Genomic DNA, 72,089 nt, shown 5'->3' on the forward strand with positions numbered 1-72,089 from the left:
CTACAAGGGCCACTATTTATATTTTGAGCCTTGGCAACACTGATTGAAGTTAGGCGCGATTTGACGTTTGCACGGAATCGTCTGGCATTATTGACCATAACGCACTTCAAATGTTTTGTCAATAGCTTCATTTGTGTTGTTTATGTTGCCTTGGAGATTGTGCGACAACAATAAAATGGAATTAACTCGTGAACATTTTCGTGCGATGATTTTTTACGATTTTCGACGTGGATTATCAAGACAAGAGTGCATCGATCAACTTACTTCCACATTTGGCGACGAAGCCCCATCTTTTGCCACTGTGAAACGCTGGTATAACAAATTTAATCGTGGCCGCCATTCGCTCACCGACGAGATTCGCGAAGGTCGTCCAAAATCAGTTGTTGTTCAAGAAAACATTGATGCTGTGCAAAACCTAATACTGCAAGATCGTCATGTGACATACTTGTGAGATTGAGGCAACCATAGGCATTAGTTCCACCAGCATATATAAAATATTACATGATCATTTAGCTGTGAGAAAGGTATGTTCTCGTTGGATCCCACACAATTTGACAAAAACTCAAAAAGACGCTTGCGTCAATTGGTGCAAACAAATGCTCAATAAATACAATGGTGGTGCTTCAAAAGACGTATATAAGATTGTAACAGGTGACGAATCATGGATATATGCATATGAGCCGGAACGTAAACAGCAGTCGACTGTATGGTTGTTTCAAGATGAACCCAATCCAACAAAAGTTGTTCGCGCTCGAAGCACATCGAAACAAATGGTCGCCTGTTTTTTCGGGAAAACTGGTCATGTGGCAACTGTGCCTTTAGAGGAACGTAGAACGGTCAACTCTGAATGGTACACAACAATTTGTTTGCCAGAGGTCTTCGGTCAAATACGGAAAACAAACAAACGCCGTCGGATCATTCTACATCAAGACAATGCCAGCTGTCACACATCTCGTCTAACAACCGACTTTATGAACAGTCAAAAAATCGAATTGATGGGTCATCCGCCATACAGTCCTGATTTGGCACCCAATGACTTCTTCTTGTTCCCGAATGTCAAGAATAAATTGCGTGGACAACGATTTTCGTCGGCGGAAGACGCCGTTGATGCATTCAAAAACCATATTATGGAGGTGTCTCAAGAAGATTGGAAAAACTGCTTTGACAAATGGTTGGAACGAATGCAAAAGTGTATTGACCATAAAGGAGAATACTTCGAAAAACAATAAAGCAGTTTTCAATGCCAAATTCCTGTTTTTTCATTGTTAGGCTCAAAATATAAATAGTGACCCTCGTATAAAAGGTTTCTTACATTCAAAATTTAAATTTCCTGACATAAAATGCTTCTGCAGAATGTTGCTGGCAATAGGTCTGGATGAGTTGCCCATTCTGGCTGCTCGACAGTCCTCACACACACAGACACAAGCACAGAGAGAGTGAGTGTGAGTGAGTGAGCGAGTGTGATAAAATATTTCTAAACTGGAGAGAAGAGGTTAAAATTTTCATTACATATACAACTAAAGAAATATGCATCGCTGAAAAAATATATACAATTCAATATTATTATTCACTTTATTCAGTCTAATTCAAAACGAACGGTACAGATGCCAAGATAACATTGCAGCTTACAGCACCTTCAAGCACAAAACTATTTTCCATTCAGCTTTAGCATATCCAATATTTTTTTCTCTAATAGAAAAAAAGAAGTTTTTGTTTAACCAAACATTTGGTCCCCTCCTATTTTTCTAAAAATAAAAATTTCAACAAAGACCTGAAAAGCCAAATTAAAAACTTACTGACACTGATAAGAGCTGTAATCTGCAATTTCAAACATTTGAAATATGCATTAAAAAATATGATTTTGACTTCTAACTGGATGCAAACTCACGAATAAATATATGCAAATATTTTTTTGTCATTAAAAAAATACTTTTACATCGAATATAGTAGTGGCGTATACGTAAATTCGAGGAACACGGTCAACAGTTTCACGAAAAAAATCACAACTTCAATTGCACCCCTCACGTAAGTGAATTCAACTTCACAATACGAATCGTTCTCAAACTTGGAAAACAATACAATTCTAAGAAAAACTTAACACAATTATTTCAAAAAGAGAGAATCGCAACCCTGAAAGAGATTCATTTTTTTTTGTGGCCAATTTTTCTCTTTCTCTACGTAAATGACCATTTTTTTTTCATACTTTATAAATATTTTACGGAATAAGTGGAATGTTCCTTCAATCGCACTTGCTCGCACACTTATTATTAATATAATAAATAACAGGAAGCAATACAAATAATACAGATGCAGTGGCTGCTTTATAATCATTCTTTGCACTAATATCTGTCTCGTCGACCTCTCCCATTGCCAAAGCCACCGCCAAAGTTGCCACCAAAATTACCGCCATAACCACCACCGCCTCTTCTGGATCCTCCTCTTCGGTCTACCCGTTCCCTGTCCTTCTCGGCATTTCTCCTCTGCTGGTAAGCTTCAAACCTTTCTGACATTTTAACCAGTTCCTCAGGTACTTCCTAAAAAAATATATATATATACTGTATAGTCATTCAGAAAAACTTAAAATGCTAGAAGCAAAGCCAATACCGCAATGTTAAGTTCTTGCTATAACAGAGTTCCCTCTCATTTTGCAAAAGCAAATTCCTGGACTTTGCACGTCTTTTCCAGCCAATTTTAAAGCAATACACAGATGTCATATGGTGACCACTCTAGGACCATGATAAAATTCAAGTATAATTCCCAGTTTTCAAGGTGAAATTTCCGAGAATTCAAGGCTACAAGAATACGTCTCCTCTATTTCAACCTTGTGTATTACAGTCTCTCAAACCCCCTCCCCCCACACAAATACAATAATTAACAATATAACGGGTCTGTGCGATTCCAATGTATCAAAAATTTCTGATTCAATTCAATTAAACGGTATATGTATCTAAAATATTTAATTCAAGGTGCAGAGTTTGCATTTGTAATTTCACATACTCAGACTCGAAATACATCTAAAAACATAACTCTCAAATGTTACGGGATGTACTAGGGATGGGCCAATATGAAATTTTGGCCGATACTGATACAGTACAGATATAAAATTTACCGATACCGATAACCGATATTTTACAGATCCGATATAAAATTAGAAATGGTCCTTGGAGAACCTGAAATGTTCATTGATCTCCTTAATAAATGTGCGTTTTGAGGTGACTGCAGTGCAAGAGAAGCTAAATATTTAGACATTTACTTTTTAGAAAGAAGAGCATGGAAATTATCCATAAAAATTACAACAAAATGGCAGAATTTTGCACTAAATTATAAGATATTTATCGATATATTAAATCGGTAAAATAATCTGCAATTTTACCGATATATCGGCCAATACCGATACAGTACCAATTAATTGGTCCCATCCCTAGGACATACTAATCTACGAAAATGTCTATTGTATAAGAATTTCAAAATGAACTTTACCTAATCAAATTCAAGATATTATATTATCTTGCAATAATCTTCTGCATGCCAGATAGATTGTTCTGCAAAGGACACTAACGAAGCAATCAGACTGAAATAATTTTGATTTATTTTCCATGCAGCTTTCTTTTCTTTTCCTTAGTGGATAAAAATACAAGCTAAATGGGGAAAAAATTGTCCTAAGGTATTTTTATAAATATGAATAAAATGTGATTTGGATTAATAAAAGTTGCAATTTTTCACGTCTCCGGAGAAAAATTCATGTAGAATTCACATATAATTCCCGGAATTCAAGGTGAGAAGCCACCCTGTAATGGTAGACCGCATTTGAAAATTAATTTTGCATTTCTGTTAATACATGCTATTTTGTGGCTCTTACGCTAATTATTACAATAACGAAGAATTGTGATTAGATGAAATTGATAAGTGACACTCAATCCAGGAATCAAACTTAGAACCTTTGTTAGTGAGGTTCAGCCCTAACTTGGCAAATTTATATTTCTAGCACCGTTGGCTGGTTAACTGATCAGAGTATATTCTTCCTGTATCTTTCTTATTTCACGACACTTTTCTGCAACTCTTGACTTGTTACAGTCATGATGATGAATGATGACAGAATGAGATTGACGAAGGGTCACCAACAAAGAATCACCCGTGCCTAGGGTTGAATCTGGATTGAGTCAACCACTCAACTTGATTGGCTATTGAGATGATTCTTTCTGTACACTAGAAAATTCACACAGATCATAAAAAAATGGATGTAAAGTGAATATTACAAATAATAATAATAAAACAGAACTTGTACTGACTAAAATTTTTCACCCATTTTAAATAAAAAAAAAAAATTATGATGATAAGAAAGGAGAAAAAAAATCACTTCAAAAATTGAGGATAAATTTCAGGCACCCAGTCATATTTTCACATTTTCTTACCAATTAATCCACAAGGTTTCAAAATTCCAAAAATCAATTTTTATGTGGCAGGTCACACAACACAGACTTCACGACTAAAAATTACCACTAACTTGCAAAGATTATGATGTGTAAAAGTTAATATCAAAAATAGGGTGACTATTCATTTCAGTATAATATGTAGCAGTATGACATGCAACATATTACAACCAACTCTACAACGACAGATAACATATTTGGATCAAAAGAGATATGCAACCTGTTCTGCTTCTTCGAGGATTGCGATCAGCTCCTTCGCCTGGCCCCAGTCCTCCCTCGTCACCAACGATATTGCCTCCCCAGTCTTCCCTGCACGGCCTGTTCGACCAACACGATGTACGTACTCCTCAACATTACGAGGGAAGTCAAAATTGAAGATATGCCTGTGGAAGGAAACAGTTCTACTATTTAATCTTCAAACGAAAATAATCATACAACACATATGCAACTATATATTCTTATACAGGGTGTTTGTGACATTGAATGAAACCGGTCGTGTCATTAAAAGGTATAAGCCCAAAATAGCCTATTTGACAGTGGAATAAGACAACCAAAAGATGCGGCTTCTAGATTTGAAATGGACAGTACTGCAGTGTATTATAGCACTCTGTGATGAAAATGTTACTGTATGTGTTCAAAACTGCGGCCCCCAGCAGAGAAGCAGGCACGACAGTGCCGCAAGAAGCTCTCTCTAACATCCCTGGGGTCATTTTGACAATATTACAGGCAGCAAGGATTAGGGCTGTGGAATATTTCGATACAGAGTAGATATATTCAAAATATTGATATCATCGACGTATGGTGGTGTTGCATTCCTTACGTACAAGTGAAGTCAAGCATAAGGATGTTAAGATAACAAGTAATGCACTCAACCCATGGGGATAGAACTTGGGAGGTTGATGAGAGATTGCTTCTGATTAACAGGAAAGCAAATACGTGCAACCACCAATACAAAGAACAAGGTTCCTACTTTATAGAACTTGCTTTGTACCCTTGTGTGCCCAAGTATAGGGATGGTATTGATACAAGACATACTTGGCAAAGATTCAGTCTTTGTAAAGGATTGTCTCGTTCTTGTCTCGCCTCGATATACAGCATATGCACAGCACAAAATATTTTGTAATAACATTTTCCTGTTTGATGCATAGTTTCGACAACTCGAGAAGAGGGCAGGGACGAAACTTCAAATTGAAAGATATAGATGTGTCAGTATTGTCGCAATCGTCAATATCGGTATTTTTGATAGTGTTGATATTGGTATTTTTGATATTGCCGACACCGATATTCAATCGATATTGAAAAATCAATATCGCACAAGCCCTAGCAAGGATTCTTGCCTGGAGGGGATGCAAGGGGAATCCCTCCGCTCGACACGAAATCGTCCGCCATTACTGCCAGGCAGTACACCTTGAAAACTACTTACATAAGCTGCATCCTTCAGTTGTCTTATTCCACTGTCATATGCAGCCCCAACTAGTTTTGGCTTAACTTTTTAATGACGCATTTCTGGAACAGGGTTCCTCATCTCATACCGGTACATAGGGCAGTCAGTCTCTCTCCACCCTGCAACTTTGATTCAAGGTCACGGAAACACCCTGTATTTGCAGCACAATTCTTGGGAGAAATGGAACATGATTCATTTTTCAAACTATAATTGAAGAACAGTCAACATATAAAAGAAAGGAAAATGAGAAATAGTAAAATCAGACTTGTTATTTTTTGCTCCATTTAATCTGATAATATGAACGATGTTTGCAGCATCAATCTCATTGGATCAGGAGAATGAACAGCCTTACCAATACAATACCAATTCAATATTTCTACAGACAGTCTGAGATTGAGTGAACAATTCTGGGTCACTTTACTACAGTGTGTTCACATAATTATGAAAATCTATTATTTCCCTGTCCAAATGCATAAAAAATCCTTGACTTGACCCAAAAAATACAAATTAACCCCAATTTTACATTTTATTGCATTTTAAGTTTTTTCAGCTTGGTCCCCTGAAAAATGATAAATCGAGGTTCAACGGTAGTTTTGCTTTTTGAGTGTGCCATGATCGCATATTGATATTTTTAAAAAATCTTAAGTCGATGGGTCTTTATTGACTTGAGGTGATCCAACAGAAGATTAAACTTATCAATATTTTTCAATTGGCGTCCACCTTCTCGTTTACCCGACAAATTCATGCCTTTCTCATGTCACTTTATATCATGGTTTTCACATTTATTAAAAAAAACACTCAACCAAACCTACAAAAAAGAAGTAAATGGTTTCATTATGTTATTGGCTGCCTGCAACGTACAAGTCTGTTGGGCAATGAGGGCACCACTCTGCAATGACAGGTTCAAACCAACAGCATTCCTATTTGATTTAACTTTGCTGAGCTTTTTAAAGAAATCACTGATTTTTAAGGCTTTTCCCTGACTTTCCAGGGATACCCTGTATTAATATTTATATTAATATACAGGCATGGTGAATGTATCTTGCTTTCTGAAACAGATTTCCAATACTGTCGTGTGAGAATCAGAGGGACGTAACTCCAATTTATCAACCTTACAGGAGAGAGGAAATAAGGTATTCTTAGGAATATATCTTTACTCTTAAAATGAGTCCGTAAATTGGAGATACATGACTCCACCTTACTGCTAAGGCTTAGAAATGCAGTTATGTCAATCTAATTCCAAATCGAGATCTTCAGAGGAGTTTATTTAAACAAAACTGAAAACTGCTTTTTTGCAGTTACATTCCTCTGCTTGTCATACGAGGACACGTATATTTCTTTGGCAAAATACATTCAATACAATCATTAATTAGGAAGGTGAAATATTTATAATTTTATTTCAAATTGGTAATACCGGTAAATATAACAGCACTACATAATAATAATAATAATAATAATAATAAGAGCAATTAGAGCAAACAAGGTAAATGTTTCAGGATTAAAAAAATATACTTATGTTGTGCATTCTGCTGTGTGATTTTTAACGCACACAGCTGTAAAATGGAAAATATATGTGTAAAAGTTTATATACAGTCAACTCTCGATTCAACGACCTTTCACAGTTCCCGGGAAAAGGGTCGTTATTTCGAAGGAGTCGTTATTGGAATTTGCCCCAATTTTCTGCTTAAACAGAGCTCAAACGGACACAAAGATGCATAGGAGATGGTAACACCATTTATCCTGGTAGTTATACAACCTGTTATGCACAGGACGCGTGTTGTGAGAAGGAAAATAGAACATGAAAACGTTTTCACAAAAAATAATGTTACTTTCTTTCAATTGTGCACAGTCGTTGCTTTTCCAGGAAATTCTTACAATTACAGTTCATGAGAAAGCCGTTTGCACCGAGACCTATGGAAAGGTAAACAATCTCTCGCTTATTGCAAGCGAAACTCGAAGAATCTTGACACCAGTTACACTGGCGCCAGCAAAAGTCTGGAGATAATCGGGCAGAATGAATGTTGGATTTTATACGTGTCTAGTGGAGCATTGTCTGTTACAAGATTAACTGGTAAGATTAGATCTCTCGGGAGAAACAACACAACCTTTCTAGGCACCAGACAAAAAAAAAGGCGGGGCTGTAATTTTCGTTCTGGTTCGGCTGTGTAAAATACATCGCAAAAAAACGTTTTCTTTGCTTCAACCAACTCCATTCACCCTCCCCCCTTCCCAATTCAAGGGAGCAGTCCAAACTCCTTCTTTGACTTGCATTGTAATCCAGTGTGAAAAAGGAAACGCGCAACTTGCGATTTGTCTTCACCCAATGCGTATTCTAGGACACGTCATTAAACAGTGTCCCAGTCGAAAGTCATTTAGGTTTGGAATTGAATTTCACTTTAAACTGTATATTTAGTCCCGATTAGCCCATCAGCATAAAATGAACTGAAAACAAGCTTTATGAAACTACGCACTTTTACATGTCAAAATGGTAGATCTTTATTTACTCTCACGTTAATCGATGATTTAATGTTGGATTTAGGAGTATTCCCGATGTCAAACACCCACTCCTCCAAAAGTTTTCCCCTTGAATAATGTCTTTCTAATCGATCTCAGCGACCATTCCTACATTGAGCACTTTTTTTTCTTCACACGAATGGTTCTTGGTTCTGAAGAAAAGCGGATGTGAATTAAATTTACAGTTTTGCTTATCAGAAGGCACAGAACATGAAGTTGTTTTAACTCTTGTTTTCCTTTCTGGAGATCGAATTTCGTTATCGTCAAATGAAAACAGCTTTGCGAGATTCAAAACAATAACATTTTTCTTCACGCATTGCTGTTATCGGCAAGCAAGAGCTTTGCGGACGCTAGACAAAACACTGGCGCCAGCTGCATCGTAAAAACAAGGAGACCGGCTGGAAGTTCGAGCAACAGGTGGCGGAAGAGAAAAGTCCCAGCATTTTAAAGATAACGCAACTGTCGAAGACGGAACTTTTAACAGTAGTGTAAAGAAGAAAGAAATGTCCCTTGCTTTACGTTTTACCATGCAACAGACAATAATACGGGTAATATTTCCTATGCAGACGACAGCATAAAAAAAGACCTGAATTCTGCAATTATCAACATTGCCGTGCACACCAGTGGCGGAGAATAAGCTGGGAAAAGGGGGGAGGGTTAATTTTTTTATTCTGTTTTTGTTCGTTTTCAAGAATATATCCAGAACTGGTTGCCCCATTTTAGACGTTAAAGGAAGAGGGGTGGGTCCATTTCCACCCTCGCCTGTAATCAGCCCGTGTGCGCACACGAGCAAGAAAATCGCCCCTCCCCCCTTTGCTGACAGGAAAAAGGGGAGAAGTCAGTCAGCCAACGGAGCACTTTTTTGGCAGATAGATATTACGACACAATTAGGAAACCGTATGAAGTGGGGAAACGGGAGTTATGATGCACGTAAGATCGAAGTAAACTTTTGTGGAAACCTGGATGACAACGCATTAAGCGGGTTGACGATCTTTAGTTCGCGTATGTGGCTTTGATTATCTCTAACAGTTTCGCTTTTTTATGAAGTGTTGCAGGGAACAAAGAACACGTTTTGAATTAAAGCGGTTACCGGAAGTTGTCGGCTACAAGGCCCAAAGTTGCTCACTCACGGGAACCTGCTGAACTCTAGGTCAGAGCTGGACAGATGGGCCAGACTTCCAGGCACCACGCATCTGTATTTTCGAACATTCCTGCGATCTTATCTCTCAAGGTGGTGTATTTATCGATGAAAGAGCTTGACCTGCCATACACATTGGCAAAGACTGCAAGTCCAGCAGTCATTTCGGGCTGCTCCCCCCTCCTCACCTGCGAGTTTTCAGCAGCTCTTAGGACAAGGAAACAAGTCAAGGTCGATTTAAAATAACATCCAAGCACATTCGATCTTCTCTTCTCGCGTATCCAAGAGAAAGCATGGCAAAACAAGCCTGGCACGTTGGGTAGCGGCCGTCGGGTGCGGGGTAACATTGGTGCGCTTGAGGGAGGGGGGGCAGAGGTCAAGTGCTATTGGATATCACTCAAGCATGGTGTGGTGGTGTCTATTTTTAGTTCAGACCCAATTGTGAGCGGTAGAGCGCTCGTGAAGGGAATGAGTGGGAAAAAAACAACGCACTTTTCGGCCGATTTCCTTCAATTTTTCAACTTTTTTTCCAAATTTTTCAACTTTTTTCTAAATTTTTCACGGTTCCCGGGAAAAGGGTCGTTACTTCGAGGGGGTCGTTATACCTGGGGTCGTAGAATCGAGAGTTGACTGTACTTGTAAATGTTCTTGCGAAGGTTGCTTTTTGTCCAGTGGCAAGGAAAATCAACTGTTAGTTTTCCCCCAACGGCTCTCTTGTTTAAAAGGTAACAAAAGTGTATTTGCCCCGGTGGTTGGGGGCAGATCAGTTTTGTCAGAGGTATAAATACCGGGTTCTGACTTCTTCGAGACACACATGGAGACTCTGATGGATTGACAGAAAGAGATGCATAGTAGAGGGCAATACAGAGTGAGTGCTGTATGCAGGAAGTCCTGCGTGATAAACTGCGAGAGCAGGTTAGCGATATAGTAAATAGTGCACTTCCTGTGGTAGTGCAAGAGCAGGAATCCGGAAAAGTGGATTTGTCTGTACGGGAGCAAAAGGCAACCTGCAGCATGAAGCAATGTATATACGGAGAAGGGGATGTGTGTAAATACAAGGGTTGGATAAAAAGTAATGGCAACACTGCTGTCCCGTGAAAGGGGTGAGTCACAGCGCCACAAGCGTTTCGTGGCTGATAAAGGAATGTCAGACGAGGAAGTATAGTGAGTGGGAGCGATTGTATGTTATTCAGTCAAAAACAGCAGTGCTCTGAAGCAGAGGACAATATTGCCCAACAATATGTTTAGGCAAGAAGAACAACGTCTCTCAGGCAGACGGTCAACGCAGCCTACTACTGCACCTTCTTGCAACACCACCTTCGTCTCGCATTAAGAAGGAAGCGACGGCACGGTGTCCCATCATCCTGCTTGACAATGCAAGGTGTCACACTGCGAACAATGTGACGGCGCTCGTGCATAACTGGTAGTGGGAGGTACTGGAACATCCGCCGTATTCACTGGTATGAGACCGTGTGATTACGACCGTTTTGTCAAAATGAAGGAACCACTGGGCGGGAAGCACTACGACACGCGCGAAGCCATCGTATGTGCTATAGGGTGGTTACTGCGGGACATCGACAGAGATGGACGTGCTGACGGTGTACGACGCCTTCCATACGTGTGACAGAAGGTCGTAGAGATGAGGGGCAATTACTTTGAAGGAATGTAACATGTGCTCCTCTGCCAATACAGTCAAGTACCAATTATACCAGTGTTGCCATTACTTTTTATCCAACCCTTGTAAATTGTAGTACAAGACTCCTTGTGAGGCATAATTGAGCAAGCTCTGTAGGTCATAAATGCATGCTAGGTAATGGGTGTTTTGGTGGTTTGAGAATCGGTTGGCTGTCAGTAACCCCTCAACTTCAAGAAGATAGCCGATTTGGTTATGTAAAGTGTAGCTATACCTACAACCACAAAGTAATTCTTCCTTAAGTTGGTGACAAAAATACCAAGGCAGGAAGATGGAGAAGGAATGTTCCTGTAACAAGGCACCTTCCTAACGAGATAAAGTTACAAGTGATCACTCTACCTATAAGAAGCACTCTCAATACTTATACTCACGTGACATCCTCAATATCAATTCCTCGTGATGCCACATCTGTTGCGATAAGAATCCTGACGTCCCCGGTCTTCAGGTCTTCCAGAGCCTGCAGAAGGATATAAAGTTCATTTCAGTGCACTAGATATTGAATTGTTATTATCCGTAAAAGTGCTACTTTACAGTTCTATGCCACCTCTTAAGCAGGAACTGACAACGAAAGCCAGAAACCCAATTGTTATAACTGAAAATCCAGGAAAGGAAACAGAAAATCTCAATACAATAACAATTTAATGACAATGATTTTGTGGGTTCTCCGTAAAGAAATGCTTAGGCCAGCCACACACTGGATCCGACACGACACAACATGACGAGTCATTCTTGTCTCCTATGGGTAGCCGCACACCAGACAAAACATTTGACTCAAGTCTCCTTGTGGCATGCTGCAAGAAAATGATTTGCCCTGTGCCAATCCATTTACATCAGGCACATACATCTAATTACAGACAAAGTCGGGGCAACTTGAAGCCCGCAATAAATGGAGTCGTTGAATCTTACATTAAATGGCTAATATTGTATTTTGTAACCAATTATTTGCTACAACACACAAACTGATACATCAATTCTACATATGCACAGCTTCTGCTGTAAACTGTTATACTTACAATGCATCAAGCAAGGTAGTACATGCATTACGAAGCAAACAGACATGTGGCAAAATCGATTGTGAACAAAAACTGCATGAAAAAATGAACCTCTCTCCATGTAACCGGCAAAAGGATATAAGCATATACCAAACAAACATCTTTATAGTAAAACATGAATTGACCAGAAACCAAGCAAGTCCCTACCTGCTCCCTGTCAGCTTGATCTCTTGCTCCATGAATACTCTGACAAACAACACCATTGAGTCCAAGCTCACTTGATATGTCATCTGCTCTGGTCTTCTTCCCGACAAACACTATCACCTTGTCATCTGGCTGCATGCCGTAAATAAACTGGTACAACTGAAAGAAGAAAAAGCAATAACTACTTGTGACAACTACAATGATAATGATAATCATAATGAATCATTTAAGACTAATGATGCACCTTTTACATACAAAATATGATGTTTACATGCACAAAATCCCATCTTTGACACAGATGGGAATGCATGATGGGAATGATGAAATATGCATAAGTTTTATTTGCGAAGTAATGTGCAATGTGTGCTTTTCCATGAAATGAATGCTTTTTCGCAAAATATCATCAAATTAAGTAGAAAACACGCAAAAACCGGCAATCGAGGTTGTGTGCGCAAACTGTCGATTTGTAACAAAACGTTTGACTAAAGTTTCCTACCACTTGCAGCTGAAGAACGTTTTATCTTCGATCACATCAGGAAGATGCTGCAAATTGGGATTCCCCATGCACATAATCTCAGTTCGAAAACTTCGCTCCCTGTCAAGCTGCATTCCTTTCTTCCCACGAATGTCTACTCAACTTCCAGTTTCATTGAACTTGTTAGCTGTATCAGCAATAAGATTAGTCTGTTTTTTTCTTTCCATCACTGGTATATACCACTGATCTAACATTTTATTTCCCGCTCTCCTCAGTTTTTATTTACCATAAATTTATCTCCCTACTAATACTAGTGAAATGGAATGAAGGTAACTTTGTAACCCATCACCTTAGTGTGCCCAATAAATTGTCATTCATGATGAGCCACAGGTATGAGACTTGGTCATCTCATAGATTAAAGTTTAGGAAATGTGTGAATGAAAAAAACTGACATTTTTTTTTAAAAAAAAGTTGAATTTGATTTGGGTGTGGCAGCACTTAGGATATTTTGCACCAGTCATGTTATATGGGAGTACAGCCCATTATCTTATCTACGAGGGTAGAGTGAAAAGTTTTGAGCCTCACATGGAAGGAGTGATGCCAGGTAGTTAAAATTTTGGAGGATGTAAGGTTTGAATTTTAGGACACTCTGTGCGAACTTTTATGAAATTCACATGTTTTCTTCTGTTTTTATCAGGTTGAAAATGAATGAAGTGTCAGAGAAGAGAGTGGCCGACAGAGCTGTGATTCGGTACGTCTGTCGGCAAGGCCTCACTGCACAGGCTGCTTTGGTCCAGTGTGGCTTCACTGCACTTCCCCATCCACCTTATTCCCCAGACCTGTCCCCGTAAGATTTTCATCTGTTCCCTGCTATGAAGAATTCACTTCGAGGACGTCACTTCCACATGGATGAAGGCGGTCATTCAGTGGTGGGAGACTAAGGACAAATCATTCTACGAGATGACTGTAAACAAATTGTGGTGATTATAGAGAGTATGAGATTATGTAGCGATATCATAATGAGAAACTGTAGCTCAAACATCCCTTCCCTGTGAGGCTCAAAAACTTTCACTCTCCCCTCCTAAATTAACTTTAATGTCGTCAACTAAAATATTAAAACATTCCAAATTAGGATAAAAGCTGAGACTGTTAAGGGGCACTCAGCACACATAAGGACATAAAACAGGACAGTACACAGAATTATCTACCAGAGCCTTGTTAGTCTGCAAATGGCCGTCCAGGGTGTACTACACACCTCACCATCTTACTTGTCACGTTTACCAACCTTCATCACACGATGATGCACAGTAATCTTGCTTCAATATTAAGCACAAATCTACTATATTTATAAAAAAAAAAATCACTATTTCTGGAAACTAAGCATGAGCAGTTATGTAGAACGTTAGTACCATTAAAATCACATTCTAATAGTATTATTAATTCTACAAGTTGTTTCTACACACACACAAAGATGTAAAGATGATGTCCTCTAACAGCAAAAGTAGACTTGTTTGAGTTATTTCTTGAAAACAACAAAAAACACTTTAGGAGTTCTTCCAAGCTTTCGATTCCATCTCGGAATCATCATCAGAGCTGGTCGAGAGACGACGGAAGGGACGTGGTTGAAGTTCGGCTGGTGCTACTTGCTGTGTCTGCAAGAAGATGTCGTTGCGGTCTTGCAGTGTTGGTAAGTTGTTGGCTGGGGGAGATGGATTTTTAAGCTTTACTGTGTTGTACTATGATAAATAAAGATTTCCACATAAATTGTCATTAAGATTATTTGCGTTTTTATCATGTGTACACCTTCCTTAACATCCCGTTCTATTTTTCCTTTCACCTGTGCCAGGAAGGAAACACAATCTTGTGGTAATTGGTGGTTGCTTTCTATGTTATGTTTGGCCAAACCGGAAGAACTTTCTTTCCTGCGTATGTATCCCATGTGGTCTGCAAATCTGTCTTTGATGGGTCTCTTGCATTGGCCTATATATTTCCTGATGCATTCGCATTTGATACTGTAGATGCTGGAATTCCTTAATGGATCTTTTTTGCAAGGTTTGAAGCCTGCTAAGTTTTGGCCTATGGATTTGCCAGGTTTGTATGCTATTTTGTAATTCAGTTTTTCTAGGATGTGTCCGAGTTTGTTGGATAGACCTGGTACAAATGGGATGCCTAGCCATAGTCGAAAGTCCTCTTCTTCATTTGTGGAATGGTTCCTTCTGGTTTGTGTTTCATCTTTTGCATGTTCTGGTCTATGATGCTGGGACGGTAGCCATTGAGGGAAGCCTGTCGTATTAGAATATCCAATTCTTCATGTAGCACTTTGTTGTTGATTTCGAGATGGAATCAAAAGCTTGGAAGAACTCTTAAAGTGTTCTTTATCATGCTGTTTGTGTGTTTTTGTTGTTAATAAGTAGGGGCATGCATATCTCGTTTTTGACGAAAAAACGAAATTTCAAAAAAACACATTGTAGTATTAATTTTTCATCTTTTTGAAAGGTGTGAGATGCATTTTGGTACCATGTTTTGTCACGAAATAATGCGAAATGAACTGCAAAATGCGAAATTAACACAAAATTTAGGGTTTATTTACCGATGCAACACCTTCTGAGGTCTGAATTATCCTGCAAGTTATGCAATTCACGGAAAATTGATTAATTCTGTTGCTAATATCGGAGCAGCAAAAATGGACTCCTTTACACAGAAATAAACTTAATAGTCTGATAACTACATAAATGTGCTATTAGAAGTTAAATGTTAATTTTGTGTAATAAGTGTAGTTTTTAAATCACATTTAGGATTGTATTCACAATTTTAAAACCAAAATGTATTTTTATATACCACTTTTAATCTGATTTTTCACTGCTATAACACCGATATTTTATTTTATTTACCGCTTTTGAACCCGAAATCAACTCAGTTTTGTACCGAAATTTTGCATTTTTATTTACCAAAAATATGTGCCTCTATTAATAAGTAAGAAGTTTTTTACTGTCATACTATTTCTTGAAGTTTAAACATTTAGTCATTATGCGCTCAATTACCTAATGTACTACAGCGTAAAATCCACAAACTATTATAGCACCAATCAAATGCAAGTTTATATACCGAGAAAGAAGTTCAATCCTACTTCCAATTGTCACACACATGACATATCAGGCAACCCTAATAAACACTACACTCTCTCTACAGTGGTAAAAGTACCTTCTCGGTCTTCTCGTCCTCTGTAACAAAATCAATATGCTGTGTGACCGTGTGCACTGCAGCCAGATCCAAGGAACCAACCCACACCTGGACTGGATCGTTCATGTACGACTGTGCCAAACGTCTCACTCCTTCAGGCCACGTAGCACTAAGAGAAGAAACGGAACATTAAAATTATGACTCATGCTATATATTTCAAAGTTCATCAAAATAAAATCTCAATACCTTAAGGCGGAGCTGTAGTCGAGGGTATACGGTGGTACATGCCATATATCCTCTGGTTAACCTTACTCGTAAACCAAGGATGTATCTAGGTGAGGGGGGGTTCTGGACTTACCAAATATCAAAATTAAATAATGAAAATATACTTATTTAACCTTTGTTGTGTAATTGATAGTTATTAATTTCCTCTGAACTTAATGGAAGGCAAGGATTATACTGGGATCATACCGCTTTGAAGGACAACAAGAACATATTTAGGGGGTCTGGACCCCTCACCTGAAAGATACTACTAATAATAACATGCATAAAATATTAATCACAAACTTTACTTTTCTCCAACTGCATCTATCATCATTTTTGATATTCAATAAATATTTAATTCTTCATCTATTTGAAATTAATTTAATTGCCAGAGCACTTGTTCTTATATAAATTATTCCGAGCTTAACCATAGGTAAGCTACATAATGAATATGCGCTGTTATATATCTATTCTTATACAGTCTTTTTACCTATTCAAGTAATAATAATATAATATTAATTTATATATTGTAATTAGTATTGACTTAATATAATTATTTAAATTTAAACAGTATTATTACTATTATTGACACACTTTGTTCACATACACCCCAAAACATATTTCTAAATATGTGCCTCTCAAGGTATACCTTCTACTTGTCTTAGTTTATACAGTGAAACCCCGATTTTACGTTTTCCCACTTAATACGTTCAGCCATCCAGGTCCCGGCAAAAGGCTATGTTAAATAATAGGTCGTTCACCTCTATCTGACGTTCGCTCAAACTCCCGTTTCCCGCTTTATACGTTTTCTAAGGAGTGCTGATGTCGTAAAATTTGCCAAAAGGTTGGTTGGTTGGCCAAGCAACTTTTCCCTCCTTTTGCAGCTGTTTCATTCACCCTGCAACCTTTAACTTTCAGATGTTAGGTTTTTCATGTGAGAGGACGGAGGGAAGAGGCATGGTTCCGCGGCAGGGGGTGCACAAGTTGAATTTATCCTCCCTCCCTTGAAGGACAGGAAAGGAAAACAGCATTTCTTGCATTCCCCGTGAAGATGAAATGGGCAGATCCTTCTGCCTCAGGATCAGACAACACGCAAGCACACTTGTTGCCAAACCGATTCTCGCTAAATGCTGCCTTCCGTAGAGTTTGTACACAATGTGTATGACTGAGGTGTCTTTGTTCGCCCCACCCCTCCAAAAGACACGAGTGGAAAATTGACAATGGGAATCGATCACCATTCGCTTCTTTGCCCCCACATTTACAGAATCCTTCCTAGTTGATGGGAACGAAAAAAAGAGGAGCAGGGGACTTATTTGTGAAAGCTTTTCCTTTCTTCTTGTTTGCAGCATTGGAAATGGGGGGGGAAAAAAAAAAAGGATTTGCCATACCGGATAACAACTCCCACTTTTTCTTCAGTGGAAAGTCGTTTAGATTCCTAAGGAAATACGATTGAATCTAGTTTGATTATTTTTAATCTGAAGTTTTTTCACGAACGCTATATCATTTTGTAATCAGAATGTAGCTGAAAACGCACAAGCTAAAGTGATTTTTTTTTCTTTGGGCAGATAGAGCGATATTTTACTCACTGACGGAAAAGTATTTTTGTCAAAACAATTGTGTGAGGGCAGGGGGAGCAAAGTTCAGATAAATGTATTCTTCTTCCTGAGGCACCAGAGAATGTTTTCTCTATGCATATTACGCGAGGGGTGCAGCAATATTTTCTGAGAGCAGCCAAATTTAGTGCACATCTAAATGCCATTAAAATGTGTATTTGGGCCTTTATTTACTTTTCTCATTTGCTGGACAGCCGTGGTGGGCTATTCGTTAGGGCATTTGACTGCTACGCTGGAGACCTGGGTTCGTTTCCCGGGGTGAGTGATTTTATCTGGAGCTCCCTGAGCCTCAAATAAATTTGTACCTTGGGACAACCTTGGGGTAAAGGCTGCCCAAGCATAGTGCTGATCACATGACCTCCAAATTGGCAGAGATCAAATAATATGAGGGGTAAAGGCAGCCAGAGCATGGTGCTGATCATATCATCTTCCACATCCCCCCTATACATATATGCGTCACGGCATGGTGCAAAGTGCTTTCTAAGGCCACCTATGGCAGTACTATCTCTAGGAATTACTGAAAAGTGCGTAGTATTTCTGCCCTGATTTTCTTGCTCATGTGGAAGTGAGCCCCCTTACACGAGACATCTTAAACAACTAACATAAATGCGAAAAGCGATCTCCAGTCTCCTTTCCTTTGACATCTAAAATTACCACAGTTGCTATTGAACCTGAATATGTGCATTTAACGAACATAGTGTACTGAACAAAAAAAAAGAACCACCCATCTCCCCCCACATGAGCTCACTAATCCACCCTTGTCACAGCTATGCAGTAATTGAACAATATAGCCAGTTTCTCATTCGTTAATGCCCCACGTCGGAAATCTTGATCCTACGTCTGAAGCATTGACATGACAGCATGGGAGAGCGTCAAGCAGTGATCCTTCCTCCCTCCCCCTTCCTTCTTTCCTGCAACTTGGCCGGGAATAAGCACACTTCTGATAAGACTTGTTCAACTCCATTAGCGCCCCTCCACCACCTGTTTTTCTCCCCCTCCCCTGCTTCCCATTACAAACGGATAGAAGGGGTGTCTGCGAGCAGGGGGCAGCAATGTCTTGATGTTTTATCTCGTAGCTCCAGAGCTATGACTCGTCCACTCAGAAGGGAAGATAAGTGGCATTGTTTTGAGTCTCATCTCAGTAGGTTGCTTTGCTTTGACGATTATGCTTTGAGGATTATGAAACACGAGAACCAGATACAAAGCGAGGAGTTGGAAAAAGGCAAGCTATTATGTTTTATTTTTTTCTGCTTTCTGATAAACACCTTGAACACACACAGCAGTGCAGGAAGGAAATGCACATGATGCTAAGAATAATAAAATCCCTGCTTTTCTTCGGAACCATTCATGTGCTGAAAATAAATCACCAAATATTAAACATTGACGGAGAAAAAAGGAAACACGTTATTTACGGGGAGGGGAAACTATTGGTGGAAGGGGTGTACGCCCTCCGCAAGACTTCTAAATCCAATAATAAATCGCCGATTATTAGCCACATATTTTTGGTAAATAAAAAAGCAAAATTTCGGTGCAAAAACAGTCAATTTCGGGTTTAAAGTGGTAAATAAAATGAAATTTCGCTGTTATAGCGGTGAAAGAGCGGTATATAAAATGACATTTTGGTTTTAAAAATGTGAATATAATCCCAAATTTGATTTGAAAACTGCACTTACTACACAAAATAAACATATCCCTTCTAATAGCACATTAAATCATTACCAGAATATTAAGTTTAATCTTGTATAAAGGGGTTCATTTTTGCTTCTCAAATATTTACAGAAGAATTAATCAATTTTCCGTGAATTGCATAACTCACAGGATTCTTCAGACTTCAAAAAGTGTCCCGTCGGTATATAAACAGTAAATTTCGTGTTTTGCAGTTCATTTCGCATCATTTCGTGACAAAACAGGGTAAGAAAATGCACCTCACAACTTTCAGAAACATGAAAAATTAACATCACAATGTGTTATTTCACATTTCGTGTTTTTGTCAAAAACGAAATATGCATGCCTCTACCAATTAACATGGATGTAAATAATAATCAGTGTCATGCACAAGGGGACTTGATGGGGATCATAACCCCCCTCTTTTGGCCAGTATTTCCAAAAAAACACAAATAAAAACCATCAAAGGCAGAAAAAGATGGCAAAGTGAGGGCTGACTACTATAAAAATTATATCTAAACCCCACCCCCCTTTCAAAAACCCTATGCACGTCACTGATAATTTATTGACACGTCTAAAAATGTGTTGTGTAAGTTTGACAAAGCTTGTTTTGTTCATTTCATGCTGTTGGGCTGATCAGGACTGGATACATATGCAGCTCAAAGTGGAATCTGAACCATTCTGCATGTCTTCAGGAAACTTTGATTACATTATATATTAGGGATGGGACCGATTAATCGGTACTCTATCAGTATCGGCCGATATAGGCATATCGGTGGATCGGTAAAATTACCGATTATTTTACAGATCCGATATATCGCTAAATATCTTATAAGTTAGTGCAAAATTCTGCCATTTTGTTGTAATTTTTATGGATAATCTCCATGCCCTACTTTCTGAAAAAGTAAATGAGTCATTCCATGCCAAATCAACACAGATATGTGCAATTTTTAACCTGACCATCTCAGATTTTCATGAAATTTGGGGAGTTGAAACTATGCATAGAACTTAGTAACTATGAAAATTTTTAGTTTCGTGCGTCTTGTAATTGTTAAATTATTCAAGGTCAAACTTAGCATAAATTGCCCTTTTTGAGCCCGTTTAGCTATACTAAATGTGCTGCAACTCCGCCCCTATTTCGCCTAGGAAGCTCAAATAAAGCTTATTGCACAGGGAATTGAACAAGCTTTCCAGTGATATATAACAAGCCTACCTTTGGATAAAAATATAATTTTGTCACGTGACCTTGACTTTTGACCTTGAATATCTCAAAACATGTCATCACCAAAAATCGTGAAAAAAATATATTTGGTCCCTCATACCATACTCTAAAACATACCAAAAACTCATTCTGGGACTGCAATGGGATCAGAAGATACAAAATAATATGTGTAACTATGTTACTGATAAAAGCCCCATTACATGAACTATGAAGAGTCAAATGTCCCTTAACACCCCCTACAAAATGTGAAGGAGTTATCCTGGGTATAATTGGTCATGAAAGAAATAGGTTAGGCACAGGGAGATTCCTAGCCATGTGTGTCAAACGCAGATCCGGCAAATTGTTGACCGCCATATTGAATTCAACGCAAAAATTTCAAAGGAAAGAGGGTTATGTGATATATCAAATCAGGCTAGAATTTCATGAGAAATGAAGTGACAAAGGATTGTCCAACATATATTTAACCAGCAAAAATTTATTATTGCATGCTTGTAACCATTTTCTCCTTTTCGAGGTGTTAAAAACAAAGCATTGGAATGCTCCTAACGTGTTAGGAACTCATCGAGATCACGTTGACATCTTGGGAGAGAAAGATGTATACACACCATTGCATATGATTTTAATCAGCTACATTCACCAAATAGTTGAATAGTGAAGAATATTGGGAAAAGTATCTCAAACAATTACGTGACACTTCCTTTGGAATGAAAAATTCTTCAGTGACGAGGCAAATTTTTATGTTCACGGTGAAGTTAATAAAAATAATATGCAATACCTGTGATTTGCTCAGTCGAATGGTTGTTGCTGGTAAGCTAATTATGTGGTATAATGTATGGCGAACGGAAATGGTTGGTCCATATTCAACAATGGAACCTTAAATGGTGAGGGCTTCTCGGATTTGTTAAGTGAACAGGTTTTTTCACCCTTGCTTGCGGGATATGGCACTTTTCGAGAGTTTTGAAACAGGACAGAGTGTGACCATACTATGTAGACATTTTCGCAATTTCTTCATGGTAATTTTCTAGGTAGATTGATGGGCACACGGGGATATATTAAAAGGCCTGCACACTCCCCAGATCTAACATCTTAGGAGGACTTTTACCTTCAGAAACATTTGAAGAGAATGGTGCATGCACTAAAAGTCCCTGATATTGACCATCTGAGAGAAGGCATAGTTGCTGCTTGCGATGTTGTTGCACATTCTACATTACCAAATGTTCTATGCGAGTGTGAGAGACGTCAACGAGTGTGCTCACAGGAACATTGACAACATTATAATGTGCATATATCGTAAGTGAAAGATACGTGTATAACTTTTTGCTGGCGTAAGATATGTTGGAAAATCCTTCGTCACTTCATTTCTCGTGAAATTCTAGCCTCATTTGATATATCACATCACCCCCTTTCCTTTGAAATGTTTGCGTTGAATTCAATATGGCGGTCAACAATTAGTGTTGCCCACGAGACGAGATTTTGGCCTGTCTCGTCTCGTGGAAATGCTGTAAAATGCTGTCTCGTCTCGAAAATATTCGTTTGTCTTGGGACACATGATCAATTTCGTCTCGTCTCGAATTTTTAAAAGCCTGTCCCATCTCGTCCCGTGGGCAACACTATCAACAATATGCCGGACCTGCGCTTGACACACACGGCTAGAAATCTCCCTGTGCCTAACCTATTTCTTTCATGACCAATTATACCCAGGATAACTCCTTCACATTTTGTAGGGAGTGTTAAGGGACATTTGACTCTTCATAGTTCATGTAATGGGGCTTTTATCAGTAACATAGTTACACATATTATTTTGTATCTTCTGATCCCATTGCAGTCCCAGAATGAGTTTTTGGTATGTTTTAGAGTATGGTATGAGGGACCAAATATATTTTTTTCACGATTTTTGGTGATGACGTGTTTTGAGATATTCAAGGTCAAAAGTCAAGGTCACGTGACAAAATTATATTTTTATCCAAAGGTAGGCTTGTTTTATATCACTGGAAAGCTTGTTCAATTCCCTGTACCATAAGCTTTATTTGAGCTTCCTAGGCGAAATAGGGGCGGAGTTACAGCAGATTTAGTATAGCTAAGTGGGCTCAAAAAGAGCAATTTATGCTAACTTTGACCTTGAATAATTTAACAATTACAAGATGCACGAAACTAAATTTTTTTATGCTTACTAAGTTCCATGCATAGTTTCAATTCCCCAAATTTCATGAAAATCGGAGATGGTCAGGTCAAAGGCTGTGTTGATTTCGCATGGAATGACTCAAATGTCTAATTATTCAACTTCTTTTGCATTGCAATCAGCTCTAAAAACGTATTTATTACGGAGTTCAATGAAAATTTCAGGGTCTTCAAGGACCATTTCTAATTTTATATCGGATCGGTAGAATATCGGTTATCGGTATCGGTAAATTTTATATCGGCACTGTATCGGTATCGGCCTATCCCTATTATATATACTTGACATCCAGCTATAAATGATTCCCCCCCTCCAATTACCCAGTACTTCTAAAACTAACAACTAATTACCAGTTTACAGCATAAACGGAGGTCCAACACAGTCAGATGCATAACCTGAACCTAATAGGCAGCAGTGAGACGCAGTAATCCACCATCCCTACCCTCGAAAGTGGGTCCCGTTTATCCGTCATCGAATTTCACAGCACGACTTGCTTTTTTCCTTGGAAATTCATAATCATACCTTTTCCTGTTGTTAAATAATTTTTGACACACTATACTCCCAAAAAAGTCGATTGTGTAGTAATTTCTTACTTGCCACTTGAGTTTCACCTCTCCCTTATGATTTCCCGCTTTTTAAGTTGTTTTTTTATTTACGGGCCCCTGAAAAACATAAAATCGGGGTTTGACTGTATTTATTTATGTAATTTGGCCATTACTTCAGTGAGCTTATTATGGTCAGCTATTTCTGCGTATACACTGTGAACATTTTGGGACTACATTACTGCCTTAAGGGGATGATATTTTCAATTTCACGCAAGGTGCACACTTATTTCAATTCTGTCAATAATAGGGCTGGACACTTTGAACCAATGATCAGAAATCAATGTTCTTATTGATTACTCCCAATATCTATACTTGAAAATTGTAACAATTAAAAATTGTTCAAAATCTTGATTAATATTACTGGGTGCGTATTCCTCTCCAATTATAAGCAACAATTTACTCGAGTTATGTTACAAACTATTCAAGGATTACATCAGAATGTTAAAATGCTGTATAAAGAAAGGTGAATAAAACAAATTTGATTTTAAAACTATACTTATGCCACAAAAGAAAAACAGTGGAACCACGATATTAATATCCTTGATTTCACATTTTCCCGCATTATACATTCAATTATGATGGTCCAAAATGTTATAAAGTTTTCCTACATTTTACATTTTTCCTCATCTTTGTGTCTTTTCAGCTGGGTTCCCTGAAATATTCAAAATCAAGGTTTCACTGTACATCCCAAAGCAAGAGAAAAAGCCATATTTGTGTACGTATGAGAGATACAGGGAATAAATTTACGAAAAGTACAATACTCTGGATTCAAAACCCAGAAAACAGGGGCAATGGGACTCGACATGCTGCCCATATGTCGCCCAACAGAAAGTTGCTTGGCAGGCAATGGACCTTGCTGCAAAATAGAGTAATAAAAAGAGAAAAATCACATGTGAAATGTGACAATCTTCCTTAACAGCGATAGAGCCCATGTGTGGTGTTTGCTTATAACAAGTATAATTTTAAAAAGCTCCACCACATTCTCCTCGTTAAATTAACAAGGAGTTTTGCGTCAGCGTGTTCCTGACGCCCGGCTCTAGATGTCGAACAAAGTAAATCCGGCAATGCTGCTTCCCCTAGCAGAAGAACTTTGTAACTCAAGGGAGAAAGCCACGGCTACGGGCGAGGTTTTCTCCCGAGAGAATAGCAGTTGCAGCTGTGGCATACGTACGATAAGGAGCTTCCCTCTCCTTGCTCGAACATTGGGGAAGGTGATCTGATCCAGGTCGACACATGAAATTGACTGTGCTTTTGACTGATGGCTGGACATGGAATAATTAGGTATAATAATTTAACTCATTTTGGTGTGTGTTAGAGTTAATGACCGGTCATTTGTTACTTCATTATGATTTTCAGTAACAGTTTTGAATTATCCATTTTGTGCATTGAATCTTAGTTTGTTTATTCCATGCCAACCACAGTGCAGTCAAAATTCATCATCTTGATTTTTGAGAATATCTTCGATCAAAAGAACAGAAAGTTTCCAATCACCTAAACTGTGCAAATGGAATTGTATTTATTTAATATGCATGTTCAGCATCATAATTTTTAACAGTACGTATGGTTAAAGGAATTATTAATTTCTCATGTGGGTTTTATTATATTCTACGGATAGCTATATTTATGAAGAGATATTTGTCAGTTGTTGGGGATAAGTTGTTAATTGAACGGGGAATAGTTTGTTAAAATATATGGCCACAAAATTGAAGTTCGACGTTTCTAATTGTCCTTATTTTGTTGATTAAGTATTCTATCTGGTTTTGTACATGTTGAGTTTGTTTCCGTTTTCGTGGCTAGACGACCACGAACACGGAAACTAATATCTAATCGGGACTACTAAAGAAAAGGGGAAGAATACTGTATGTTGGGGATTGGGCACTCGAGATCCACGTTAATATGTGAGTCGGCATAAGGGGGCCAAATTTGTTATATCTGTGGTCGTAGCTCTATATGATGAATGATGATTTTTGCCACAGAGGTAATAAATGCTGGTATTGAGTAAAAAGACAAAAAGGGTTGCGGGTATGTGTATTGTTGACATTTAACCTTTTTTTTCTTTTGCTCTAATTTTAGCCAATGCTGAAGTGAAGTGGTCGTGGACTTAGTGCTAAAAGAAAACCTATTTAGTATTTTTTTTTTTGCTTCCAAAATTTTTACCACTTGCTTAAATGCCACGACCACGTCACAAATGGAAAAGTATGTATTTTATTTTTTCTTAATTTATATTGTTCTTCTGCCACTTTTGGCAAATTGTAACAATAACGATAAATGATGATTAGATTAAAACAATCATGGGATCCTTGCTGAGAAACACCCATGCACAAAGCAGGACTCTTAACCCGAAACCTTCAGTAGCAAGCCTGTAATTCAACAACTGAATGTTCTTAGCTACTTAAGTGACAGAATGAGAAATTGTAACTGGAGAAATTATACAATATAAAAAGTATTTGAGAAGTATTGAGGGTAGATCTGTCAAAGAATTATTCACGTTGTTTCTACACTTTCAGCACAATACCAGAATTTTAGAGGAAACTTGTTGCTATGCTTCACGGTAAAGAGAAGTGGGAAATTATGTACAAACTTCTACATTTTAAGGCTAGACAATAATGGCCCCATGAATGTGACTAAAAAGCAAGTGATATCTACTCGCAGACATTTTTAAGGTGGCATGGATTTTCAAAATAAACTTCCTTACCTTGTCATCACAGTCTGCCTGTCAGGACGGATGTCTAACAGTGTTTTCCTTATCTGAGGTTCGAAGCCCATGTCTAACATTCTGTCAGCTTCATCCAGAACCAGGTACGTTATGGACGTTACATCTATCACACCTGGGTAGAAAAAATATTATTTACATTTCGAATTCATGTTTGGGGAATAAAATACGAGGTTGTATAATACACGTAAACGAGTTACTAACTTTTTCCATGAGACACTCTCAAAGTTTCTATTTATTTATTCTATTATTTATTAAATAGAACCTTTAAAAGTAAGTAATTCGTTATTGTGTATTTATATGAGTTCAGAAACTCTCATTTTTCTATTTTTGAAACCTGTACTTAATACTTTAATTATTTAAATACATACAACAGCAAATTTTACTTTCTTTTCACAATACTGTAACTGTTGTTCTTACTTTTGTTATTTCTAGAACTGAGCCGATACCACTTTCAACCGATACCGATACTCTTTTCCACTTTACTTTAAAATTGCAATAATTAACATTTATTCAAAATTTTGATCAATATTGGTGTCTAAATATTATTTTCCAATTATATGTATTAATTTACCAAGTACAAAAAATACATAACGTGTGTAGTTATTGTCATATTTCAATTGATTCGCACGGGACTGAGGACCTCATTTCTGATTGGCCTACTTTATTTAAAATATTTTCTCAACGTTCATACATTTATTAGTGGGCGAATTCACACACACGTAAAGTCCCGTGCAAATTAATTGAAGTACGACAATAACTACACACGTTATGTATTTATTGTACTTATATTCTAATTCATCAATTACACTATTCAGAAACAATAAATTTGATTCATCATCATGAAACTATAGTCAAGTTTGAGACTCTATCATGCATAAAAATATCTTGTTCCGATTAATTCGCACGGGACTGTATGTAATCACATAATAAAATCTTCATGCAAAATTGGTGCTGAATACAAAAGTTTGAATTTTGCATAATTTCCAGGATAATTACACTCCACGAAAGTGTCACGTGGCATTTTTGTGGACCCCATAAGACCAATATGTCGGAAAAGTATTGATTGGTATTAGTAGATGAATTCCAACAGATACTTTTCCATAACATCGGCATCACTACCGTCAGCCCTTGTTATTTCATGCCACTTTTCTATATCTTGTGTTGTGACGATAAGTACAAATGAGGTACAGTACAACCTTGTTAATCCGGCCCCGATAAGCCGAACTTTGCTTAATCCGGACAAGCAAAAGAAAAAAAAAGAGAATTTTTTGTTTTAAATGTGGCTAGAAGTCAACAATCGCATTCGTTATTCCAAACTGTCCCAACAGAATATACTGTATAGTGTAGTTAGGTCTATGCCCTTTAAATACACCATAATAAAAGCTTTTTGTTGCTATAAATGGAGTTTTAATGCACTTTCTACAGTTCTTTTAGGTTATTTCGGTTAAACCAGACTTAAGTTAAACCGGTTAACTTATCCCCCATTAGTCTGGATTAACGAGGTTTTACTGTACTGATGAAATTGATGATTGGACTGAAATAACAATACATTCATGCTTTCACCAGGGGTTCGAACCTGGAACCTTGGCTGCCTTAGTACACTATGATGACAGCCAGAGGCGGGCAATAACTTTAACTGCCATCAGAATGACTCGGCTTTAGGGTTGAGCCAATAGCACTTTGAACTAATATTCCCACTGATACCAATGCTTGAAAATGGATTGGTTAAGCAGTGACGTCATTAGCAACGTGTTCCCTCATATCAGAAAGGGATAACTTTTGATACAGTGCAAGCAGTTAGGGAGAGAAAAGGTGAGGTGCATCGCACATCAGTGTAAAGATTAGATTCTGGTGAATACATACACATTTTACAAATTACTAACAGATTAGGGGTTAATCAGGAAGTAACGTAAGAAAATCAGGTATTTTGAGGAAACGCATGAAAAATTGCAGTCCTCAGAACATTCACAGGTCTAAACCCCCCTCCCCCCCGTATCTTATGTGGTGAAAATTGACCATAGATGGTTATCGTTTGTTACTGTGACAGCAGTTAGGAAACAAAATACTGATGTCTATCGTATATCAGTGTAAAGACTATATCAATGATGATATAGTAAATTGTTCATGCGTTTCATGAAAAACTAAGTTACTTCTTCACTAACCCCTTATCCATGAGGAATGAGTAAATACGTATAGAATCTGTCCCACACCGTGGCAGTGCGGTGTAAGCCGTCACTCCTTGGGCTACGGGATGCACGCAGGTGTCTCTCCTGGGGAAGTGTGACAACTTTACTCCTGAAATTTCGGCCTGTGTATGGGACCGGTGACCACCCACCCCCCACTGTGAGGAAATTGGGGAGCTATGAATGAATAGCATAACATTGACCGTGTGTTCGTCGTGCAGACCACACGGCACCTCGTACTGGTTGGCAGTCTGTTGAGAGCCCCTGGTCCTTATGGCTGTTGTGCCATGGGTTATTATTCTTCAGAATCTCGTCTTTACATCGATACGTTTCCTGAGCGCTGTAACTGCATAAAAGTTAACACGTTCGGGATCAGTTTGCAACGCCAAAGCATAGGGGCTTCGCTACGTGAAAGTTTGTTTCGAAACATTTATCTGGGACATTGGCTCTGGTGGCATCTCATATTAAATATTATTAAAAATATTGATGTACTCCAATTATGCATCAGTTTACCAAGAATTTTGCTTAAGAATTACATCACATATTAAAATATATATTATGTAATCACAAAATCCAGCATTTCATGGAATATTGGTGTAAAATAAAGAGAAAATTTGAATTTTTGCATGATTTCCAGAATTAATTAGACTTAATGAAAATGTTGCATGACATTATTTTGGACTCCGTGAGAGAGCAAAAAAACTGGAAAACAACAGCTGGTATTAGTAAATAAATTCCCACTGATGTTTTCCGATACAGATACATCGGCATCAGCATCAGTTCAGCCCTAATTTAAACTCCGGAAAAGTATCACCTGACATCAGAATTAAATAAAAAGTGTGCTTTCTGTTACCAATAGCTGCCATCCAGAAATAATTAGTACTTATAACTGCAACAGTAATAGAAGTAAACATGTGTATACCTGCTTGAACGAGATCATTTAAACGTCCCGGGGTGGCAACAATTATCTCTACACCTTTATTAACGACGTTCATCTGCTCTCTCCTGTTTCCGCCACCGTAGACACACACACTGGAAATAAGAAAAAAGGAAATCAATTTTCGGATCCTAAAAAAAATACTGTGGAACCTTGATTTTACATTTTTCAGGGGGCCAAAATGCAAAAAAAAAAATGCGGGAAATGTTAAACTGGTGAAAACCTAAGACAAATTATTTTGGTTTATTGTACTTCGCTTTTCTGACACTTTTGGGTAACCGCAAAGATGAGGATGAGTGATGATATTGATGAAGGGAAGCATGTCTAGGCTGGAATTCGAACCTGGGATGCCTAGTGTCAAGCACACTATGCTAATCACCCCACCATGGAGGTCAGCAAAAGAATGCGAGAACATTTTGCTGTTTTGGGACCAAGAGGATTGAATGTATTTTTCAGGAAAATGTAAAATTTTAGTTCGACTGTACAAATTATAGTGGAACCAAGTGCAAAAGAACAAAGGAACCTGCACAGAACCGCAATTCCTATGCACCGTATCCATGTCGAGGGAAGTGGCAGAGTGAAACAGGCTTCTTTAAGGCCTCAGTTGGAGGACGGTTGAAGAGGAGAGTGCGGGAAGGCTTCTGGGTGAAGGTTGTTTTGTTCCTCGTTGCTCTATATTAACATCTGTTTTCATTTCATTAATGCACTGATATTTACACAAACACAAGAACTTTTTTCCTTTTAGGATAAAATGTTGTTGTAATGAAAGCTTTGTGTAAAGCTGAATGGAAATAAGAAAATATTAGTAGCAAATGCAGTTGACAAAAATGTTCACAATTTAGAAAAAATACTCATAGAAAACCAGAGGGACGTAACTCCAATTTATCAGTCACAGGTGAGACGAAATAATGTACTCTGAGGAATATGTCTGGTTCGTAAAAAAAGAGTGACTCCATCTTACCGCTAAGGATTTGAAGTGGAGACAGTGGCGTACGCAAGGGGGGGGGGGGGGTTACAGGGTTTAAACCCCCCCTTGAGCTTTTGAAATATTATGAAAAATGCTGTGGAAAAAATAAAAATGACCAATTTATCACTGTCAAGGACCTGTGACAGTACTATTACTACTACTACTAATAATAATAATAATATAATTTGAATTATTATTCCCATGCAGCACGGAGAAAAGGACAGCATTCCAAACACGCGTCTTTAAGAGTGAATGCCTTGAAAATAAACACGAATTCTTGAAAATAATGTATAAGGGCAACTATGATTTTAAAGAGAAAAAAGTTGTTTTGTATCTCTGCTGCAACAATGTTCAATGATCATTTATTTTTTTGTGTGAACAATGAGCATTAACTAAAGAAAGTTCTTGGTTCGTTGAAAGCGGCTAATGTATAGACAAAGGCTAGGCCGACAAGAATAACTCAGTCACCAGTCCACCTTCCCGCGGCACGTTTGAATTTCTGAATTCAAACGACAATAAGCTTAATTATTGTAAAATGTTTTGTTGGTAATAACAGTGAGACAATCCAGATGTGAATTATCGGGGATATTTATGCGGCGACAAAGGCGGAAAAATTACAACCAATTCCGGGAATCGAATCCGGATCTCCTGCATGGTTGTCAGATGCCCTACTGACCAGACCCCTGCAGCTTCTTGGATGAGTTCCGTAATTTCATTATTTCAATTTTTTTAAATATATTTTCTTGATTTTATGGATTTTCTTCACACTTAAAATGTCTCATCTCGTTAAGTAGACAATTATTTCGTAAGAAAGAAAAAATGCTCTAGAATTTGTTAAAAATCGAATTACTAGAAATTAATTTTGTTTTATTGCTTTCATAAATACTATATTTATGTAGATCTCTACTACTTAATAATAGTAGTGGTATTAGTAGTAATTCAACTAATTAATTAATTATAAGTATTATTAATTAATTATGAGTATTATTATTTAATTAAAGTATAATAAAACAATGGTAATGTGAATTTGGAGAAAGTTTTAGATATAACCCCCCGCCTTGATGAAATCCTGCGTACGCTACTGAGTGGAGATATTACAATCAGACTCCAAATAGAAATCAGCATTTTTGGTTATGTTCCTCTGGTTCTCATATGAGGAAATATAAAGCAATAACAGGATTGCATTTGAAATATTAATGCAATTAAATACATGAAGACAAATAAATAGCATGTCTCTATCTGTTTTGACGGTAGTGATGAACAATTTATGTCAAAATTTTTAGAAAAATAATTTGTCATCCAAAAAAGGTTTATTATTATTAACAATGCTACCTAATATTACAAGTATGCAATATTAGCACATATTAAAGATATGTTTTCCTCACAAGAACTTCATATACTTACCACTTTATATCTTTATAATTATATTTTCTAATTTCCTTCTCGATTTGGAGAGCAAGCTCTCTAGTTGGTGCTAATATAAGTACATTGGAACCACCCCTTTCGTTTCTTGGAACTGGCTGATTGTCAATATGTATCAATGCTGGTAGCAGAAATGCCAGGGTCTTTCCTGTAAGAATAAAAATAAATAGCCTTAGAACTACCATTATGTGTAAGAAAATATTTCTAAATATATATAAATAAGTAAAAAAAACTAGAACCACGTGTACAATGTTGATTTGAGGGTCAAGGCACCCAAGATTTTTTTGTAGTTCATTTGTTGCTATTCTGGAAGTTGACTTTGGTGCATCCACCAAATTCCTTTCACCTTTGCATCCAGAGAAGACAGAAACTGACAACATTACCTCATTTAGCTCTTCCCTCAAGTTACAATTTTTGGTAACTGTTGGTAATTACTTCTATTGCAGAAAAGCAACTTTTTTTTAGAGTTACAGCTACTTACTTTTAAAAGTAGTTACATTCAGAATTCCCCCAAAACAAGTAATTGTTACTTCCAAACAATGACCAATGCCAACATCCTCTCAGGAACTTGCACTGCTGCTTGGCGAATTTCTATTGATTTTATTGATTTGTAGCACATTACCAGGTGTGCTGTGTTGTCGTTTCCTCCTCTATGTTGCCGTCTGCCGTTCCTTGGTACCAACTGACAACAAGCAACGTTACAAGTTCTATAGAGGATTGTAACAGTGACGGCCAGATGGGGACGGTATTACTCCAGGATCTAGATGCATTGAGGATGGACGACAAAAGGTTTTCCCAGCAGCACAATGTTAGCAATTAACATGCTATTTCTTGAAAATTACACACGATACTTCAGTTCTCTTTTGTACATTTGTACACATATGAAGCTATGGCATGCTTCAATTACAAATCAATACAGTCGGCTCTTGATTCTATGACCCTGGATATAATACCCTCCTGAAGTAACGAGCATTTTACCGGGAACCGTGAAAAATTTGGAAAAAACTTGAAAAATTGAAGGAAATCGGCTGAAAAATATGTTTTTTCGAATGTTTTATTCGCACTCAATCCCTTCACGAGCACTCTACCACTCGCAACTTGGTCTAATACATTTTGATATCTGAAAATGCGCAGGTTTCATAAAGCTTGTTTTGAGTTCATTTTGTGCTGATCGGCTAATCGGGAATAAATATACAGTTTAAAGTGAAATCAAATTCCAAAACCCGAATGATTAAAGAGTGCGACACTGTTTAATGTGTCCTAGAATATGCATTGGGTGCAAACAGATCACAAGTTGCGTGTTTCCTTTTTCAGGCTGGATTACAATGCAAGTCGAGGAAGAGTTTGGACTGCTCACTGGAATGGGGTGACTTTTTTACGATGTGTTTTACACAGCCAAACCAGAATGAAATTTACAGCCCTAATATGTTTCTCTGGGGCCTAGAAAGGTTGTGTTGTCTCTCCCGAGAGATCTTATCTTACCAGTTAATCTTGTAACAGACAATGCTCCAACATTCATTCTGCCAGATTATCTACAGACTTTTGTTAGCGCCAGTGTGTCTGGTGTCAAGATTCTTCGAGTTTTGCTTGCAATAAGGGAGAGACTTGTTTTCTATTCCGTAGGTCTCAGTGCAAACGGGTTTCTCATGAACTAGAATTGTAAGAATTTCGTGGAAGACTGTGCACAATTAAAAGAAAAAAACATTATTTTAAATCCTTTCTTGTGAAAACATTTTCATGTTCTCACAACATGCATCCTGTGCATAACAGGTTGTATAACTACCAGGATAAATGGTGTTACAGTCTCCTAGGAATCTTTGTGTAAGTTTGAGCTGTTTAAGCTGAAAATTGGTGCAAATTCCAATAACGACCCTTTTCCCAGAAACCGTGAAAGGTCGCTGTATCGAGAGTTGACTGTATATCCATTTATGTTTGAGGAATAAAAGATGTGGTAATATGACCAATACTTTGCTGTAAATATAATATATTTATAGTAAAGCAACAATTTCCCAAGTGGATGGTGGTAGGGATCACAGAAATTGATACAAGCATTAGAAATAAGTCTCAAGGATACAGTTAGTAATTCAATTAAATGCTTTGATAATATTAATTACCATTATTAACAAGCAGTTTTCAAAAGTTCTGTTTTCCTGTGAGTATTACAGGATAGGTCTCAAAACCAGCTATAACTCAATTACTGCTTTTTTCCCTGATATATTTCACTTTTGCATGTAATAACGAGAACAAGAAAACACTTTAACAATGTACGAAAATTAGGGGTCAAGGGGCAAAAGCCTTTTTAAAAATATTCCCAAAATTATGACTTTCAAAAATGTTGCAAAATTTCAGTTCATCTTTTCCAAATTGGGGGATAGGCATTACATATATTCAAAGAGTGGTCTCCTGATGTGCTTCCCTCCAAATTTGGTCCATCCAGAGTCCACAGGGCCGACGAAGGAAGCAAAATTCTGGAAATTGTTTCCATGAGCACACTGCTGCTCGTGGCAAGTTTGAAAAGCACATCCTTGAAAAGTTCTAATCTGGAGAGGTTACTCACATGCAAGAGGCTCAACCTGGTAAAGGTAAATAGAAAATTGTAAATGCCAGCTTTATGGATAAGTGACTACTTCATTTCGGTGTATTAATTTGCTACCAGATCTATCTACCCTGGATCCATGAATAATTATGCAAACACTCAAACATGAATCAACGTCTTCTTCCGCCTGCTTGCAACTCAATACGTACCGGTTCCAGTCTGTGCAATTCCAATGAGATCGTGGCCCTTCAGAAGAACAGGCCATGCCTGGCACTGAATAGGGGAAGGTTCCTTGAAACCTTGCTTGTGAATTTCTTCCAATATTTGGGGATACTGACTGAAGCACTGCTCAAAGGTTATTACTGGATTTGGAATATCATCATCATTTTCACTAAGGAAATGCGATACTGTTATATTCATGTGGACCTTCCTGCAATAAAAACAAGCACAATTAGTAATAAGCTACAAGAATATCATATCCAAATATACAGTTTTGGAAAGAAATTTTAGGGACACCCCCAAAATATGAGCAATGGTGTCCTGTTCATGTACTTTCTGTTAAAGTGGCAATATCAGCACAGTATATGAATAAGCATGACAACAGTACAGTGCAGTGCTGCAGAGAGGATATTGCTCAAGTACGAAATACTGTATTTAATAATTCATGGCGCGACAGCCCCGCCAGTCTCCCTTCCACAATCCTACCTAGAGGTGTGGCGATCTTCAACCAGTAATGGGTGACATGGGGTCACCACATCGAACCCTCAGCCGTTATAGGAGATCCGAGACCGGGTTACACTACTCCCTCGTAGCTCCCCAATTTCCTCACGATGGTGGGTTGCCACCTGTCCTACACATAGGTCGATTACCTAGAGACAACCCAGGCAGATTCGAACCCATGCCATCCTGCAGTGGAGACCAAAGCACAGCACCTTAGACCACGGAGGAAGACAAATAATGTATTTACTCATGTCAAATGTGCACTTTTTACAAAACTGTGCTGCATATTATGCATGGAAAATTTTGGCAACATGAAACCGTGAATGTTTTCAGTATGTCACGGCGTTTAACACAACAGGTGCAAATACAAATTACCAGATTGGATTTCTTTAGTAATAATATATTTTTAAAAACACTGTAAAAGTGAAATGGTCGTTTCCCCGTGATTATTCACTTTGTATAAGAGGGTTTCGAGGCATCATGATAAGTGGCACCATTCTTGTAGAATTCGAACACACGGAATGTACATCAGGCGAGAAATAATAGAAAATGAGTTCCTGACCGCTGCAAATCCATAATGTAATTTTGATATCTCTTCTACTACAGGATAAACAAGGTGGTTAACACAGTGAAGAGAGAAGGGGATGGCATGGATTGGTGACTCATTGAATAGGTATGATGTCATTCACTCTTGATCAGCATAGCAACAGCTTTACAACCTACAACTAAGAAAGCCATCCTTTGAATCAGAATTGTAGTGCGCATTATACAAAAGATATAATTGTTTGTTGTAAAAAAAAACTAAAAAAACTGGGTGTGCATTATACATGCACACATGTGTAAATACGGTAGATCACACTTCGGTTGAGCAAATAATGCTCAAAGCCTGAGCAAATAATGCTCAAAGCCAAGTAGTACACATATAACCGTAATTTGTCTGTGGTAGTGAGCCTTCAAATATTGATTGTGAATTGAGAAATGTAGTGAAATTGAAACTTAACCTAGTCATCATCTCCATGTTAAAATGTCTGTGAGAGAGAGAGACAGAGAGAGAGAGAGAGGGGGGGGGGAGGTCTCCTTAACATGGAATCAATTACATGAAACTAATCACACTCATGCTGCACTGCAACTACAGATTTATGTAGAGCTACACACAACAAGATTTGTTAGTTTTTCTTCACCCTCGAATACACTTAGGTGTTCCAATTGTTTAATGCATACAGATTTTTGCTAATTTATAATCAGAATTATTCTAAATAACTATGTATATTAGACTGAATCAGCATCATTAACTTTTCACTAAATTTTATGTAAGTAAGTCTAACTCTAAAAATATATAAAGAGACCCACCTAAATTGGTTCACCTCTTCTTTTGACAGTTTAGCCACCTCGGGATCCTCTACGTAGAAATCTTTTATCATCGGAGGACACTTGCTCCAACGCTCTTTCTGGGCCTCCTCCTACAGAGACAGAAATAGAAGAATGTCACATTTAATAACGGAATTGAGGCTTGATTGTATTGGATGATGACGATGAGTGATGAAATTGATGAAGGGACACTCACATAGAACACCCATTCCCAGGCTGCAATTGATGCTACAACAGACATTGTCTTCTGCATTTTTGGGAGTATAGTTTTTATTTTAAAACATTCCGCATACGGTAAACAGGATTCAAACCTGGGCCCATTGCACAGGAGTGTTCCTTCACCAAGATGTTGAACCTCCACTTAAGTCAGACTACACAAAAAATTTGCCATACTATGTTCGAAACACCCACACACAGTCAAATATTAGGAATGAGCCCGACTAATCAGTATAAATTATGGCTGGGCCAAGCCAATACCATTTGAACCAATACCCGTATGTACTCTTACAGATTTCCATCAATACTGACATTGAAAAATGTAACAATTAAAAGTTGTTCAAAATACTAATATTATTGGGTGAATATTTTACTACAATTATAAACATCAATTTACCAGAGTCAGTGGCATCGCGTGGAGTAAATCATTGGGTGTTCACACCCAGCCTAAATTCAGAGGAAATTTTACCCAGATTCCCAGTTTTTCCCCTTGCTTTTTTTCACCTTCTTCCGTCGAGCTAGATAGAACATGGGAAGAATACAGCAGAGGGAGTTCACTGTGCCAGAGGTGCCCCGGGCTCTCTGTACCTAAACTGGTGAGCTTTTCTTGTCAACAGTCGGGGGAAATTGGTAAATTTTAAGCATTGTGAAGACTTTATGAACGAAAATAGCTGCTTTGTAAAATAAGTATATTGAAATGTAGTGTTCTATCTTGCAGAAAAGAAAACAAATTGAAAATTTTCCGTTCTCGGTTGGGGGTTCGTGTGCTCCGTGAACCCACTTCAGGCGATGCCTCTGACCAGAGTTATGCTCTACAATACTAAAAAATTATGCCAGAATATAGAAATACCTGATGCCATCACAAAATACAGTGTCAGACACATTTTAATTAATAATAAATCAGAAACTAATGAAGATACAAATAAACTGGTGGCAATGAAAAATGGATAAACTCAAAAGGTCACACTGAGAAAGTCAAGGACGATAATAGATTTTTTCACACGTTCAGGTCAGCACGTTTTGACATTCTCCGTGCGACAAAAGGAGTACACATACAAGGTAACCAAAAACGTCCTTGCCGTTCTAGAGCAGTGATAAACAAAGATCAATACAGTGGACGGTACGTACCTTTAGGATTTCAAGTAATCTCTATCAGTATCAAACACCTTGCCAACATTCCTGCAGCTGCACAATACCCTGGTGATAAAACTCTGCGGGCTTGCATGCAAAGAAGTCCGTGAGTGCCTTCCGCAGGTCTTCCTCATTTGCGAAGGATCTCCCATGGAGGTGGTTGTCGATGGAATGAAACAGGTGGTAATCTGTTGGTGCAAGGTCCGGTGAATATGGTGGATGGCAGTGTCTCCCAGCCAAGTTGCTGAAGGGTCTATCGGGTCCTCTTTGCCACATGTGGCTTGGCATTGTCGTGCAGGAACAGCACACCCTTGCAAATCACCAATGCCGGCACCTTCTGCTGCAATGCACGGTGCACCCTTTGCAACTGCTGAGAGTAGAGGTCAGCAGTGATTGTCTGACCAGGTGGAAGGAGCTCGTAATGCACCACTTGCCGACAATTCCACCATACAGAGAGCATAACCTTTCGTGGGTGCAGAGCTGGTCTTGAGGTGTGAGGAACAGGATCACGTGGCGACAACCAATGTTTTGTACGCTTGGGAGTGTCACAGAGGACCCACTTTTCGTCACCAGTGAGCAAGCGATCAAGTATGGGTGTGTTCAGGTGTCGAGTGAGCAAGGACAAACAGGCTGTCACTTGTTGTTCCTTGTTGGCTGCCGACAATGTGTGGGGTACCCACTTGCTTAACTTGTATGACTTCCCTATCCCATGCAGGTGCAGTTTGACTGTTTCAGCAGAAATATGGAACCTTTCTGCAAGTTCATCACACGTTAGACCACTGTCCTCCTCAATGGCTGCTTTCAGGGCCTCATCATCCAACACATGTGGTCGTCCATTGCGATGTTAATCTGAAAGGCTCACATCTCCCGAACGGAATTTCTGAAAACAATGTCTGGCATTCTCTCCAAATGCCTGGCAAATGCGGCAGCTGACAGGCCCACTTTAAAGTCATACAACGAACACACGCGACCAAGCTGCTTCGATATTTCCATTTCTCTTCAACACTGGACGAGCTAAGACTGCTGTGTGTGCGCAACGTGCCTGTATTACTGACAGTCGATGGTCAGACTAACTCCCGATCGCTTGGCAGGCATGTGCGTAATTTCGTTTCCTCTCTGTGAGCGCATGATTAATGGGACGTCAAAAACGGCAAGATCTTTTTTGGTATAAATGTACTGATACAGGACATAAAACTTTTTGATTTTATCTATCATTGCCACCAGCTAATTTGTATCCTCATTAGTTTTCGACACTTTGTGATCACTTCAAATTTTCCATAACTTCCACGATAATTAAGACTCCGTGAAAGTGTAATGCATAATTATGGGGGACCCCGCAAACAGTCACGATGCCAGAAAAACTATCAGCTGGTATCAGTAAGCTCAACCGAGACTATCTTTGAGATTATTTATGGTGATGATATATAAAGTGAATCAGCCATTGTTAAGAAATTCTGACACTTCGATAAGTTTGAAAGTATATGAAAAAAATCATGTACAATTGCATGCCATGTGTTGAAATAAAAATCAAGCAAGCATTAGTACTTGTTCTCAAAATTTTTAATACATAAATAATAAAATATACACATTAAACACCTACAAACCCATGCTCTTTAATAATAATGATAGTGAATAACTAGGGAAATTATATTTAGTTCTGCACCAAGCTTTCGTACGTCCTGCATGTATGCTATTTAGAGATTTTGCATTTCGTGTGCACAGCACATGTCCCCTACAGGACCTAAAATTTCCAAATTAAATATACATTCCTATAAATGCCTAAAAGTCGTGTTTGTACATGAAAAGTGCCTTTCAAACATTTTGCGTAAATTTAAAAGTAATTTTATTAAGAATGATCCTTAATTTCCATCACAAGGATTGAGACCTTGACCCTTGAGACTGAACAAATAGCAAAAGAAGCAATGCAACAGTAAGGTAATCAAAGGGACTGTAGGTGAAGAATGCCAAACAAAGATGCAGGCTGTTTTGGGCTGGAATCCTGGCTACAAAACCATTCAACTATTAGTGGCTGTTTGAGGAGAGAAGATCACCGGCCTTGGGAACCAGCAGCAGTTGCAAGCATGAAGTTTGCACTAATAACTTCCTGCGGTGTGGAGAGAAGTGTCTTCATGAAGAAGCACCTACTCAGGAACGACAGGAAGAAAACCACCACAGAAAACATTGAAAAACGTTTGGTGATGCAATGCTTAAAAAAAAAAAAAAAAAAGTAACACATTGAATCCCATGCACGAGCATCCTGAATATGGCGAGTGTCCCATTCACGTGCATAGTACGGGCAATATCACTTGAATGTTTTGGAGTTACAATGTTCCTGGGAGTTCTTTTGATATGCCTCTGCATTGTGCTGTACCCTGGTGGTGAAATTTTGAACTGTCTTGTCATTGAATGGAAACCACATTCATTTCATTGATAGCAGTACTAGGCCTATATTATTAGTGCCTTATCATCAATCACAAACACATACACACATATGTACACTTGACTATGGGCACCCATATGGGGGGGGGCTTCAGCACCCGTTCCTGGCTAATGGAATTTAGTACGCTAACATTATTTTTTATGTTGATGACAGGATCCATTTCAGTAAACCCTACATATGGAATCTTGAAGAGCCCCCCACCCCCTTCAGAAAACTCCTATGGGCACCCATGCACTTGACCAATGTGTTTACTTGAAATATCAAAAGAAATGGAACACTTATTTATTTACTTGTAATGGGTTATTTACTTGCACACCACCTGTGTTTCATACTAACAGTAGATATGTTGTATTAGAAGTACGGAAAATGTTAAACATCTCTAGCACACGCAAGAATACACAGATTCTAACTGTTTCTTTTTTATCCTCTAGGCAAAAAAAATTGCCTTCATTTTGATGTGTAACACATGTATAGTAAGACCAAAAAATAAATTGTTTCAGACTGTTGAAAATCACATACAATGCCCGGATTTCTGAGTTATTGCCAATTTAAATACCCTGGGATTCAATGTGTTACGAGTCTTTTTTACATACTCAAAGAAGAGAATTCATTGCCCTGAAAAGAGTGCCTCTTCGCATTTTGCAGTTCATTTCGCATCATTTCGTGACAAAACAGGGTGAGAAAATGCACCTCACACGTTTCAGAAACATGACAAATTAACACTGCAATGCGTTATTTCACTTCTTGTGTTTTTGTGAAAAACATGCATGCCCCAATTAATAATTAACGCCTAAAAGTACTAAAATGGAGTCCTAAATCCTTCTGTAGCACCTTCCCTAGTGATACTTACATAAATTTTGTTGACTTCCGACCAGTTGATTGGTGCCTTTGTAGGTTCATTATTTTCTTCATTGGATGCATTTGAGGATGACGTGAAGCTCACCTGACTCATGCTCTCTATAAGTTCTTCTATCAGTTGCTTTGCCTTGTTCTGTTCTTCTTCAGAACCAGTGATATCAATAACCGACGTCAACCCAAAATCTTCATTTGAAGGTTTATTAACCTGAAAAAGCAAGGATTCCATAGTAAGCAAATAGAGACTCAAACAATACTGGCGTATTGGTATGGGAGAGTTATTGGTTCACAATTAAATCCTCAAACACTGTACTGACTGATATTACATGCAGAGAACATTGGAAAATACTGTTTGTTTAATTTAATTTTTAGGTTAATTCTGAGGGAGGGCTGTGTGCCCATGAAATTGAACTACTATATGACATGAAGTAAAAAACATGCTACATGTTATGGAATAGTAAAGTGCAGAAGCTAACAATTTGTTCTAATTTAAGACCAGCGAGGAAAATGTTAAGCAATCAGGCACTGATATGATGCATATTTATTGTACACTGGCTTGTATGCTAAAAAAAAAGGTGCTACATGAGAAATTCAGGGTATACACAAATTAATATCGAAGTTTTAAGTGGTCCATATGGTTAAGTAAACCCAGCCAGCTGTCTCCTACATGTCATGAAAGAGCAAATATAATAGTTTCGATTCTACACACCCAAATTTGTTTCCTAACTCTGCTGCATGACAACAGCAGTTGTAAAGACGGTAGTTACTCCCGAGTGTAAGGTGCTCTGTGTCTTGGAATTGGCAAGGTGTAATTCAGTGATTACAGTCCAACAGGCCTATCGATGAAGATATAGATGTGACACCCCATCTGACAACAAACGTTTGTAGGTATAACCAATTTCAGATGATGGGGTGCATGTGTAAAGGGAAGAGCATCGACAACCACGTGTGCCAGATGAGAATGTGGAACGCATCAGAGCAGCTTTCGTGTGGAGTCCTGGGAATCGGGAACTAACAGTGCCAACAATTAAAAAGTTGGAAGTGTTAAGAAAATGACTTGAGACTGCACCGCCCGCAGCAATTAGTCCCTAAAGCCTGCAGATCACATGGCCCGTACCAATTTCTGCAAAACAAATGTTCGATCGGGAAGACAGCAACTTTTTTAGTGATTTTCAGTGATAAATTTCCTCTTCACTGACTACCATCTTAGGTATGATTCATTATTGTATTGTATATCACAGAAAAAATAAAATAATAACCCGTGGCTCGACAGCCCTTGAAGGGCCTAGGTCGACCTCCCGACTGCCAGTTTTCCTCCCACAATCCTACCTAGAGGAGTGGAGATCTTAACCGGTAAAGGGGTGACTTGGGGGTCAGCACGTCGAACCCCTAGCCATTACAGAAGAATTCCGAGACCAGGTTACGCTACTCACTTGTAGCCCCTAATTTTCTCACAATGGTGGGTTGCCACCGGTCCTATACAGAGGCTGAAAACCCAAAGACTCAACACATGCTGTCCCGCAGTCAGAGCCCAAAGCACAGTGCCTTAGACCGCACGGCCACGGAGGATGACTCAGAGAAAATATACATGTTTAAAACTCTGATATTCATTTGTGTACACTCTATATTCAAGATAATTCAGGGCCTCTCTTTTACTCATGTACTCTGAATAAAATGGTGGGTAAATGGGAAACTAATATGTACTCAGTAGAATATTAATTTATCTTTTACCTCACCTTTAAATACACACACATTTTAACTTCCCCATAGTCAAAAAAATAAAGGTTGGGAGAACGTACAAATATAAAATTTGTAGGATTGGTCTCATGTGAAGTGTAATCATTGAAGTCAAATTATGCTATTTCATTGGCTCACTTTTACCTTACTCTACAGCAATTCAATATTGAAGCTAATTTAAAGATCTGAGAAACTAATAATATACACCTCTTATACTAGCAAGAATTGTTAATTTTAATTTTTTCATTTTCTCCATGTGAAAACAGACAATCAAACCTAACCTACTCACTTGTTTGAATTTTTGTTTTTGGAGCACTTTATGCACAGATAGGTTAATTGGGACTGGACCTACAATTTAAAGTGGGAACTGAACCACTACCGAGTATCAAATATAAGACAACAACATTACCACTACACCATCGCAGAGGTCTGTAAGCATATACGAGCAATGCATAATCTGAACTTGGGCCACTATAAGAGATGGCACACAATATCAATATTTATTTAATTCAAACCATTCACAAGTAACTGCTAAAGATAAGGCTTGCTATTGACTAGTCACTACAGTGGACATCACAGCACTGAACTCCACATCAACCTAAGATTCACACAAGTAAAACCTACACATTTCATCACTGGATGTGTTAACAATCACTTTAAATCAATGAAAATAAACAACGTACCTGAATTCTAGCACCACTCTCACTTTGGAGTTCCCTGATCTTGGTACCACCACGTCCAATAATTTTACCTACATTTGATGTGTTCACAGTAATAGATATGCCGTTCTTCTCTTCTTGATTGTCAGATCTTTCCCTCCAATTGCCTCTATTCTCGGATCTACCCGACCACCCTCCTCTGTTGTTTGAGCCCTCGCTTCTTTCATCACTGCTCTCCTGAGAATTCCAACCTCCTCTTCCACCATCTCTTGAGCTAAAATTCCCCCTTCCACCTCGCCTGTTGAAATTGTCACGATTATAACCACCGCCACCATCATTATGGCTTCGGTTGGTTCCTCCTTCCCAATTACTTCTCCCTCTGTTGGAATTTTCATTGTAAGAGCCACCACCTTCATTGTTGTATTTACCACTGTTGTTGTACCCACGGTTATAGCCACTGCCACCATCATTATAGCCACCACGATCAGATCCACTTCCTCCTTCCCAATTGCCTCTTCCTCTTCCTCCCCTGTAGCCACCTCTTCTGTCACCTCTTCCTCCCCCTCTTCGGTCTTCCCAGTTGTTTCTTCCTTGGTACTGTTGCCCACCGTCATACCTTGCAGCTCTGGAGGACTCTACAAAAGTCTGACTGTAAACGGGGATGTTAGAAGCGTCACCGCCTTGATCCTCGTCCCAGTTTTCCTCGTATGCTATGACACCAGACATTGCATAAAATCTGAAACAAAGAGATGAAATCAGTATTTCAATAATGCACAAATAGCTGGCAAACTCCAACCGGCAAATACAGAAAACAGACATGGCAGCAATGAAAAACTTGCCTCTAGGCACCTAGGTTGGTAACACTTTACTATACCGAAGACAGATTTCTTCAAATTTACAGGAGAAAGTACTTACGCAAATCATTTTCTGTAGCGTTGTTGATGTTCGGGAATGTAGTTTTGATCCATTTTAATGCGAATGCATGTGGTTTTCTACAAAAAACTATTTCCGACGTGCTATTGCTGCTGCTACAAACCGATGTTGTCCATATATGCTAAATTGAACGAAAGGAGTGCTAATGGAACCTAACCTAACCTAGTAGGCATACCTCATCCCCGTGATGGTTTGTGGGGCTATCGTGAATTTTTGGGCTAATGTCAATGGTTTTTGGGGCTACCCACGGATGGTTTGAGGAAATTGATTGATTTAGTTTATTTTACTTCGCGTTTTGTGCCTCTTGGCTAATTTGCGAAGATGGGTATGAGTGATGAAAGGATGAAATTGATGAATGGACATTCACAAACAACCAAGCCCGACCGGGATTCGAACCCGGGACCCTTGGCGTCGCAGCGTGATGTGCTAACCACTCGGCCACAGGGTCGGGCGGTTTGTGGGAAATAAGGAACAACAGTAAGTACTCATTAATGTAAGAAACAGACATTATTTCAGTTAGAAATTCATAATTTCACCTAAAGAAATGTTCCGCAATGCAGAATAGTACGTTAGCAATGTAAAAAATTGCGAAATAAATCATTGATAGGTGTCTCCGGTATAGTAAGGTAGTACCACTAGGTTTGAATAAGTAATACTCTAACACATTCAACAAACATGTTTATAGCTGGGACTTAATCTCAGCATGCTAACTATGTGCAGTTCTTTTGGAATGAGTGGAACATTTTGTGCCGGACTTATATTTGTCTCCCAAACATTAAGAAATAATGTATATTTTTAAATGAGGTAATTGTAAAACAAACAACAGTAATTAAATTTAGGCCGTGACTATTTTCACCAGGTGGTGAGAACACCAGCAAAAGTAATTGCCTGACCATAGCATTGTATTTGGCGTAACTTCCTTTTCATTTATTGTGATTCCATCTTGCTACGAATACAATTCTTACATGATTTGATTTCGATTTACTTCTGTTAACACACACTGCAGAGTTTTAGCGATTACTTAAGATTTTGTTCAATATATGCTTTCATAGTTAGGTTAGGCTGGCCAGGTTTGGTTTTATTTCTCTTAGCATTGAAATAAAGTCCCTAAATGTACTCTACTAAGCTAAAGGTAAAAGGTAAAGTTCTCCCCTGTGCATAGCACCACGCCATGAAGGCGTATAGGGGGTGTGGGGGTAACGCCCCACACTTTCTTGATCCGGTCGTGAGTGGGGGTGATGTGATCAGCATCACGCCCCTGACCGCCTTTACCCCCCAGGGTTTCCCCCAGGTACCCATGTTATTCGACGCTGGGTGGGCACCGGGGCCGCTTCCATCGTTAGAAAAGTTCCCGGATTTGAACCGGCCGGGGATCGAACCCGGGACCTTTAGCATGGTAGTCAGACACGTTACAGACTGAGCCACCGCGGCCACCAAGCTTCCGATTTAATTCTACACTAATTCCCACTAGTCTACAATACTTACAGTCGCTTGTCAACGGATAATAAATTGTCCAGGGAAGTATTCACAGAAACAATTTTAATGCTAACAGCCCTAAACCCGACCTGTCTAAGCTAACAACTAAAGCATTAAGGGGTATGACTTAATATGACTGGACCCCTCTCTGAGTTTCTTCATATTTGGCATACTTACTAATTGAGGCCTGCTAATGACGAATCTGAGTTAAAATTTCTCGAAAACGTCTAGAAATTGCAAAATAATTGTGAACCAAAGACGTGTGGTTAGGTCAGGCAAACAGTTAAAATTTGGTGTCGTGGTACTATCAGGAATATACAGGGTGATTCTTTATGTAGTTTACAACTTCAATAATTTATAATTATTTATTGGAACCACATACAGATTTGGTTTATATGTCATTATGAAGCAAAACACTTCAAGTTTTTTATTAGAAATCTGTTATGGTTGAACGTGTGCACCGTTGGTCACCCTGGACACATCCCAACGAAAGTCAATTTCCTGCCAAACATTAACCAGCATTTCAGGGGTAACATTAGCGATGGCTGTTGTGATGCGATCTTGAAGTTCATGAAGATTATGAGGTAGGGGAGGGGTATACACCCTCATCTTTCACAAACCCCCACAAAAAAAGATTTTCGAAGATTGCGGACAAAACTCTCCCTAACAGCTTCCACCACATCGTCAGCCACGGGTGAACGCCCTGGAGCCTTTGTGTGTCGCACAGAACAACCTGTTTCGATAAATGTCTGGTGCCATTTGTACACTGTTGGTCTGCTGTGCGGGTCCTTGCCGTAATCTGTGCGAAACTTTAGCTGTACACTCGTTCCTGACTTGGTTTCTTCGAACCAGAATACGCACTTAGCTCTTTCCGCACTAATGAAAGTCACCATTTTCAACGATAGACCGGTGGCGCCACATGTGAACAAGTCCGCAACTAAACACTACGTGAGTCAAAACGTGAAGTGTTTTACTGCATAATGACATATAAACCAAGTCTGTATGTGGTTCCAATAAATAATTATAATTTATTGAAGTTGTAAACTACATAAAGAATCACCCTGTATATATATTTGCTTGTGAAACAAAGAAATTTGCGAAAATAGACTGTTTCCATTCCAAAAAACTAATGCCTAATTTTAGCTTATTTTGCAATTTCTAGACGTTTCCGACAACCATTAACTTCAGATTCGTGATTAGGAGGCCTCAATTAATGAGTATATCAAATATGAAGAAAATCGGAGAGGGGTCCGGTCATCTTAAGTTGTTCCCATTAAGGAATGCAATACCCCTTCATACTCATGTTATATGATATATTAACAGCACCAATTCATATTGGAACACCTTGTGGTATTTTTCAAACTTCATAGTGTGCAGAAAAATTACTTGTTCTTGTCCATATGAAAATAAATGCATGCTGACATAAGCTTGATACACATCAACAACTAAAGAATACACATATTTGACTCTCATTGAACCGAAGCGTCTAATTTGTTATACGGTGCAACACAGAGTCGTCTAGTTCCTGGATTTTGTGTCTGCACCGTTTGACCTACCATCCAAAACAGTGTATGTGTGGTGTATGGTCACGTGGTGAGTACTAACTAATCAAATGACCACTGAAGCAACAGACAGGCATTTGTTTAATCTTCTTAACTTTAACACCGCTTTCAGTATAGTTTGTTGAACATCATTTCCTTGCACCACCCTGACAGTGGATACACCTGCACTGCACCCAGTGTCAAAAAGTGCAGCAAACTAGACGTGGCTACACATATAGTAGTTCAGGTTGTAGATCATACACATGCGCAGTTTAAAATCTGGTAAAAATAGTCACTCCGTTAAATTTAAAATACATTCCACTGTTCTGTTACTGTTATTGTTTGATGTGACTTGATGATGCATGTAGATGTTTTCGACTTTAAAAAAAAAGATCATACATCGCAAACCGTACGTTCTATTACACCCTCGAAAAAAAATTTCATTCGATGTGAGACATTCGTTCTTTTGAAATACGTGAAAAGGGAAATTTCCTTGGTATTGGGGAAGGAGGGGGTATGCATGCGATCATTATATATTAGCAACAACTGTTACTTCTGCAAACAAAAAAGGGTAAATATGCGATAACGCCCAGACACCTTTCACTAATTTCCTTAATTTCACCACTGGTATTTACCTATTTTGCCTTGCGGAACATCCTTTAAGTTGAAGTTATGCCTTTTTCCATAAAATAGTGTCAACTTTTCATATTACGATTGATTATTTGTCTTACTTGTTCCGCTTCTGTAATACACAATATGGCGTGCATTCACGCATCATCACGCGTCGTGCTTGTGTATTGTCGATTTGGAGTGGGTAGGCAGTGTTTCAACCTTCACCGAAAAATACCTAATTTCGTGTTTATTATGTCATCACAAACCATTAACAGATAGCCCCAAAAACCATTCACGATGGCCCCAAAAACCATTGACGGATAGCCCCAAAAACCATTCACGATAGCCCCACGAACCATTTCCGGCAGGGTTAGGTTAGGTAAGCATAGTTAAAAAAATCTCGTAAGAAAAAGGCACGTTTGGAAACACTGCAGAGATCGCGTGACTTTCAACGCTCTCGCCATCTGCACGCACACAATGGACACAACGGCATAATGTGGCAGGCAATGCCAAATTCTTACGTAAAAAGTGATTAATTCTTGTTCGGCAGCATTCAGAAACGAAATTTTTACTTTCCCTGAAAAAAAATACCTCCAAGAACGTCCAGCATGCTAAAGAAACTCATTTAAGTAAGTACTTTCTCCTGTAAATTTGAAGAAATCCGTCCGGGAGATGTCGCATACTTACCAAAAAAAAGTTTTTCTCCATAGTTTTTCCAGCTTTATAATGATAAAATAATTTACAAAATATTTTCCCACGTGGCCACTCATCCGAATACTAACATAATACAAAATGGAATATGCGGGCCCACACAATCTTGAAATCATACATCAATATTTATCACATGACTGTGATTTGCGAATTCACATCCTTCATACGTATGTACTTACCAAAACTTAAAAATTGTGAAAAGCTTGAATAATAAAAAGTCATGTCACAAAAGATATAATGACTTGAGATCCATACATGTTAATCTAAGAAAATGTGATAAAATTTAACGATAATAACTTACTCTGGAATTCCTGTTGAAACTATTTCCGTTGTTTTTCACACTAATTCACGTTCACTGTCAAAATTATATACTCTTTGAAAGTGACAAACAGGATATCACATGCGCCGGAATGAAATTGACAAGAGGAGAAATGCATTCCAAGTGTTGCCAACTATGTAGAAAGGTGTTATACTTTATTTAATCACATTCTATTATTCATCGTCGGTAACTGCTCGGCCATGCCTTCCATTTAAATCAATTTCAAGCATCCTCATTGTCATTATTACTATAGATGTTGAAAAGTGACGTAAAATAAGGATGGTATGGAAAATATCTGAGAGAATAGAAGGAAAATATACACGGTAAATTACACTAGAGTTGGTGTCGCTACACAGTGTTACCAGTACAAACAAAACATTTCCTATTTTGGAACGTGATTTCCCGATTTTCGGTATCCCGAAAATTGGGAAAATTTCGTGCTTTTATTGTACATCACCAAGTTTAGTTTATTTTACGCAATGAGAGTTTCAAGAATTCGAACAAAACGCCAAATAGGCTGCTGGCAACCTATGCATCAGCATAAGTAAAAAATCATTCATAAAAACTAACAGGATAGAGGAGAGAAATTAGTGATAATGGTCATGGACAATTTGCCGTGCAATACTTGAGAATCCCAATGTACCTCCACCGGGTATCGAACCTGCAGGGCGATTCACGAAAATGACTACAAAATCGAGTCTACAACGAAGTAGTCGTTTTTAGTAGTAAAAGATGTAGTAAAGTGCGATTCACGAAACCGTCTACTAAGAATCGACTACATCTTTAATTGTCTACAGCGCACGGCTACAAGGAAAGTGGTGAACTTGGCGAAACTAAGCAATATCTATGGAAATAATCGATATTTTTATCGATTGTTGTGCTATTTCCTTGACATTATCGATGCATGTCGTACTTCGAGATTCCGAGAGTTGTTTGTTTACGCAGAATGAATAGAAAACTAGTTTAGTTTGTTAAAACTGCGAAGTAATCGTAATGTACGCGTAACCGTAAAGTAATTTGTATAAAGTGAAAATACTCTTTGAATTAAAGCAATTGTGTGTAAATACACTAAATTTAATAACAGATGCTATGTTTTACCTATGGTTTTACCTTACCTTCTACTGTATGTCACTGTTGAAACAATATGCGGCAGAACTAAGGAATACTATTTTTCTTATGTGTTGCAATTGAATGATGCAAAATGTAAAGGCAGCTGATTTTTCATGATTGATTGATTTAGTTTATTGGTAACACTTTACTATACCGGAGACGGAGTTCTTCAAATTTACAGGAGAAAGTACTTACGCAAATCATTTTCTGTAGCGTTGTTGATGTTCGGGAATGTAGTTTTGATGCATTTTAATGCGAAAGCATGTGGTTTTCTACGAAAATCTATTTCCGACGCGCTATTGCTGCTGCCGCCATTTCCTTTCTGCACGAGAGCACAATACGCTCGTATTTTCCGTATATGCTAAATTGAACGAAAGGAGTGCTAATGGAACCTAACCTAACAGGCCTAACCTAACCTAATAGGCATACCTCGTCCCCGTGATGGTTCGTGAGGCTATCGTGAATTTTTGGGGCTGCCCGTGAAAGTTTGTGGGAAATAAGGAACAACAGTAAGTACTCATTATTGTAAGAAATAGACATTATTTTCGTTAGAAATTCATTATTTCATCTAAACAAATGTTCCGCAATGCAGAATAGTACGTTAGCAATGTAAAAAATTGCGAAATAAAACATTGATAGGTGTCTCCGGTATAATAAAGTAGTACCAGTTTATTTTACTTCGCGTTTTGTGCCTCTTGGCTAATTTGCGAAGATGGGATGAGTGATGAAATAGATGAATGGACATTCACAAACAACGAAGCCCGACCGGGATTTGAACCTGGGACCCTTGGCATCGCAGCACGATGTGCTAACCACTCGGCCACAGGATCAGGCAGCTGATTTTTCATGCTTTGCCATTATTATCTATAATGCAGGGAGTAAGAAACCATTAAATTATCCACCCATTGAATATCTCGTGAAAACTCAATTTTCTTCTTTTTACAAATGTCAAATTTTTAGTTGTTTGGCATTACATTTTCTTAAGTTAGTCGTTCATAGCAGGAACGTCTACGTTTTCTTAACCTGTTCAAACCCATTAAGATTAACGTTGCCAGTTTCGTACGAACTGTTTCTCTTTACTCAACTTTATGCACAAATAGCCCTGCTGAGCAGCCATCATCTTATGCTAAGCACATGACATACACATTAGAAATAATACTAAAGAAATTATTTACAGTTTTAGTGTCTCTTCTGTACTGTTTTCAGTACATCAACAGGTGTTTTGAAACATCTACTGTGTGTAGATTTTCAAGCAGATATGAAAACAAATCGTTTATCATGAGGAATGACAATTTATATTTACAGCCAATATGTTCAAGAAATGGTAGGCGAGTTGTCCATAACAGTTTTTATTTGGTCTGTTCTGCACAATGTGAAATTTAAATGAAAATGTAAAAAAAGTGGAGGACAATATGTGCTTCACTTCAACAGAATTCCATTCTTTAAAGCAACATATGATGTGGAATGAAAAAAATTAAAAGATATGAACTATTTGCCTATTATTTTTTTCTCTTTACTGTACATTAGATCTACTGTAGGTGTTTGGTAGAAAACCATTCAGTTTCAGTAGATTTCCAAGAAAACAGTAGAGTACAATTGATAACAGTTGTAAATAGAAATTCCCAGCTAATCGGGCCACTATGTACCTCCACTGAGTATCAAACCTAGTAAAGTAGAATCTGAACAATTGGAATCACTAGCAAAAATTAAGTTCAAGGTTCACGGATTACAAATGTCACTAATTATTAGAACAAACATTTGAATGTTTTTGTGCTCAAAAATTGTTCATGCCTTGCACTTGGCCAAACTTTTAATTGATGAATAAAATATTGTCATGTTACATGCTACATTTGTACATATGAATTTCATTTCTGACTGAATGCACATACTACGGAAACACAAAAGATAGGCCTACATGTTACTTCTTTTTTCTTTAAGGACGATTTTCATATCCCATGTTATACTGTATGGAATTCTCAGCAGACAGTTATTCATTGTTTGTTGCCAAGAAGATGGACTACTACTGCCACCACCTGGCAAAAAAACAACAACATACATTTGCATTATCTATAAGCAGCTAGTGACAGCAACTTGGAGTATGGTAAAAGCACCAAACCGTGACATACCTAACCTACTCACACCTGCATCTGAGATCAGAAATAAATCAAACATAACCACCCTAACCTTTTCAGATGTTTGTTTTTGCTATCAGATGCATATGCTAGTAGGTTTGGTGTTTTTAGCATGTAACACCAAGCTGCTGTTAGCTGCTCATGTAATATGTATGTATAAGACAACCACTTACATCACATTTGCTTACACCTCAAATTTACAGAAATTTCATTCAATGAGAATTTCAAGAAATTCTTAAAAGTTACACACATCACAATTTGATACACTCCAGAATATACCTTGCATTCCTGTTGATAACAAAAAAGAAATGTTGACATTTGTAACAATTTGGATTAGAAATCACGGAACGACTTGAGATGACCGGACCCCTCTCCGATTTTTTTCACATTTGGCATACTCACTAATTGAGGCCTCCAAATCACGAATCTGAAGTTAAAATTTGTCGGAAACGTCTAGAAATTGCAAAATAAGCTAAAATAAGGCGTTAGTTTTCGGAATGGAAACTGTCGATTTTCGAGAATTTTTTTGTTTCACAAACAAATATATATATGCCTGATACTACCATGACACCAAATTTTAACTATGTTTGCCTAACCTAACAGAACTAACCTAACCACGTGCCAATGGTTCGCAATTATTTCCAATTTCTAGATCCTGATACTACCACGACACCAAATTTTAACTATGTTTGCCTAACCTAACCGAAACTAACCTAATCACGTGCCAATGGTTCGTGAGGCTAGCGTCAATGGTTCGCAATTTCTAGACGTGACCGACAAATTTTAACTTCAGATTCGTGTTTAGGAGGCCTCAATTAGTGAGTATGTCAAATATGAAGAAAATCGGAGAGGGGTCCGGTCATCTCAAGTCATACCTAAAATCACACAATAATGAAAGAACCAACCATATGGGATTATAGATTTAAAATAAAAATGCTCTGTTCACATATTTTTTTAACCTATTTATTGATTTATTTATTGCATTGGTCTTCTGCTACTTTTGGCTAATCATGAAGATGGGGATGAGGAATGACATATTTAAATTGACGAAAGGACACTCACAATAACATCCATGTCCTGGGAAGGATTTGAAGCCTTAACTCCTGGCATCATAGCAAACTTTGCTAACCTCGATAACAGTTCGTTATATCGGAGACACATTTCTTAATTTTTACAGAAGAAACTACTTACAACGTTCGTCGAGGTATTTTCTTTCATCCTGGAATCTATTTGAAAGGGAAATCATGTATTTTTCAAGAGAAACATCTCAGCAACGCACAAGTGCCATTGCTTTCGCTACGTGAACTGGATGCTACATACGTTTGATGATGTAACCCCGTCAGTTTCCAACCCCCCTTTTTTTAACTAAGCTTGCCTAACCTAACCTAACCTTATCAGAAATGGTTTGTGGGGCTATCCGTCAGCTACCCATGAATAATATACAATTTGCACACGTGACGAACATGATAGTAGGTATTTTTCGGTAAAGAAGGTTGGAAACACTGCATACCTACAACAGTAGTCAACCTCTGCCCACCATATTGTGTGTTACGGAAGCGAAAAAAGGAATAATAAAAACTACTCTCTATTGTGTTTGTTTTTGTGTAAAAAGCATAATGGCACCTTGAACTATGTTTCACAATACACAATTGGTAAGTACGAACCATGCGAAACACAAAATATCCAATTTTAATGTGTCTCCGATATAACGAACTGTTACCCTAAACTCGTTACCTATTTACACTAGAATGCTTTGGTGCACCAAATTAATTTTTAAAAAATCATGTTCTAATGCAATTTCCTCTCATTGCTTAAAAAATTACTAACCATTGTTATAACTGTATCTTTAGTCAAAACAAAAATAAATGTCTGATGAAAGGAGCGTGTGTTCTCCTGAAACGTCAGAAAGAAAAACTGTTTTCTTATGCTTGTAATAACCGTAAACTACAGGAAAATATTTCCTCTCATGTATTAACTATTTTGAAAGTTATGTTGTTTTACAATAATTGCTACCACAATTTTTTAACCGTTAAAAGATTAGTAGTGTTACATAATTAAACATGAATGTGCTGAGGGGTTGCCAATAGAGGAAATATAGTGCTTCTTGTTTATAATAGTGATATCCCTAATATTTTATATGCATCGAAAGATGTTTTATGCTGGCTGATACAGGATTTGAACTGAGAAGTTTATGTACAATACACTTCCCAAGCACAAATCCCATACCGTGCCTTGCATTAATGCTCCTGAGTCTGGATCCCAGGGAAGCCTAAATGAACTTGGAACCTGAGAAAAAAAAATATATATATAGTTTGCACATGGTAATGAACACATAATCGTCACAACAAACTCTAAATGTTTACATGTGTTTGTGTCAGTACAGTGTACTGTTTTGTTCTAGCAGATAATATGTGCTCTATCTACACTATGCCCTAAGTATACAACGTGCTCTATCTACACTATGTCCTAAGTATACAATGTGTAAATAAAACCTGCTGTAAAGTACAATTTTTATCCACATCTAATTTTTAAATGACATATGTTTCAACAATTTGTATTAATGCATGATCATTATAAAAATTATTTCATAATAAATGCATAATTATTGTGCTGTGAAATTTAGTTATAAATTAAGTAAATGCTTAATAAATTTATGTAAAACTATATTTCACACAAATCTTGAGCACTGCACAAAGAAGAAAAATAGCTCTCATGGGACTTCATTGAAGCCCATGTTAACAATTGAGACGGTTAGGTTGATTTGATTTGCTTTATTTTGCTTCACTTTTGGCTAATTTGCGAAGATGGGGATGATATGATGAAATTGATGGATGGACACTCAGAAACAGCCATGCCCAGGTCAGGATTCGAACCCAGGACCCCTAGCATCATAGCACGATGTGCTAACCACATCGTTGGCAATTGAGAAGGCGAATGGAATGGCATGGATAAATAACAATAATAAAAACATCATCACAACGATTGTACATAACTGGCAAAAATATAGGCTGCTATGATAAGTGGTGTGTGTACTGTGAACATTTTCGATGCATGCGTTTGTATGATTTAGCAACCTTAAGTAGCCTATCAAGAGTTTTCATTTCTTTTCAAAAATGTTTTCACTATTTACTTTTGTCCTGTTACAGCCATCGATAACCTATGCACATTTTTTTCACTTAAGTTTGTGCTGCTTCTTCTCATCCGTCTGCCTGCAAGCACGTTCGTACAAAACCAAACTGCATACTGTTAGGGCTTGACTTCCGTATAATTACGATTTTGTCATGGCTTATGGGATGCATAAGATTCAAAATGAGTCGTTATTATTTATGGTCTGTAGAAGATGAAATTGCTGTTTTTAAATCGCTTGAAATCCTAGGTAACAGTTCCGAATGTTTCATGATTTTTCACAAATTTTATAGGAGTATTAGGAAGTGTTTACAAAACTGGAAATGATTGTGGGAGTAAGTTAGAAACTTGGAGAAACTAATTAGCACAGTTAAAAGTTGCACAAAGTATTAATTACAAGATAAATTATGTTTTGAAATGTATTGTGCACGAGCAGGAATGCCTGCAAAGAGGTGCTAACAAATTATGCCTACCAAACTTAATCTGCTCGTGGAAGTGTATTTTCATATAAATTAATGCAAGATATGGATAATTATTATTATTACTAACTTCGATTACAGGAGGTTGAGAGAGAAACAATCCTTTTGTTGGGAAAATGAGGTTCCACAATTTTGATCAATCCGGCACCTCCTGTTCAGTGACAAATTACTATGAAGATATTTTCGAAACAGAAAAAGGATTTCCGATATCTCTAAGATGTGTTTTAAGTACACGCAAATGCCCACTGTCATTTCCTTCTGCTTTTCGAAAACGTGAAAACACAGATTATGGGCCATTTTGGAAGCTCTATTTTCTTCTTTGAAGTTGGATGTCATACACAAACACAGAATATGACGAATGTAGTTCGCTGTAGCCCGCTCTAGGAGGGTTAAAAAGGGTCCTACAAGAACTGTCTACAACTGTAGCCCGATATGTAGTCGACTGTAGCCTGTAGACCGCTGTAGACAGTTTCAAGAATCGCAAATTCAGGAAATGACTACAAATTTGACCACAAGCCTGACGCGGCTACATATTAGACTACATATCGGACTACTAACAGTTCGTGAATCGCGCCGCAGGTCCTCCGAGATACTTATGTACAGTGGGAACCATGAGTATTACCACGAAAATTGTCCATAAAAAAATGAATGTAAATAGTCATGGACAATTTGCACGATAGTACTCATCGATTCCACTGTACCAGTGTTGCCACATGAAGGGAAATTTCCCTTTTTGAAGGGAAATTTGGAGCTAATTTTAAGGGAAAAGGGAAATTCGATGAAAAATAGCGAATTTTCAGGGAAATTTTAAGACAGACTAAACATTAATTATATTAAACATTATAACAGATTCCAGTTTTGAAAATGAGAACTTATTTTTTTCATTTTGTCGTATACTTTGTTCGGAGAGTAAGGGTGGAATTTGGGTTGACCCACATCTGGCTACCGTTTGGGGCCGGAGGTCTTTGGCCATTCACCCTTATGGGAGTGGGAGTCCGAGGGTATTGTTTATTTAAGCTTTCCCCGGTTCTCTGAATTTTGCCTCAAACACTACACGTGCAAACCATAAAGTTATCTTTGTCGCAAACCTATATTTACTTCAATTGGACACTGGGTGGGTTATTCGTCGTGTGCGAGTGTTTTGTGGAAGGCTATGCCCGTCTTGGACGACGGGAGAACAAGGGAAGCAAAGGAAACTATCTGCAACTCCAGAATATATTAGAAAACGTCGTGGAGAATTATCGGAAGATGAAAAAACACCGTGGAAACAAGTTAAAAAATTCCGTGCAGAGTGGCAAGAAGTGACCAACAATGGATTAAATTTTAATAAAAAACTTGCTGTGTTTTAGAAGTTTCCAGCTAATATGTGAAATTTACCAGAATAGAACATTTGCTCAGGTATGTACTATATATATCTTTTTTTAATAAAACGCGTATATCCATGCGCCGAACTTAACATTTTTATGGGGAGGCAAAAATGTGATTTTCCACACAAACTCTTCATATGTGCGTCTTACTTGAACAGCATTTTGTGTAGAATATTTTTAATTTTCTTCTGATGGTGTGATGAAGACAAGGGGCATTGGCCTCCCTAAATCCAATCTCTGTTTGGGTGTTTTGCTTTTTACTGATGAAAGTCTTCAGTTGCCAACTATAACATAGTTTTAGCTTTCATCTCAAAACAAAAAAAAATAGCTTGGTTTAGAAATAAAATCTAAATCTTCAAAAAAAAGACATTTAAAAATTATTGATTTTATTGTTTATTGATTTGGTTTATTTTACTTCGCTTTTCTGCCACTTTCGGCTAATTGCAAAGATGGGGATGAGTAATGATATGATGAAATTTATGAATGAACACTCACAAACAGCCATGCAGGGACGGCGACAGGGGTGGGCACGGGTGGGCAAGCGCCCACCCAAAAATTCCTGTGCCCACCCAATCAAATTCAATAAGTACATATACTTGGAGATAGCTATATGAATGATTCGATAAATAAGTGTATTCTGGTGTTCATAACATGTATGAAATGTTCACATATTATCATCCCATAAAAAGTAAATTTTGTCATTAGAAAGTGAAAGTAATTACTAGAGCTATTGAAACAAAAACTGTGATTAAAAGCAGCTAGTAGGCTTAGGAGGCTCAAAATTATGCAGGGTATGATCAAGATTAGATCAGAATTGAGGGTGAACTTGAGGACTGCAGCTCCGGGCCTCCACATACGTATATAAATCCCGGCCTGGGTATGGTTAAAATAATCTCCAAATAAACAAATAGAAACATCATCTTAGGGTTACTTCCTCCGGCAACACAATACATTATTTCGACTTTTAAATTATTATTATTTAGAATAATTTAGTCAAGAAGACTTAGATGGGCAGGCCATGTGACACGAATGGCAGAGGAAAGAATAGTTTACAGGATTCTTGTTGGGAAACCTGATGGTAAGAGACCAGTAGGAAGGCCAAGACGAGGATGGAGGGATAACGTTGAGATGGACATAAAATAAATCGGCAAGGATGGGAAAGATTGGATTGAAGTTGCCCCGAATAGGGACAGATGGAAGGCTTGTGTTGCTTCAGCCATAAACCTTTGGGTTTAAGTATGCTAGAGAGTATAATGTAGTTTTAATTAGCTCTGCATTGAAATTCCAGAAGTATCCCCTTTTTTATTACATTACAATTTTTATATACCTGTTATCTTGAAATATCAATATGGTATGCGAAATATCAACTTTATATTCATTCTACTAATAAGAAGAAATCGCAATAATCCCTACAATACTGAAGGGAATAAATTTTAGTAAACCAGTTATGTATGGAAAAAGCTACAGAATTATTCAATTACTAATGAGTGGCTTATCCTATTTAGAAATTCTCGTCCCACACATAAATTTTGCTACATGAATCAGCCGAAAATGTCAACAGAATCTGTAGATGCAGTTGAAGTAAAGAAAAAAAAGTTGTCACGAAGTATCCAGAAGACGATTTTGTTATTTTGTTATTAAGCCTACTTTTATGTTCAGGACTAAACCTACAGTTTAACATGTAGTCCGAACCCGTGTGCATTGTGCTTCCACCAGAGGAGGAGGGAATCGAACACGGGGCCTCTCCATTGTAATGCGACAGCGTTATGCCATTGGGGACAGATATCCGGTAAGAACTCGCACCAAACGTGGCATTTTATCGCCACAGAAGATGCGTCCATTTTAAGAAGGTGATTGCCTGAGACAAATATTTGAGACTTTCGGAAAACAACGTCATTGTTCGCGGAATTAGCTGCCTTGAGCCACTAATGAAACGCTGTGCAATTGAAACTACCATCTCAACTTTCTAAGAGCTATGGACTAATGAAACTCCATTTTTGGAAGAGTAAGTTGTGGTTGATTTGTTTTATTTAAAGTCATTTTTCTGCTAATTTTGATAATGACGACGATAAGGTTCAATGGTGATTACATGAAAGTGGCGAAAACAAACACATGCTGACACTCAAAATACAAACCCTCATAAATTATTACTTTGACAGTGGTTCCAAGCGCCAGGGACTCGTTGCCCTGAAAGAATAAAGTTTCCAGGGTATGCTGCACAGGGTAGAGGTTGACATGTTCGAAATGGTCACACCATACAACCCAAGTCATCTATGAAAAATAGATGAATTATTACTGGCACGGTGATCAACTTCGATGAATTCCTTGTGTCCTAAATCATTTTTTTACCTCAAAAAATATGTTCATGTAACCATACGTGTATTGCTTCTCCCGCATTAGTAACATGACAGATGAGAAAACGAATAGCAACTTAGCTAATAATCTCTTCAATTCTGAACAGATTTTTCAATCTTACTTGTTTAATACTTATGATATTTTGTCAAAATAGCCTTTCATTAGCCTAGGAATACTTCGTGGACAATGAACAAAGAATTGGTTTTCCGTGTGTGCTTTAAATCATTCCTAATAAGACGTTCATTTTAATCCAAACAGGCAGTGGCGGCGATTAGGAGGACCGGGAAGTGGAGGATGCAGTTTCCCCGCCACATTTTGCCACTTTTTGAACCTGCACTATGGCCTCTTTATGCTAAACCTTTTCTACCAAGAAAAAGTATATTGTCCTTGTCCCTCAAATGTTGGCACCCAATCGCTGCTACTACAAACATTGAGATAGATTTATCAGTTGTACAAACCTTGTAAGCTAAGAAAAGTGACCCCCAAGGAGTAAGAAAACTCTCTTTCAGTCAAAAACTCATACGATGAAAATACTATACTCAGGAACATGCATTTAAATTACGAGAAACTTCACGATTGTCTGCCATCGCACTTTCTATCATTGTCGCCGAATACATAAAATCAAGTATGTGCCTTGTATTTGCAACACAAGCTTAAACCTAATCACATTTATTTCACTGTATTAACATGCATGAAAGAATGTGATTAGAATGTATGGCTGGGTTATGGCTGTGCATGGCTAAACACTTCCTTGAAATAATTGTGTCCATCAGAGACAAAGCGAGAGGAAATGGAACAAGATGCGACAATAGATTAGAAAGGACAAAGAGGAAAACAAGAAAAGAAAAGGGAAAAGAAGTAAGAGAAAAATCGGGAGTGTAAGAGAGAGGGGATACATACGTCTTACGTACACATATATACTAGAGCATTCCCTGACATTCGCTACGAGACTCGGCGGCAAGCGGTCCGGCGTCAGCGCTTGTCTTTCCCAGTGAACGGGTCCCCGACAGTCTCACGCTACAGTCTGTTTTTTTGGCTCTCCCTGCCTTCGTTCTCTTTCCCTTTCTGTTGACGTTTCAGACTGACGCCAGTATAATCCTCCCTCGGAAGTTGTGTTGTCTCGTGTCCGTGTGTTGAAATTGTGGCTTAATATGGCACCACAAAAGTTTACATTACAACAAAGGATTTATCTTGTCGAGTGTTACTTCGGAATGAGGAATTGTGTAGAAGTGCGACGACGTTTTGCAACGAAATTTCCTGGTGTTCCCGTTCCACATAGGACCACTATATTAAACCTCGTAAAAAAAAGTTTAGAGTAACAGGGTCAGTTCTGAATAAAAGTGGAAAGAAAAATGGGGAAATAAAGTATACAGAGACAATCCGCACACCATCCGTGAGTTAAAAGAGAGTATTGTACGAGAAATCGGGAGAATTACAGTAGACGAACTTGCACGTGTAAATCAGCGGCGTATACTCTGGGTCACCTAGGTAATCGGAGATGACCCGGCTATAATTTTTTAAAAAGTTGTTTTTTTTATTTCTTCACAATATTCTTCCGAACCAATCTTTGTCACATATTTCTTTCCTTCCAGCGCGCAAATGTTTTCAACCGTTTGCCGCGGAATGTCCGTGAGGCTTTTTCTTCAGCTGGTGGAATCTGGTGACGTCATGGTGAGATTCCACCGGCTCCCTTTAAATCCCTTACGGGAGGGGAAGGAAACACTGCTTCTCAGGCGCGGTTATTCCGTGGCAAGGGTAAGCTCCTTCTGGAGAGAGTCCATCGGTCGCACTCTCCACCCCAGAGCCTTTGCCGTTCCGTCGGCTGGCAGTGGCGCCCTCTTCTGCCATTCTTCCCCGATGGCCTTTGTATCGTAGGAGCTGTGTTGTTTACGACAGGGAAATTTCTCGGGAAAAAAACAGAATTCTGGGTTCACAAATTGCGTACTGAAAAAGAAAGTAGAGAAAATACATCTGAAAATGCGCGAGAAACAGGGAAATCTGAACAACATTTGCGAACCAATTCTATGTTAATTCTCATTTTACATTTGCTTCTGTCTTACTGATCTCTGCTATTTCAACAGATATTGTAAAAGGAAAAAAAAAAACTTTAATATTGAAAATGAAGGTAATTAAATAAATTAAAATTTGAACTAGAAATTCAAGAAATTACACCGACCTCCGTTGCGGAGTGTTAGCACAGCTCCCTACGACGCCAGAGCTACAGGGTTCGAATACCGGCCTGGGTGTTCTTGGTAAATGTCCCTTCATCAATGTCATATCATCACTCGTAGTGATTAGCCAAAAGTGGCAGAAAAGCGACGTCAAATAACAATTTAATCAATCGATTAATGAAGTAATTAAACTATATGCTTACTTTTTTTCATTTTTGTATTTTAAAATGCGTGATTACTTTCTTTGTAGCCTTCGAAACCAGTACTTCTTTCACAGAAATGAATAATTTTTAAAAGGGAAAGCTATGAGAAATAAATTATATATATATACGTACACATAAATTAGTTAATTTAAGTTGTTTTCCCCCGCTTTAGATTAATAATGATCATAAAGATAAAAGATGTATGAATAAAATATATAAACAAAAAAAGCAATGATTCCAACTTATAAAACCTTGCGCATCGCAGGGAATTTAAAGCTGGGAAAGGGAATTTTTCAGCATCCATAGGGAATTTAATTCTGAGTCAAGAAGTAAGGAACCACAATAGAAGATTGGCGCAGGGAATTGAATGCGTGTTGTAGGTGGCTTTGTGCTGTTCTTCCTATTAGCGATTCGAAAATGTTATATTTGTTTAGCTGTTAGTGGTTTAGTATTCGTGCTAGTGATGTGTTTACTGAAGTTAAAAGCAATGGATATAATACAATATTTGCGTGTGAAAAAATTTGGAAGGGGATCTTTTCCGGAGAAATTGGAAATAGTTAATGTAGGTAGGCCAGTAACATCTCTTGTACACAGGTCTTGAACTTAAACTTCCATGTATACAAACAAAAATCGGGAATGCACGAGTAACTGGACACTGGGGTAACTTGAATTTTAGACTTCAATTAATATTGACGGTTTTTATTTCACTACCGCATTCCTTTCATATTCTTTGTTACAGGTTTTTTCTTATAGATTTATTATATTTTCTTGTTTTATTATTTGAAATTCTAAACGTAGATTAACTGCAAGTGCAATCACAACAATTATTCGACAGTGGTCGCAACAATAAGGTAACATTTTTATCACATATATTCATAAATCCTGTATGGATGTTGAGGTAAATTTGCAGGGAGACTTCAGGAGTGGGTGGATGAATCAAGTGTCGGAGATTACCCACTAGTTAAAACCAGGATACGCCACTGGTGTAAATGCCAATTTCCTTCGGAGATGCCAGGAATGTGTTGCAGCAGAGAGACATCATTTACAACACCTTCTGTAGTCAAGGTTAGTACACAATATGAAAACTGTAATTTTAATAGCCGACTCTAGCGACTGTCGCGGACCCCGTTTACCGGGAAAGACAAGCGCTGTTGCGGGCCGCTTGCTGCCGAGTCTCGCTGCGAATGTTAGGGAATGCTCTGTATATATGGTCTTACATTTATACTGCCCACCCTAATTTATCAATAAGGAGCTTCTGCCCACCCAGTCGACAATTTCTGGCGCCGCCCCTGCAGCCATGCCCAGGCCACGATTCGAACCCGGTACCCCTGGCGTCGTAGCATTTAAAAGTTAAAATGATTTTTACATACATAGGAACATGGGTCAACGATAATATTTAATTATTATTAATAATAATAATAATAATTCTCTAGATGAAGGGAAAAAAATGGGCGAAAAAGGGAAATTTCACCCCTTGGAAAGGGAAATTGTGTTTACAGATTGTGGCAACACTGCACTGTACCGGCCTCACACCAGCTTTCGTGATGTCGGAAAATTAATTAGTCAAGTATAGTTCATTTACAAAATTTGACAAGTTCATTGTAAGAGTATAATATTCGTTATTCGTTCAGAAGATTGCTTTCGCCTGAAGAACGTTTTAAATGTTATATGACATTGAAAAATACGTAAATAATATTGATAAAAGTAAAATCCAATCTTTACAGTTCTGCATAAAGTACCTTTATTTTTAAAATTACCAATGGAATAAAAGCTATAGATAAAATTTCATCCTACATTTGGAACTTAATGAATTTGGTAAAGAATTGTCGTTGTTAGTATATAATTGCTATTAAATTTACCTTAAATTGCTGTGGAATGAGAACTTACTGTCCAAGTTAAGTATGCAAGATAATTTTGTTAAAGTTTACGTACAGATGGTTGAGGAAAGAACTTGTAAGGTTAGAATTTCATATGAAATAAGCTTTACAATTTACAACTTTCGAAACTCAATTCCCGTGTCTAATTTGATAAATGTTTGATTTTCTAGAAATCTGGTAAATATTTGGATACACTATTCCTGTAGCACTGGGTGGCTGCGGTGGCTCAGTTGGTAACGCGTGACTGCCATGCTAAAGGTCCCAGGTTCGATCCCCGGCCGGTTCAAATCCGGGAACTTTTCTAACGTCGAATAACATGGGTACCTGGGGGAAACCCTGGAGGGGTAAAGGCGGTGAGGGGTGTGATGCTGATCACATCACCCCACTCATGGCCGGATCAAGAAAGTGTGGGGCGTTACCCCCACACTCCCTATACGCCATCATGGCTTGGTGCTATGCACAGGGGAACACCTTACCTTTTTTTTTGCACTATTCCTGTGATTTGGTTGTAGGAAACGTTTTTTAAAAAATAATTTTTCGCATCAAAATCTTAACGTGCAAGCAAAGACAGAAAGTGTACAAATTGTAATGCAACAAACATCTAGCCTAACCTATTCACAATACCTAAATGCTAAGAATACCAATCTTAAATAACCTAACAGTAATTCAAGCCTATGAAAAGGGATTTTCAATCACACGGAAAATGGAACTCGTTGAGAATATTATTGCAACATGCAAGCAACTTACTTTAATTAAGAAGCCCAAAGCAAAAAGCAAGAGAATACAAAAAACGTCATGCTCTATCAGGAGATTATTGTTAAAAGAATATCGTATTCTAAAGTGCTTATAATTATATTCCTTTTTGGTAAGCATGCTAGATAATGGTAAAAACCAAGAGACAAGATAGCAAAGTTACTTTTCAGGATAAGGCGTAAGTTTTAATATATATCAGCGTTTTTCATTCATCCCTAATAACGACAGTTTACTTCTAACTGTACCTGGACATGTACTGAAATCGTGTCATGCAAATATTCGCTGACATACAAGTTGATAATTATATTTTTCCCTTGTGCTTGTGATATTTAGAACAGGTTGAGATAATATCTCACTCTTCTACTTTTCCACAGAGCATAAATGTAAATCAATCAAATGTGTTATATGAAATCACGATGACTGACAATGCAAATGTAATATTTGTTATTCTTTACATAGTAAATTTTCACTTTAGCAACTTGCCTACATTTCTAAATACCTTAAATGCTGGTGACACAAGTACACGTTTTTATATAATTAGTTCATTAACTACATCGCAATAATCAAAAAGATCTTCCTATTTTTGACAGAAATAATCGACAAAGCGAAAATACAACATCCATTACCGAGTAGAAAGGTACAAAATTATCCACAATGTATTTGTGAAATATACTAATAAAATTGAACAAAATCGTAAAATTCTATTGATGTACAATGTATTTCTGTCACGTCATGTATATCGAGCACATAATTCTTGTAAACTGGAACATAGCGTGAAGAAGTAAGTGAATATCTTTTACTGTGACTGGAAAGGAAATGTGTTTAAGACGTGCACTTTAAACTGCACAATTTCAGACAACGTATGACCAATAAAATGGACATATAAATAACAATGAACATTTTTTTGTGTTAAATAAAGAAATATAATAGTTACAAATTCTGCATTCATGTAATTAATATGGTACTTGTTTACTATGCGTTGGACAGATTTCGATACTACTTTACTATACCGGAGACACCTATCGATGATTTATTTTGCAATTTTTTACATTGCTAACGTACTATTCTACATTTCTTTAGGTGAAATAATGCATTTCTAACGAAAATAATGTCTATTTCTTACATTAACAAGTACTTACTGTTGTTCCTTATTTCCAACAAACCATCCACGGGTAGCCCCAAAAACCATTGACGTTAGCCCAAAAATTCACGATAGCCCCACAAACCATCACGGGGACGAGGTATGCCTACTAGGTTAGGTTAGGTTCCATTAGCACTCCTTTCGTTCAATTTAGCATATACGGACAATACGAGAGCGTATTGTGTTCCCGTACAGAAAGCAAATGGCGGCAGCAGCAATAACGCGTCGGAAATAGATTTTCGTAGAAAACCACATGTATTCACATTAAAGTGAATCAAAACTACATTCCCGAACATCAACAACGCTACAGAAAATGATTTGCGTAAGTACTTTCTCCTGTAAATGTGAAGAAATCCGTCTCCGGTATAGTAAAGTGTTACCCAGATTTCTTCATTTCTACAGAAGAAACTACTTACCGTTATAAGTTCCTGTAGTATTGTCTAACATCAGGAAGGTGTTTTGTGTGAAATTCAGGTAAGTTTTCCGTATCCTGGAAACGGATCTCTTCAAATTTAAAAGTTTGGGGCTCATTTGGGGGCAGGTGACTCCGGCCAATTTCTAACATGCCTTTAACAGGGAGTCTATAGAAAAAGCCAGGGAGCCGGAGCGGCTCTGTATATCATATAACATCCACAACATATAATGTCTTTGAAGTTATTTTTAACCCAGTTTTAGGGTAATTAAAAATCAAGTAACATGCTTTCCAATACAGGCTGTGCATTTTAAACAATCTTTAAATAAAAAGAGGCACACACTGATGAAAAATAATTTTAATATAAACACAAAACAATTCAAGGCAACATTACAAAAATAGAGTAAATAAGCATCTTCATTGATCTACAGGATGTACTTTTTATCACACTTGAAATGTCAACTATGAAGACATGTCAGAGTAGAAGAGACTATCAAATGCGAATTGTTTCACAAATATCTTAATTCAGATAACAAAACTTCAATTTAAATAAACAGCGTTAAATTGTATTAAGATACTTACTTGAGTGATTATGAAGCTTTTTTGGAACAACGTTTCAGGGTCCTACTGCCCCCTTCATCAGGTTCGTAAATATTTTCCTAAGCACTGAACATAGTGACACGGAAACGTGCTTAGGAAAATATTTACGAACCTGATGAAGGGGGCAGTAGGACCCTGAAATGTTGTTCCAAAAAATCTTCATACTCACTCATGTAAGTAGTGTTGAACTTATCTTAATGCAATTTAACCTTGTTCATTTCATTTAAACGTGAGTAATATGCACCAATCTACAATATGTTAACACTTCAATTTGTAACGATATGAAGGTAACAATATTCTCCCCATCACACACCTCATGAAAAATTTGCCATCACATGGAAGAAAAATACATTTTTAAAAAGTTATCACTGTGGAATGTTATTTAAGTTATAACACACCACTTGATATCATGAAAGAAGGTAACAATTTTAGTTTATAATATTCATTCTGCTTATATATTGTGGTTTGTGTACATTTCCAATATGTATAGTAATTAATTCCACGTTAATCTTATACAGTTCACTGTAAACTTCACTAGAACATACCTTTGTATAAGAAAAAATATTTTTAGAGTACAATCATATAGTTTTAGCACCACATTATATTTTTAAATTGTATTACAAAAAATAACATCATATTAAAGGAAAGAGGTAGAAGATTGCTGTAAGAGTACTCTCAGGTGTTTGAACCCTATTTAGAAATTGATACTAGGTGTAATATGTTGGCTAACGAATCATATAGCACAGCACTAATTACATATTACATTAATTTGTAATAACAAATGTAAAACTAGAATTCAAATATATACAGCGTGGCACAAAAGTAGGCATATAGTATATTTGTGATAGGATAATGTATACCTACTTTTGGCCCACCCTGTATATTAGCAAACACTGTAGTATTCTGACCTTACTTCGGTATTTCTTCTACTTTATTTTATGTCCACTTCCTCAATACTTTCATTTGTGGTGAATTGGTGTGGGTTTCTGAAATATCGATACCAAGGATCACAACTTTCCAAATACATAGTATCTTTCGTAGATCTTAGCACAACTTCAGTATAATTTTTCTAAATCTGTACTTGAAACAATCACATTCGTCATATTGCTCCGTAACGAACACCCCTTGCTTTAAGCCAACACACAAATTTTTGAAGTCGAACAACATTCAGCAACAAGTTTGTAAAAAAACACAGCCCCTATACTGTACTGTATAGTGTATTTAGGCCTAAGCCCTTTAAATACACCATGATGAATGTGTTTTGTTGCTATAAATCACCATTTTTTTGTTATATATATGATCTGGCATTATATTTATATATATATCAGAATCACATTAATATACATACTAAAAAATAACTACTATTTTCTTCAATGAACTATTATTTATATTTGTGTTACTTGTAAAATTTGGTTTTACAAATTGATTTGGAAATTCTGAAAATTAAGAAGCAAAATTGACAAAATTAAAAATGGCAATGTCTTTTAGTTTTCGACCGCAATGCTTGCAAATGTATGCAATAAAAAGTAACTATGCAAAACTGTTTAATCGAGTAACACACACACACAGGCACTCTTAACAGCATTCTGTACTTAACGTAGCATATTGTAAGCTTAACAACTAATGAGGTCTTATATCCCAGCCATTAGTTTCTCAACAAACCACACTGTTCTCAAAAGAATTCACATCACACCTTCAAACTGTACACCATCATGAGAAACTGGTCGTAGTGCAACTGTATTATGCCATCATTGTCCGTATCAAACTGGCGAAATGCAGATGTCAATGTCTGAAAAAAAAAAAAAAAGTGTCTTAATTACATTTTATTCACAGCATAATTAATCTTCGACATTTGGCTGAGACATGTGTGTGTAAAGAACTGTGGTTCGAGCTTCGATTTTATGTCATTGCACCATACTTCACCAGACTGACGCTAGCTCAAAAAAGACCAGAACATATGGCAATTAAATTATTCAACCATCTACCAATTACATATAAAAAGAGAAAAGTGTATGACAAGGTACAAATACAAATTGAAAATATCTGAACAAATCAGGAATACCATAAGTTAAAAAGGTAAAGTTCCCCATGCACTTTGCCCCATGCCATGAGACACACATAGGGGGTTGTGAGGGTACACATTCTGCAATGACAGCCATTTTGAAGATGATGTGCTCAACACTACACTACGGCCACTTTTAGCCCCCAAGTATTCATTGGTTTGAGGCTGGGTGAGCTCCAAAGTCGCTTTATGCAGGGACAAGGCTGGAAAAATTCAGACCTTAAATCACCCACCCCAGGAATCGAACCCGGATCTCTCACATGGCAGTTAGACATCCTACAGACTAGACTACAGCGACTCTTCAACTAACTAACTCTCTAGCCTTCTTAAACCCAAAGGTTCATGGCTGCAGCAACACAGGCCTTCCATCTGTCCCTATCTTGAGCAAGATCTATATACTCTTTTCCATCTCGACCGATTTCCTTTAGGTCCATCTCAACGTTGTCCCTCAGTGTTCGTCTTGGCCTTCCTATAGGTCTCTTACCATCAGGTTTCCCAACAAGAATCCTGTAAACTCCTCTTTCCTCTCCCATTCGTGCCACATGGCCTGCCCACCTAAGTCTTCTTGATTTAATCATTCTAATAATATCTGGACATGAATACAAATTATGTAACCTTCTCCACTCACCTGTCTCCTCATCCCTTTTAGGTCCAAATATTTTCCTAAGGATCTTATTTTCAAATACTTTCAATTTATGTTCCTCTTTCAATGTAAGGGACCAAGTTTCACACCCATATAATACTACAGGCAAAATTACTGTTTTGTATATTTTAACTTTTAGTTTCTTAGATATTAAACGAGAAGACAAAAGTTTATGAAGAGAGAAGTAACATGCATTTCCTGAATTAAGCCTACTTTTTATTTCCTCTTTAATATAATTTTCACTTTTTAATATTACTCCTAAGTATTTGAATTTGGAAACTGGTTCAAAGGAGTTGTTATCAATAATTAGATTTTGATTATTACCTAACACTTGGTTTCGGCCTGTAAGCATATATTTAGTTTTCTCTTTGTTAACTTCCAAACCTATCTCTTTAGCAGTTTTGATAAATATTTTAGCATTATTCTTAATTGTATTTATATCATCCCCTAATAAGTCTACATCATCTGCGTATGCTAACAACTGAGTCACACCATTTAATTTTAGTCCTTCTTTAGTTTCTTTTACCTTCCTAACAGCATATTCTAAGGCAAAATTAAAGGGCAATGGAGATAATGCATCTCCTTGTTTTAACCCATCATGAATTGTAAATTTGTCAGACACATTAATAACCACATGAATTTTACTTTCTGTTTCACTGGTGCATACTTTTATCATGCTAACAGCGACTCTTCATACTTCTTGAATGGAGAGGTTGGGACACAAAATAAAAAAAATTACCTTCTGTGGAGAAAGTCAAAGTAGTTAAAAATATCCCCCAAAAAAGCACTTTTAGGCATGATTATGCAAAACAGGTGCCTAACCTTTAAAATATGCATATTATAAGCATTAAAAAAATGCATTATCGAGCAAACAGGCAAAAATTCACTCCCTAGGAATCACGCTGGTTAATTGAAGAAGATAAATTTTGGTGTTACACAGGCAAGCTGCAAAAATCTGAAGCAGATGAAGAAAAAATAAATATACACGCTACCCAGGAATTTAACCCACGTTCAATAATGCAATATTTTCTTGTAGATAACTTCAAGACTACAACCAAGTTTACAAAATCACTTATATTCTGGATATTTTTCAGATTTCATCTTTGTTATTTAGTGTCGCTTCTCTGCCACTTTTGGCTAATTGTGACGATGGTGAAATTGATGAAGGGACACTCGCAAAGACCACCACCCTGCCCAGGCTGGGATTTGAATCTGGGGTTCCTGGTGATGTAGTACCATGTGATGAGCATCTGCCATCAGGCCCGTAGCCAGGTTTCTATTTCGGGGGTGGGGGTGGGGGAGCTTATCCCTAATCAGCACGGGCTATGATTGTCATTTTACAATAATAACTATTATAAGTCATTAAAATAAACCAATTTTAATCCAAAGTTATTGTTGATATTATTACATAAATGGAGAGACTTTTCTATTCGATCCACCGTATGAGTGAATATCCAACAAAACTGTTGCTCACTATTTTTCTTACATTTTATACAGTTAGTGTACTTGTTTTTACTCAAAGTTTATATTGTGTGACCTGTCACAATGAAAACTCTAAATTTTGGAAGCTGTGGATCCATTTATTATTTGGATTAAAGGGTAGAATATAAAAACACAACCTGGATCCCTCTATTATACACTACACTTTTTTCAATCTATGTTTAATCCTGCTAAGGAAGTAAAATTAAATACCACTATAACTATTTAAATTAGATATTTGTAGGATTTCGGGGGGGGGGGGACTTCAGCCCCATTAGCCCTCCCCCTGGCTATGTTCCTGCCTGTCATGCATGTCGGCTGATATCATTGTGAATTGCACAGCAGATGTGAATACAAGTAAATACGAATAAGAGATATACTTTAGTCCAAATTGGTATAATGACCATGCAAAACATGAAACATTAACTAAGAATTGCTTTGGATTTAAGATTTGAATAAGACAACTTTTTGTGATGAAAAAAGAAGCAAACTATATTTTGAATTTAAAACAATAAACATGTAAAGCCTTTAAAATACATGATACTTACATGTAGTGAAACGCTACACTGTATGAAATCATCAAAGAATATCACTCCTTGCCCTTTTCTGTCAAACTTTCTCATTAGTAAAGTCACCATCTGATCAGACAACCTATACCCGAATGTAGTAAGTGCAGAAGAAAACTCAGATTTATCAATGTTTCCAGAATTGTCCCGATCAAAGCTCCTGAAGCAGCGTTGCCAGTCTTGAACATATTTCCACAAAGCACCAAAATCCTGGAAGTTGATCTTGCCCAGATTCTGCTTGTCAAACATCCCTGTGAAAAAAGTAGTAATGCTCAATAGTTTTATTCAGAAAATAACATGTAGAATTATTCATCGAAATATGTATGTGTGTGTGTGTGTTCTGGATGGGCTTATACAGTGTGTTTCAGAAGTTGCCGAACCTGGTGTTTACAACTGAATGGCTTATTGCAGAAAGGGACCTGAGTCACATTTTTGAGGTATCGGAGTCACAACTTTTTCATCTCCTCTGTCTCTAGCAGCATACTGCAGGAGGGTGCATTGAGGGTTGCAAAATTAACT

General features: G+C 37.7%; 2 protein-coding genes across 4 annotated transcripts in view; both read right to left on the reverse strand.

The window, feature by feature from the left end:
- Positions 1 to 1,559: 1,559 nt before the first annotated feature.
- LOC145980441 (putative ATP-dependent RNA helicase DDX43) lies at positions 1,560 to 49,423 on the reverse strand. Its single transcript, XM_083113536.1, has 13 exons — positions 49,077 to 49,423; positions 43,527 to 44,238; positions 41,102 to 41,314; positions 36,447 to 36,556; positions 34,586 to 34,806; positions 31,823 to 31,988; positions 29,437 to 29,546; positions 26,311 to 26,443; positions 16,092 to 16,239; positions 12,419 to 12,574; positions 11,591 to 11,676; positions 4,651 to 4,813; positions 1,560 to 2,534 (listed from the first exon to the last, which is right to left on the reverse strand). Exons 2-13 carry the CDS (start codon positions 44,226 to 44,228, stop codon positions 2,340 to 2,342), a joined length of 2,403 nt encoding a protein of 800 aa, XP_082969662.1. The 5' UTR covers positions 44,229 to 44,238; positions 49,077 to 49,423; the 3' UTR covers positions 1,560 to 2,339.
- Positions 49,424 to 66,916: 17,493 nt separating this feature from the next.
- LOC145980049 (programmed cell death protein 6-like) overlaps positions 66,917 to 72,089 on the reverse strand; it is a 13,792-nt gene continuing 8,619 nt past the window's right edge. For all 3 annotated transcript variants that reach the window (XM_083113034.1, XM_083113035.1, XM_083113036.1), the window contains exons 4-5: positions 71,553 to 71,821; positions 66,917 to 68,609 (exon numbers count right to left, since the gene is read on the reverse strand). In XM_083113034.1, coding sequence (XP_082969160.1) covers positions 68,508 to 68,609; positions 71,553 to 71,821 — 371 coding nt within the window. In that variant the 3' untranslated portion in view covers positions 66,917 to 68,507. The remainder of the gene's footprint in view (positions 68,610 to 71,552; positions 71,822 to 72,089) is intronic.

The sequence above is a fragment of the Lepisma saccharinum genome, chromosome 27 (genome assembly GCF_977018435.1).
Source record: "Lepisma saccharinum chromosome 27, izLepSacc3.1, whole genome shotgun sequence".
NCBI classification, from domain to species: Eukaryota; Metazoa; Arthropoda; class Insecta; order Zygentoma; family Lepismatidae; genus Lepisma; species Lepisma saccharinum.

Coding starts and splice junctions, on each gene's coding strand:
- LOC145980441 (XM_083113536.1), bottom strand. CDS start 44,228: ATGTCTGGTGTCATAGCATACGAGGAAAACTGGGACGAGGATCAAGGC. Junction 29,547..31,822: donor AATTATAAAGATATAAAGTG/GTAAGTATATGA, acceptor TCTTATTTCCAG/TGTGTGTGTCTACGGTGGCG. Junction 16,240..26,310: donor AGGCAGACTGTGATGACAAG/GTAAGGAAGTTT, acceptor TTCTTCTCTTAG/TGCTACGTGGCCTGAAGGAG.